This window comes from Scyliorhinus torazame, chromosome 11, assembly GCF_047496885.1.
Source record: "Scyliorhinus torazame isolate Kashiwa2021f chromosome 11, sScyTor2.1, whole genome shotgun sequence".
Classification (NCBI taxonomy): Eukaryota; Metazoa; Chordata; class Chondrichthyes; order Carcharhiniformes; family Scyliorhinidae; genus Scyliorhinus; species Scyliorhinus torazame.
Genome location: NC_092717.1, coordinates 227,421,110 through 227,493,198, shown reverse-complemented (window position 1 = coordinate 227,493,198; position 72,089 = coordinate 227,421,110). Strand labels below are relative to the sequence as shown.

Here is a 72,089-nt window from a genome sequence, read left to right as displayed (position 1 = left end):
AACTGTACACCTTAAAAATTCTCACATACCTGTAAATAGCTTCCCCCCCCCCCCCCCCCCCGCTGGACTCTTTTTTAACAGGGGTTGAATGTGGTAGTCACCACTGTTTGTATAATACGTGTATTAGAAGTAATACGGTAAGGCTCCTGTAATACAGGTATGGGTGTAGATCCCTGCCTGCTGGCTCCGCCCAGTAGGCGGAGTATAAATAGAACATAGAAAATACAGCACAGAACAGGCCCTTCGGCCCACGATGTTGTGCCGAACCTTTGTCCTAGATTAATCATAGATTATCATTGAATTTACAGTGCAGAAGGAGGCCATTCGGCCCTTTGAGTCTGCACCGGCTCTTGGAAAGAGCACCATACCCAAACTCAACACCTCCACCCAACACCAAGGGCAATTTGGACATTAAGGGCAATTTATCATTGGCCAATTCACCTAACCCGCACATCTTTGGACTGTGGGAGGAAACCGGAGCACCCGGAGGAAACCCACGCAGACACGGGGATGACGTGCAGACTCCGCACAGACAATGACCCAAGCCGGAATCGAACCTGGGACCATGGAGCTGTGAAGCAATTGTGCTATCCACAATGCTACCGTGCTGCCCTTAAGAACAAATAAATCTACACTATATCATTTTACCGTCATCCATGTACCTATCCAATAGCTGCTTGAAGGTCCCTAATGTTTCCGACTCAACTACTTCCACAGGCAGTGCATTCCATGCCCCCACTACTCTCTGGGTAAAGAACCTACCTCTGATATCCCTCCTATATCTTCCACCTTTCACCTTAAATTTATGTCCCCTTGTAATGGTGTGTTCCACCCGGGGAAAAAGTCTCTGACTGTCTACTCTATCTATTCCCCAGATCATCTTATAAACCTCTATCAAGTCGCCCCTCATCCTTCTCCGCTCTAATGAGAAAAGGCCTAGCACCCTCAACCTTTCCTCGTAAGACCTACTCTCCATTGCAGGCAACATCCTGGTAAATCTTCTTTGCACCTTTTCCAGAGCTTCCTCATCCTTCCTAAAATGAGGCGACCAGAACTGTACACAGTACTCCAAATGTGGCCTTACCAAAGTTTTGTACAGCTGCATCATCACCTCACGGCTCTTAAATTCAAGCCCTCTGTTAATGAACGCGAGCACACCATAGGCCTTCTTCACAGCTCTATCCACTTGAGTGGCAACTTTCAAAGATGTATGAACATAGACCCCAAGATCTCTCTGCTCCTCCACATTGCCAAGAACTCTACCGTTAACCCTATATTCCGCATTCATATTTGTCCTTCCAAAATGGACAACCTCACACTTTTCAGGGTTAAACTCCATCTGCCACTTCTCAGCCCAGCTCTGCATCCTATCTATGTCTCTTTGCAGCCGACAACAGCCCTCCTTACTATCCACAACTCCACCAATCTTCGTATCGTCTGCAAATTTACTGACCCACCCTTCAACTCCCTCATCCAAGTCATTAATGAAAATCACAAACAGCAGAGGACCCAGAACTGATCCCTGCGGTACGCCACTGGTAACTGGGATCCAGGCTGAATATTTGCCATCCACCACCACTCTCTGACTTCTATCGGTTAGCCAGTTCGTTATCCAACTGGCCAAATTTCCCACTATCCCAAATGTGTGTGCTCACCGAGCTGCTGCCATTTCGGTAGCAGCTGCAGGAGGCTACACATCTCTGCTTAATAAAGCCTCGATTACTCTCTACTCTCGTCTCGTCGTAATTGATAGTGCATCATGCACCGAGGTCTGTGAGATCCCGTACAGTTCCCCACTCCGCGCCTGAAGGACCCCGTTGCATAGATGTTCAGGGCCACCGGGATCGGGTGTCCTCCCCCATTCCTCCGCGGTGCCAGGTGCGCCATGATCTGGCCGATATGTCGCAATGTCCCCCTGCTCATCTGGAGTCTTTGACGGTATGCCCGATCCAGCAGGTCCTCGAATGACAGATGCTGCTGGTACACACGGCGCCCCATGAGGCGCCTCCTCTGTCTCTTCCTCCTCGACCTGTTGGGCGGTCGGCTCTCCATCCTCAGTGACTGCCTCCTGTTCCTCTGCGGCACACTTCACTGCTGCAGCTTCCTCCTCCTCGAGCAGCTCCAGCACCTGGAGACCTGCTTGTGATATGCCAAGAGCATTACTGTAGGTGCAGAGTGGAACACATTGCGTGCTGCTGAGGCACGAGCTGTGATTTGGCGGGAAATTGGCACCTGCCACGATTCTGCCTTCCAAACGCAGTTCCTGATTCCGGCGACAGCCGACAGAGATTCCCGCCCAGTTACTAATCAGGGGGAACGAAGGAAAAATTATTTTACTCAGAGAATAGTTAGAATGTGAATCTCACTGTTAGTCATTGTGGTAAATAACTTGGATGCTTTCAAAAGGAAACTAGAAGAATATGGGGAATAGATATATTGATAGCCTCTGAGGTGCGGTAAATGGAATCAGAGGAGATTTGTGTGGAGCGTAAATGCCGCCACAGATTAGTTTGATCAAGTGGCCTGATTCTGTGTCATATCATTTATGTTATAATCTCCCACATTCGATGTGACATTGGCAAAAATGTTCCAATCAGGTTTGGAAATCTTGGGTGGAATTTACCTAAAAAATGGCAAATGGACAGAATCTTACCAAAAAATGGCAAAGTATCAGTTCCGGTGAGAAAAACGGTGCAAATCTGCCACAGGTGGGAAATCTCATGCAATATTGAGCCTCTTAAACACAGTTCTTTTCTCCACATGTATCATGCTTGCCCCGGGGCAATCAGTGGGGAGCTCCATTTGAACGCCTCCCCACCAATTGTTCCACATCCAATCGAGGGGATCGCAGCCAGGAAGCCAGCTCCACCATTCTCAGAGGCAACCTCACCAGTTTCAATAAAATCCCCCCTCGGCCTTCTGAGCTCCATCGAGTACAGACCCAGAGTCCTGAACCGCTCCTAATATTCCTTCATTCCGGGGTTCATTCTTGTGAACCTTCTCTGGACCTCCTCCAAGGCCAGCACATCCTTCGATGGATTTGTTGCATTGGGACTTTGAGGGTTCGTGTAGCACATCTTCCTGGTTACATCTGTGACAGGAAGATCTGCAGGGCTAATGCAAGGCACTGTGTTGAAGGTACGGCCAGGAGCCGTATTGTAACATTCCCATTGTCACTCTGCTGAATACAGAAATCTCAGCATAAAACAAATGCCCAACCTGGGGTCTTCCTGATGCTGAGCCCAATATCCACAACTTTAACGAGCTGGCAATAAATCTAGACCACAAACTGTAACAGCGTTTTGAATTTGAGCTAAATTCTGCAGAAACCAATAGATGGTGCTGTCCATCAAGGAATGTGGCCAAACACTGCTGCAAAGTTTGGAGATGAAACATTGGGTGTGATTCTCGGGAAAGATTTCGAAGTGTGGTAGTGAGCGGCAATTGCCGTGAGCTTCCCGGCCCTCGGCCCAGCAAGGCCGGCAATGTTATTCAGCATTAGTTGGTCCATTTAATGAGGCCCCACGGGCTTCTCGCCGGAAATGAAGGCTCGTCAAGCCGGTTTGCCAGGACCACGCTTGTCAGCCCCCCGCTAACAAGGTCGAGCAGCACTTAAGCTGCACTTGCTCAGCCAACCCCAGCCAGCTCGCAACAATGGCGCCCAGGAGACCGGCCCCAAGATTCAGTGATGCGGACCTGAGGAGTCTCCTGGATGCGGTGGAGGTGAGGAGAGATGTCCTGTTCCCCCGAGGGCCCCAAGGGTGAGCCACAGGGCAGCCACAGCTGCCTGGGACGAGGCGGTGGCAGCTGTGAGCTTTGGGAGTGTGACCAGGGGGACTGGCCTCCATTACCGTATAAAGGTCAATGAACAACACCGGGTAGCAGGAGACGCCAATGCCCCCCAACCCCCTCCCCCAAGATGTTTCTGTCCCCACACATGCATCCACCCCCCCCAACTCTCCATGCGGCCCCTAACCCTCTCTTCACCACCTTCTCCCTTTAACGCCCCAACCCTTCCGCACCACTGTGAACCGCGCAAGCAGCTAACGATGCCCTCTCAGTGTCTCCTCAGGAGAAGCTCTCAAACAAACATCGCAAGGGGTTCCAGACTGGTGGTGGGGTGTCGGACTGAAGAATTCTCACCTCCTTCGAGGAGCAAATCCTGGAGGTGACCAGTGTGGCCGAGGACAGGGTAGTCACTAACGCGGAGGTTGGTGGGAGCTGCAGAAGTGAGGAACCACTGGGCTCCACCTGGAGGACCTGTCAAAAGTGACTTGTTATTGCCTTACTGACTGACCCATCCCTCCCACTGACCACATGTCCATTCTACCACAGATCCTCCATCTGACAGTGCTGGCCCAACCTGGGCGACCCCCTCTCCAGCCTCCCAGGAGACCACCTCGGTGGGAGGGAGACACGACGGAGTCGTCACAGCTGCCATCCCCACCCTCCATCAGCGCAGCTATACGCAACTTGCTGGGAAACATTCGTGGTCAGGCTTCTGGGGCAGAATCTGGTGAGCACCACACTGCTGCTGATGTACTTCTGGAACCCCCAGGTGAGACAGTAGTCGGAGGTCTGCTGGATCCCTGGTCCCAGCTGGGTCCCAACTAGATGCTGAGCCTATGGAAGAGGTATTCCCGGAGCTGATGGAGATGTTAAGGAGCGGCCAGGATATTCAGAGGGAGATGTCAGTGACACTCCAGCAGATTCATAGCCAATTGGAGGAGTCCAAGACGCTACGGGCGCAGGAGATGTCTCCAGCAATTCGTGGCACCGAGGCCAACACTGCTAGTGTGGCGACCGCAGAGGAGAGCCTGGTGCACGAGGTCGGCACCATGAGTGAAGGTGTCCATGGCATCGAGCAGTCAGTGACGGCCATGACTGAGGGTCTCAACAGTATGCCCATCTCGCTGGGGGATGTTACCCAGTACGATGTTAAGGAATGGGTTAAGAGACATTCCAATTAAATGTCTCATTTATGTTAAGTATCCAGTAATTGACACTTATATGTAAAGAAGCTTCAGGTGGCCTTTGGGTCATGTGATGTGATGATAGAGTTTTTATACAGAGTTGTGTTAAAGGAAAATAAAGGTGTTTGTGAGAAGGATTTGAACTTTTGACTCTTTAGACAACAGCAGCTAAACAGCTGACATTGGCAGCAGAGGACGGTTGCTGTGCAAATGTGAAGGGTTGGAAGATACAACTTTTCCAGACCCAACCAAGGAGCGAGTGAGAGAAAAACAAAGTATATACAATGGCTGAACCTAGGATATGACTATCCCCTTATTTTCAGAAAGGGGACCGTACGACCAATGGAGAAGTGCAGTTGTTTTGTGGACTATGGTAACTGCCTTGGGAAAGAGAAAACAAGGTATGGCATTGGCTCTTTCACTACTTTATGAGAGTAAAATCTGAATTTAGTGTTTTCTGAGCTGGAATTGAAAGAGTTAGACTCAGAAGAAGGTCTGGAGACTCTTATGTTACATGGATAAGATTTATCAAAAGGATGACTTGTTTTTTAAAAAATATATATTTTATTCAAGTTTTTTGGCCAAACATAACAACACGTAGTGTTTCTTTTACACAACAATAAAGCAATATAAATAACTGTGGCCAGTTTTAAACAAATAAATAAGTAATATATAAACAAAAACAATAAACAAAACTAAATGGCAACTGCCTTGTCCAAAATAAATACTCTCCAAAAATACAATCCAACAATCCAATATACAATAACATATACCAAATACCTATACATATACAATAACATCCCTGAGAGTCCGTCCGATTTCCCCCCCCGCTCCCCCCCCCCCCCCCCCCGCTCCCCCCTGGGTTGCTGCTGTTATCTACTTCTTTTCCATTCCCTCTATCTTTCTGTGAGGTAGTCGACGAACGGTTGCCACCGCCTGGTGAACCCCTGAGCCGAACCCCTTAACACGAACTTAATCCGTTCTAACTTTATGAACCCTGCCATATCGTTTATCCAGGTCTCCACACCCGGGGGTTTGGCTTCCTTCCACATTAACAATATCCTGCGCCGGGCTACAAGGGACGCAACGGCCAACACGTCAGCCTCTCTCGCCTCCTGCACTCCCGGCTCTTCTGCAACCCCAAATATAGCCAACCCCCAGCCTGGTTCGACCCGGACCCCCACCACCTTCGAAAGCACCTTTGCCACCCCCACCCAGAACCCCTGTAGTGCCGGGCATGACCAGAACACGTGGGTGCGATTCGCTGGGCCTCTCGAACATCTCGCACACCTATCCTCTACCCCAAAAAATTTACTAAGCCGTGCTCCAGTCATATGCGCCCTGTGTAGCACCTTAAATTGTATCAGGCTTAGCCTGGCACATGAGGACGATGAGTTTACCCTACGTAGGGCATCAGCCCACAGCCCCTCCTCAATCTCCTCCCCCAGTTCTTCTTCCCATTTCCCTTTCAGTTCATCTACCATGATCTCCCCCTCGTCCCTCATCTCCCTGTATATGTCTGCCACCTTACCGTCCCCCACCCATGTCTCTGAGATCACTCTATCCTGCACTTCCTGCTTCGGGAGCTGTGGGAATTCCCTCACCTGTTGCCTCGCAAAAGCCCTCAATTGCATATACTGAAATGCATTCCCTTGGGGCAACCCATATTTCTCCGTCAGCGCTCCCAGACTCGCAAACGTCCCATCTACAAATAGATCTCTTAATTGTACTACCCCAGCTCTTTGCCATGCTCCAAATCCCCCATCCATTCTCCCTGGAACGAACCTATGATTGTTTCTTATCGGGGACCGCACCGAAGCTCCCGTCCCTCCCCTATGCCGTCTCCACTGCCCCCAAATTTTCAATGTAGCCACCACCACCGGGCTTGTGGTGTATTTCTTTGGTGAGAACGGCAACGGCGCCGTCACCATTGCTTGCAGGCTAGTCCCCCTGCAGGACGCCCTCTCCAATCTCTTCCACGCCGCTCCCTCCCCTTCTCCCATCCACTTACACACCATTGAAACATTGGCGGCCCAGTAGTACTCACTTAGGCTCGGTAGTGCCAGCCCCCCCTGTCCCTACTACGCTGCAAGAATCCCCGCCTCACTCTCGGGGTCTTCCCAGCCCACACAAAACTCATAATGCTCTTCTCAATTCTTTTGAAAAAAGCCTTCGTGATCACCACCGGGAGGCACTGGAACACAAAAAGGAATCTCGGGAGGACCACCATTTTAACCGCCTGCACCCTACCTGCCAATGACAAGGACACCATGTCCCATCTCTTGAAATCCTCCTCCATCTGTTCCACCAACCGTGTTAAATTAAGCCTATGTAATGTACCCCAATTCTTGGCTATCTGGATCCCCAGGTACCGGAAGTCCCTTGTTACCTTCCTCAACGGTAAATCCTCTATCTCTCTGCTCTGCTCCCCCGGATGCACCACAAATAACTCACTTTTCCCCATGTTCAGTTTATACCCTGAAAAATCCCCAAACTCCCCAAGTATCCGCATTATCTCTGGCATCCCCTCCGCCGGGTCCGCCACATATAGCAACAAATCATCCGCATACAGAGATACCCAGTGTTCTTCTCCCCCCCTAAGTACTCCCCTCCACTTCCTGGAACTCCTCAGTGCTATGGCCAGGGGTTCAATCGCCAATGCAAACAATAACTGGGACAGAGGACATCCCTGCCTCGTCCCTCTACGGAGCCGAAAATAGTCAGACCCCCGTCCATTCGTGACCACGCTCGCCATCGGGGCCCTATACAGCAACTGTACCCACCTGATATACCCGTCCCCAAAGCCAAATCTCCTCAACACCTCCCACTCCACTCTATCAAATGCTTTCTCAGCATCCATCGCCACCACTATCTCCACTTCCCCCTCTGGTGGGGGCATCATCATTACCCCTAGCAGCCTCCGTATATTTGTATTTAGCTGTCTGCCCTTCACAAACCCAGTTTGGTCCTCATGGACCACCCCCGGGACACAATCCTCTATCCTCATTGCCATTACCTTGGCCAGAATCTTAGCATCCACATTCAGGAGGGAAATGGGCCTGTATGACCCGCATTGCAGCGGGTCTTTTTCCTTCTTTAGGAGGAACGATATCGTTGCCTCTGACATCGTCGGGGGCAGCTGCCCCCTTTCCCTCGCCTCATTAAAGGTTCTCATCAGTAGCGGGGCCAGCAAGTCCAAATATTTCTTGTAGAATTCAACTGGGAATCCGTCTGGTCCCGGGGCCTTCCCCGCCTGCATGCTTCCAATCCCTTTCACTACTTCCTCCGTCTCAATCTGTGCTCCCAGCCCCACTCTCTCCTGCTCCTCCACCTTAGGAAATTCCAGCTGATCCAGAAAGCACATCATTCTCTCCTTCCCGTCCGGGGGCTGCGCTTCATATAATCTTTCATAAAATGCCTTGAACACTCCATTCACTCTCTCCGCTCCCCACTCCATCTCTCCCTCCTCATCTCTCACTCCCCCTATTTCCCTCGCTGCTCCCCTTTTCCTCAGTTGGTGGGCCAGAAACCTGCTCGCCTTCTCCCCATATTCGTACTGTACACCCTGTGCCTTCCTCCATTGTGCCTCTGCATTACCCGTAGTCAACAAGTCAAATTCTACATGTAGCCTTTGCCTTTCCCTGTACAGTCCCTCCTCCGGTGCCTCCGCATATTGTCTGTCCACCCTCAGAAGTTCTATCAACAACTGCTCCCTTTCCCTACCCTCCTGCTTTCCTTTATATGCCCTAATAGATATCAGCTCCCCTCTAACCACTGCCTTCAGTGCCTCCCAGACCACTCCCTCCTGTACCTTCCCATTATCATTAATTTCCAAGTACCTTTCAATACACCCCCTCACCCTTAAACACCCCCCCTCATCTGCCAATAATCCCATGTCCATTCTCCAGGGTGGAAGCTGTTGTTTTTCTTCCCCTATCTCCAGGTCCACCCAGTGTGGAGCATGATCCGAGATGGCTATAGCCGTGTACTCCGTCCCCGTCACCTTTGGGATCAGTGCCCTTCCCAAAACAAAAAAATCTATTCGTGAAAATACTTAATGTACATAGGAGAAAAACGAAAACTCCTTACTCCTAGGTCTACTAAATCTCCAGGGATCTACTCCTCCCATCTGCACCATAAAATCCTTAAGCACCCTAGCTGCAGCCGGCCTCCTTCCAGTCCTGGACCTCGATCTGTCCAGCCCTGGGTCCAGCACCGTATTAAAGTCTCCACCCATTACCAACTTCCCCACTTCTAGGTCCGGGATTCGTCCTAACATACGCCTCATAAAATTGGCATCATCCCAGTTCGGGGCATATACGTTCACTAATACCACCGCTTCCCCTTGCAGTTTGCCACTCACCATCATGTATCTGCCCCCACTATCCGCCACTATAGTCTTTGCCTCAAACATTACCCGCTTCCCCACTAGTATGGCCACTCCCCTGTTTTTTGCATCTAGCCCCGAATGAAACACCTGCCCCACCCATCCTTTGCGAAGTCTAACCTGGTCTATCAGCTTCAGATGCGTCTCCTGAAGCATAACCACATCTGCCTTAAGTTTCTTTAGGTGTGCGAGTACCCGTGCCCTCTTAATCGGCCCATTTAGCCCTCTCACATTCCACGTGATCAACCGGGTTGGGGGGCTCTTTACCCCCCCCACCACCCCCCCTTGACGACTAGCCATTTCCTTTTTCAATCCAGCTCCTCCCCCGGTTCCCACGTAGCCGTATCCCCCCCCCAGGCGGCGCCCCCCTGCCCCGACCCCCCCCTCCCATACCAGCTCCCCCTTCTCCCCAGCAGCAGCAACCCAGTTAACGCTCCCCCCCCCCCGCTAGATCCCAAGCTAGCGTAATTGCACCCCCCATGTTGCTCCCAGAAGTCAGCAAACTCTGGCCGACCTCGGCTTCCCCCCGTGACCTCGGCTCACACTGTGAAAGGCCCCCTCCTTCCTGCTTCCCTGTTCCCGCCATGATTACCATAGCGCGGGAACAAAGCCCGCGCTTCCCCTTTTGGCCCCGCCCCCAATGGCCGGCGCCCTCAGCTCCTCATCCTCCCTCACCCCCTCCCCCACGACATGGGGAAGAGAGAGAAGTTACAGGGTCGCAGGTTTAACAACTTGGGAAGTCCTCTCTTCCCCCTTTTCCCCCCTTCATCCCACAAATTCACCCCCCCCACTTTTGTCCCAAACGTTCTTTTTCTGGCCCGCTCACTCCAGCTTCTCCTCGACAATAAATGTCCACGCCTCGTCTGCCGTTTCGAAGTAGTGGTGTTTCCCTAGATGTGTGACCCACAGTCTTGACGGTTGCAGCATTCCGAATTTGACCTTCCTTTTATGCAACACCGCCTTGGCCCGATTAAAGCTTGCCCTCCTTCTCGCCACCTCCGCACTCCAATCTTGATATACGCGGATCACCGCATTCTCCCACCTACTGTTCCGAGTTTTCTTTGCCCATCTGAGGACCATCTCTCTGTCCTTGTATCGGAGAAATCTCACAACTATTGCTCGAGGAATTTCTCCAGCCCTCGGTCTTTGCGCCATAACCCGATAGGCTCCCTCCACCTCCAGCGGACCCGTCGGGGCCTCCGATCCCATTAACGAATGCAGCATCGTGCTCACATATGCCCCGACGTCCGCCCCTTCTGCACCTTCAGGAAGACCAAGAATCCTTAAGTTCTTCCTCCTCGCATTATTCTCCTGCACCTCGAGCCTTTCCACACATCTTTTGTGTTGTGCCTCGTGGATCTCCGTTTTCACCACCAGGCCCTGCATGTCGTCCTCATTCTCAGCAGCCTTTGCCTTCACGACCCAAAGCTCCTGTTCCTGGGTCTTTTGCTCCCCCTTTAGCCCCTCAATCGCTTGTAATATCGGGGCCAACAGCTCCTTCTTCATCTCCTTTTTGAGTTCATCTATGCAACGCCGCAGGAACTCTTGTTGGTCAGGGCCCCATATTAAACTGCCTCCTTCCGACACCATCTTGCTTTGTGCCTGCCTTCCTGGCCGCTGCTCTTGAGGATCCACTGCAATCCAGCTACTTTCCTCTCTTTTTTCCATCCGTGTCCAGGGGGGGATTCCCTTCTGGATTACCGCACTGTGTTATTTGCCGTTAAAATTGCCGATGGGGCTCCTATTAAGAGCCCAAAAGTCCGTTCCACCGGGAGCTGCCGAAACGTGCGACTTAGCTGGTCATCGCCGCACCCGGAAGTCCCAAAAGGATGACTTATTAAGTGCGTATGAAGCCTGGTCTGATTTTGATAGATTCCGGAAAGCAGAGGATGTCTCCATGGAAGACTATATAATGGAATTTGGTAGACTATATAAAAGGCTGCAGAAACACCGCCTGGAATTTCCACATTTAAATTACTGGACTGTGCTAGAGTGAGCAATATGAATAGGCTCCTGGTTTTGACAGGAGTTCAATTTGTGGATAAGGATACCTTATTCGATCAGATGGCAGAGGCCTTAAAAAAGTTTCTGCAGAAACATTCGATTCCTATGGCTCTGATGACCCAAATAGGACAGTGAGGAATAAAACAGATGATGGAAGATACACTACTGACAGGATGGGGAAATTGTACGGCTACGAACAGGTTGCAAGAGTATGGAAGGAGATCGGGACCTGGAAATTATGAGGCCAGAAACCCATTTAGAACCTATAATAGGAGGAGGGACATGGAGAATGGAAATAGGAAGATGAACCCCAGAAATGCCCGGGGTATGATAAATCAATGTTTTCGGTGTGACTCTCAATACCATTATGCTTTCAACTGTCCAACACATTATAATAGAGTGTTTGAAGCTACACATGACATGGAAGAGTCAGAAGAGGAAAAAGATAGTGACCAAAAAGAATGAATTGTCCTATTAACATGCATATTACTCCAGTAATGAGGGTGTTGGTTGCAGAATCCTTTGATTGTGCTGTATTGGACAGTGGCTGCACATCTACTGTGTGTGGAATTGACTGGTTAAAATGTTACCTGGACTCCTTGAATGCTGAAAATCGTAACAAGGTTAAGGAATTTGAAAGTTCCACAAGTTTCAGGTTTGGGGATGATAATACTCTGAAGTCGCGGTAATCCCTTGCAATATTGCCGGAGTGAATCATTTCATTAGCATGGGTGTTGTATCAAGTGAGATACCTTTGCTTCTGAGCAGACCGTCGATGAAGAAAGCACACATGAAACTGGATATGGAACAGGATAAGGCAACAGTTTTTGGAAAGACGGTGGACATACAATTTACACAGTCGGGACACTATTGTATTCCATCCTGACAAATAATATTTGAGGTGCAGTTAAGGATGTATTAATGGCAATTGGAAATGAGACTTTAGCTGATAAAAAGCTTGTTGTATTAAAACTGCATAGACAATTTGCACATCCGTCTGCTCGGAGGCTGAAAAAGTTATTAAAAGATGCAGGGGTAAGGGATGAAGACTGTACAAAGCTGATAGAATAGGTTAGTGATCGCTGTGAAGTTTGTAGGAAGTATAGAAGAGCACCTTCATGACCGATAGTAACCTTGCCTTTGGCCATGGATTTTAACGACATTGTGGCCACTGACCTTAAGATCTGGGATAAAGCTGACAATATATTTATTTTTCATTTTGTAGATGTAGCAACCCGATTTAGTCAATCAACTATTGTACGAAGTAAAGAAAAGAGTAATTCTGGATCAAATCGTGGAGAAATGGATAGGGACAGGAACGGGCCCACCAGCAAAATTCCTTACGGACAATGGGTGAAGTGGAATCATAAGTCCATTCGTTTCGACGGCCTGATCGTCCTCATCAACCTCCTTAGCTCAGGCGGTGGTGCGGTGGACACGGACGTCTTAGTTGAGGGTACGTCCGGGAGAATGGTGGTCGGAGCCTTGGTCCGGGTCGGGGCAGGGGATCGGGGCGCAGGGGAAATAGCTGGGGCTGGGGGTAGCGATGCCGGCCCCAGCACCGGCGGAGGGTGTAGAGGGGGGGGGGGGGGGCGCTAGGGGGCGCGTGTGGTCGGTGTCCACCGACGGGGAGTGGGACCGGGGGGAGGAGTAGTGGGTGCCGGATCCCACAGGGAAGCCGTGAGGGAGGGGCGTCTGTAGTGGGGGAACCAGCGGTTGCCAGATCCCGGAGGGAAACCGTATCTTGCCTGCCGTCGGGGTACTCGATTTAGGCATATCGGGGGTTCGCATGTAGTAATCGGACCCTCTCAACCAGGGGGTCCGTTTTATGGCTCCTCGCGTTCCTCCAGAGAAGGACTGGTCCCGGAGCCATCAGCCAAGGTGGAAGCAAGACCCCGGAGGTGTACTTCCTGTGGAAGACAAACAAACGGTTGTGAGGGGTCTCATTCGTGGCCGTGCAGAGGAGCAACCTAATGGAGTGTAGGGCATCGGGTAGGACCTCCTGCCAGCGGGTGGTTGGGAGACTTCTCGACCGTTGGGCCAGAAGGACAGCCTTCCAAACTGTCGCGTTCTCCCTCTCTACCTTCCCGTTCCCCCGCGGGTTATAACTGGTCGTTCTGCTCGAGGCGATGCATTTGCTGAGCAGATACTGACGCAGTTCATCGCTCATGAATGATGTACGCTGATCGCTGTGGATATAAGTGGGGAAACCAAACAGGGTGAAGATGCTGTGCAGTGCCTTTATCACGGTGGCCGAGGTAATTTCGGGACAGGGGACGGCAAATGGGAAGCGGGAGAACTCGTCGATGAAGGTGAGGAAGAAGGCCTTGCGGTTGGTGGACGGGAGGGGGACTTTGAAGTCCACACTTAGTCGCTCAAAGAGCCCCGAGGCCTTCACGAGCCAAGCCTTGTCTGGCCAGTAGAAGTGCGGTTTGCACTCCGCGCAGATCTGGCAAGCCCTGGTCATGGCCTTGACCTCCTCGGTTGAGTAAGGTAGGTTGCGGGACTTGATAAAGTGGACGAGCCGGGTAACCCCCGGGTGACAGAGGTAATTGTGGATGGCTTGCAGGCGGTCCTCCTGCACGTTGGCGCACGTGCCGTGGGGCAGGGCATCTGGGGGCTCGTTGAGCTCCCCTGGACGATACTTGATATTGTACGTGTAGGTGGAGAGTTTGATCCTCTCCCTCAAAATTTTATCGTTTTTTATTTTGCCCTGTTGTGCGTTATCAAACATGAAGGCTACCGACCGTTGGTCGGTGACAAGGGTGAACCTCCTACCGGCTAGGTAGTGCCTCCAGTGCCGCGCAGTTCCACAATGGCTTGTGCCTCCTTCTCAATTGCAGAGTGCCAAATCTCGGAGGCGGTGAGGGTCCGGAAGAAGAACACTACTACTGGTCTGCCTGCCTGGTTGAGGGTAGCAGCCAGGGCGATGTCTGACCCATCGCTCTCTACCTGGAAAGGGATAGTTTCGTCAACCGCGTGCATAGCGACCTTGATGATGTCGGCCTTCATGCGGCTGAAGGCTGATCGGACCTCAGCCGACAGGGGAAATATCATGGTCTTTATGAGTGGGCAGGCTTTGTCCGCATATTTGGGGACCCACTGGGCGTAATAGGAGAAAAGCCCCAAGTACCATTTGAGGACCTTGAGGCTGCGGGTGAGGGGAAGTTCCTTAAGGGGACGCATGCGGTCGGGGTCGGGACTTAGGACCCCGTTTTCCACGGCATTGCCGAGGATGGCTAGCCGGGTTGTGTGGAAAACTCTTTTTCTCCTTGTTATAGGTCAGGTTGAGGGCTTGGGTGGTCTGGAGGAACTTTTCGAGGTTCGCGTCATGGTCCTGCTGATCATGGCCGCAGATGGTGACGTTGTCCAAGTACGGATATTTAGCCCGCAAGCCATACTGGCCCACCATTTGGTCCATCGCCCTCTAGAAGACGGAGACCCCATTTGTGACGCCGAAGGGGACCCTGAGGAAGTGGAGGAGCCGGCCGGCTGTTTCAAAGGCAGTATAGGAGCGGCCTTTCGGTCGGATAGCTGGTGGTAGGCGGATTTGAGATCGACCGTGGAAAATACCCGGTATTGGTCAATCCGATTTACCATTTCTGCTATGCGAGGAATTGGGTATGCACCGAGCTGCGTGAAGCGGTTTATGGTCTGGCTATAATCCACGACCATCCGTTTCTTTTCCCCGGAGCGGACTACCACCACTTGTGCTCTCCAGGGGCTGTTGCTAGCCTCGATGATCCTCTCTCCCAGTAAACGCTGGACCTCTGACTTGATAAAAGTCAGGTCTTGGGCATTTACCGCCGGCTCCTGGTGGCGACGGGCTTACAGTCGGGAGTGAGGTTCGCGAATAGAAAGGGGGGTGCGCCTTTCAGTGTCGCAAGACAGCACACTGTGAGGGGGAGCAATGGTCCACCAAACTTCAGTGTCAGGCTTCGGTGGCTGCACTGGAAATCCAGTTGGAGCAGCAGGGGGGCGCAGAGGTGAGGGAGGATATACAGTTTGGACGCCCTGGATCGAGAGATCCGCAATACAATACCCCTTGATTTGGACCGAGTGGGATCCGGATGCAAGGGCTATGGTTTGGGACACGGGATGGGTGCGCAACAAACAGCGCCTTACCGTTTCTGGATGAATATAGCTCTCCGTGCTCCCGGAGTCGAAAAGACATGGAGTGTCGCGCCCGTTGACCTGGACCTGCATCATAGAGTTCTGTAGGTGTTTTGGCCACGTTTGGTCGAGGGTGATCACTCCCAGTTGCGGGTAGTCCGAGTCCTCAGCCAAGCCGGATTCGTAAAATGGCCGCCGCCGTCGGTTGCACGTGTCGGGTCAAGAAGATGGCCGCCGCCAAGATGGATGCCCCCATGATTCGCACGAGGCAGATGACCGTCAGAAGGGGGCGTGTCGGGTCGAAGCGCAGCTGCGTTGCGAGGCCTGCGGGCCTGTGAGCCTGATTTTCGGGCCTGCTGTTCTTTGTGTTTCTGGCCCTTGGGCCTGGTCAGGCAGACCCTCGCAAAATGCCGCTTCTTCCCGCAGTCGCTGCAGATGGCGGAGCGGGCTGGGCAGCGTGGGTGCTGGCCCTGCCCACATAAATAGCACGGTGTGCCCCCGGTCTGGGCGGGTCGCCGCGCGGTGCAGGCCCGTAACGTAGCCGAGTCTGGGGAAGTCCGAGGGGGGCTTGTAGGGTCTGCGGGGTACGTGCCTAAATTATATCGGGCCACTTGTGGCGAGCGTTAGCGTGTCCTGGAGGTCTTTTGCCCCATTTTCGAGTAGTTGCTGCCGGATGTAGGTCGAGTGGATGCCAGACACGAAAGCGTCTCTGATGTGCAGGTTCATATGGATTTCCCCCGTCAAATCCAGATGGTCAGTTCCCGGCGAGCGCGGTAATTTTTTCCACAAATTCGTCTAGCGTTTCTCTGAGCACAGCTGGCAGGTAGAGAGCAGATGCCGGGCATGTACCTCGTTGATGGGTTTGACAAACCGCTTGCGTAGTATCTCGACCGCCTCTTCGTAGGTAGTTGTCTTTTTGAGCGTGGCGGAGGTTCTGTGACTCACCCGGGTGTGGAGTAGGCGCAGCTTGCGTGGCCCCAGGATGGGAGTCTCTGAGGAGTCCAGGTAGGCCTCGAAGCATTGGAGCCAGTATTAAAAAATTTCCTTTGCCTCCGGTGCCCGTGCTTCCAGATTGAGCTTCTCTGGTTTTAGGCCTGCGTCCATCCTGATGTAATTTAGCTTATTAAATTGTTGTACCCTCAATAACGACACAAGAGGACGTCTGGTGACGGCGGGCGGGAGGCGGCCGCACAATGGAGGGCTCCCGTTCGGGAACGGCATTTTCGGGGCTTTAAGCCCGGTCCCAGGGTCCACGGAAGCGGCAGAAACAGGGAGAAGGCACGGAGGAGGCACAGTGAAGACACAGGAGGAAAAAAACCCAAAGAAAATGTCGCGGGTGAGCAAGAAAACGGCCGGAAAAAAAACAGCTGAGGGTCCGTCGGGGAGTGGAAAGGTCACCGCGGGGTCACCAAGGACGGTGGAGGCTGGAGCACCAGGGAAGGCCGCACTGCTTACGGCTGAAGAAATAACTAAGGTGATGGCTGCGGAATTTGAAAAGCAGTTGGCGCAGATTGCGAAATGCATGGAGACGGTGAGGTAGGAGATGAGGGAGGTTTTGAGTGTGCTGGTGGAGGAGGCAGTTTCCCCGGTGAGGACGGAGGTGGCGAGTGCAGTGGCGGAGGTGCGAGCGCAAGGGGAGGCGCTGAAGGAAGTGGAGGAGACGTTATTGCAGCACGGTGATCAACTTGCCTCGATGGGGAAGGAGATGCGGAAGGTGATGGACACTAACAAGGATCTGCGAGGAAAAATGGAAGACCTGGAAAACAGATCTAGGCGACAGAATTTGAGGGTCGTAGGGCTGCCCGAAGGAGTTGAAGGACCGAAGCCGACTGAGTATTTTGCCGCGATGCTGGCATAACTATTGGGGGAGGGGGAGGATCCCTCCCGATATGAACTGGATCGGGCTCATCGGTCGTGGAGGCCTGTACCAAAGGCGAGTGAGCCTCCAAGGGCAGTGACTCTGTGCTTCCGTAGGTATAGGGTGAAGGAGAAGGTCCTGAGCTGGGCCAAGCAGAAGCGGGTGGTGCAGTGGGCTGGAGCTGGTATACGTGTATACCAGGACTTTACGGTGGAGCTGGCGAGGAGGCAGGTTGCCTTCAACCGGGTGAAGAGGGCAAGGTGTGGTGCGGCATTGTATATCCAGCGAAGCTGAGGTGACTTACAAGCTCAGGGACTTTTATTTTGGAACGGCGGAAGCAGCGGAGGAGTTTGCGAAAGCAGAAGGACTGTGGCAGAACTGACAAATTGAGGAATGGTCATGTGCCGATGTAACCTCATGACTGTATTTTCTTCTTTTTTGTATCACTGCGTGCGGGTGTAGAGACTAAAGGAGCCAATGTGGTATATATTTGGACAAGGGAAGGGATGGGACTTTCACTCGAAATGAGGGTTCTTTGGGATGTAGGTGGATATGCGGGGTTTGTGTGCTAAAAGGGGATCTTTGGGCTTTCCTAGGGCCGGGCAAGTGGGAAAGGGACCCGGGCGGGGGCCTCCACGCTGGCCGGTTTAAGCTGGCCAGTGAACGGGAGTGAGGTGGGGGGAGGGGCCGCGGCCATCGGAGCCTGGCAGAACAGGATCCGAGTGGTCCAGCCGGGGTGGAAAGTTGTGGGGAAGGAACAGAGGTTGGGAGGAGTTTTACAAGAGGCAGTGGACGGGAGGAGCTGGAGACCTGGGGTGGGGGGGTGGGCGGGTGTTGGGTGGGGGGTGGGCGGGTGTTGGGGGGGGTGTTGGGGGAGCTGTGTAAGATTAAGGGTGACTATGGGTAATCCCTGATTCCTTTTTGTCATTTGCTTATGTAAACATGCGGGTTGAGGTTTGGGCGTTGGTGGGAGGATGGGATCGTTGTTATTATGGGGACTGACATATCTTACTGATTATTATTTATTGTTGATGGATGTAAATGTGGGAGAAAATGTGAAAAAGGAGGAGAATAAATTTAAAAAAAAAAAAACTAAAATAACGACACAAGAGAGTAAAAAGGTAAAGAAGGCTTTAATAAGCTTAAGAACTAGCTTGGTGCCGAGACGGGTGCTTACTGGGTGCCCCTTATATACGACTCCCAGGTGGGCAGAGCCGGAGGCGGAGTCCACCAGGGTTCCAAGCCCAGTCTTAAAGGGGACATCATCTTACATGATGAAAAGGGTACAGTAATACAATTTAAAAGAAAAAAATGTTTCTATTAAGAATTTTTGAATTTTTCAACAACAATATTTTCCACCTTACAAACAACCCCCCCCCCCCCCCCCCGTAACAAAGAAAAGAAAAAGAACTCGCGTGGCAAGACATGAACATGGCAAGTCAATGAGATACAAAACTTTGTACATTGGATTCTTCCCGTACATGTCAGTTTCTGGATCATTCATGTGTTTTCTTGCTCAAATGCCCCCCAGAGAAAACCCCCCCCCACGAACGATGTCCCCCCCCTCCCCCACCCCCCCTGGGTTGCTGTTGCTGCTGTCCGACCTTCATCTAACGCTCCGCGAGATGGTCTAGGAACGGTTGCCACCGCCTGTAGAACCCCTGCGCAGACCCTCTCAAGGCAAACTTTATCCTTTCCAACTTGATAAACCCTGCCATATCATTTATCCAGGCCTCCACGCTGGGGGGCTTCGCCTCCTTCCACATTAGCAAGATCCTTCGCCGGGCTACTAGGGACGCAAAGGCCAGAATGCCGGCCTCTTTCGCCCCCTGCACTCCCGGCTCGTCCACTCCAAATAGTGCTAGCCCCCAGCTTGGCTTGACCCGGACTTTCACCACCTTAGATACTGTTCCCGCCACTACCCTCCAGAACCCCTCCAGTGCCGGGCATGACCAAAACATATGGACATGGTTCGTCGGACTTCCTGAGCACCTCCCACATCTGTCCTCCACCCCAAAGAACCTTCTCAGCCTTGCCCCCGTCATATGCGCTCTATGAACCACCTTAAATTGCACCAGGCTAAGCCTGGCACACGAGGAAGAGGAATTAACCCTACTTCGGGCATCAGCCCATAGCCCCTCCTCAATCTCCTCCCCCAACTCCTCCTCCCATTTACCCTTCAGCTCCTCTACCAAATCCTCCCACTCTTCTTTCATCTCCTTGTATATCGCCGACACTTTGCCCTCCCCGACCCATACGCCCGAAATCACCCTATCTTGAATCCCCTGTGCCGGGAGTAGCGGAAATTCCCTCACCTGCCGCCTCACAAACGCCCTCACTTGCATGTACCTGAAAGCGTTTCCCGGGGGTAGCCCAAACTTCTCCTCCAGCACCCCTAAGCTCGCAAACGTCCTGTCAATGAACAGGTCCCCCATTCTTCTAATCCCTACCCAATGCCAGCTCTGAAATCCCCCGTCCGTCCTTCCTGGGACAAACCGATGGTTGTCTTTGATCGGGGACCACACCGAGGCTACCGTCGCACCCCTGTGCCATCTCCACTGCCCCCAGATCTTTAGCGTTGCCGCCACCACCGGGCTCGTGGTGTACCTTGTCAGGGAGAGCGGCAGCGGTGCCGTCACCAGCGCCCCCAGGCTCGTTCCTTTGCAGGACGCCATCTCCAACCTCTTTCACGCCGCCCCCTCTCCCTCCATCACCCACTTACGGATCATTGCCACGTTGGCTGCCCAATAATAACCACCCAAATTCTGCAACGCCAACCCTCCTCTATCTGTGCTACGCTCCAAGAACCCGCTCCTTACCCGCGGGGTCTTTCTCGCCCACACAAATCCCGTAATGCTCCTGCTTACCCTCTTAAAAAAGTCCTTAGTGATCACAATTGGGAGGCATTGGAATACAAAAAGAAATCTCGGGAGGACCACCATTTTAACTGACTGTACCCTACCCGCCAGCGAGAGTGGCAACATGTCCCACCTTTTGAAATCCTCCTCCATCTGTTCCACCAACCGCGTCAAATTAAGTTTGTGCAGTGCCCCCCAGCTCCTAGCTACCTGAATCCCCAAGTATTGAAAGCTCCTTTCCGCCCTCCTCAATGCTAGGTCGTCTATCTCTCTTCCCTGGTCCCCCGGATGGATCACAAAGAGCTCACTCTTTCCCACATTGAGCTTATAGCCCGAAAAGTCTCCAAACTCCCAGAGGATCTGCATTACCTCAACCATCCCCTCCACTGGATCCGTCACATACAGCAACAGGTCATCTGCGTACAGTAACACTCGATGTTCCTCTCCCCCTCGAACCACCCCTTTCCATTTCCCCGACTCCCTTAACGCCATGGCCAAAGGTTCAATTGCTAATGTAAACAGCAGAGGGGACAGGGGGCACCCCTGCCTCGTCCCTCGATACAACCGGAAATACTCCGACCTCCGCCGGTTCGTGACCACACTCGCCACTGGGGCTTTATACAGGAGCTTAACCCAACTGATAAACCCTCCACCGAACCCAAACCTCCTCAACACTTCCCAGAGATACTCCCACGCTACCCGATCGAAGGCCTTCTCCGCATCCATGGCTGTCACTATCTCCACTTCTCCCTCCACCGATGGCATCATTATCACATTTAAGAGCCTTCGCACATTAGTATTTAACTGCCTACCCTTTACGAATCTCGTCTGGTCCTCGTGAATCACCCCCGGGACACAGTCCTCAATCCTCAATCCAACATTTTTGCCAGCAACTCAGCATCTACATTAAGGAGCGAGATTGGTCTATATGACCCACATTGCAGTGGGTCCTTATCCCGCTTCAAGATCAAAGAGATCGTCGCCTCCGACATTGTCGGGGGCAGGGTCCCCCCCTCCCTTGATTCATTGAAGGTCCTTACCAGCAACGGGGCTAACACGTCTACATACTTCCTGTAGAACTCCACCGGGAACCCATCCGGCCCCGGGGCCTTCCCTGCCTGCATGCTCCCCAGTCCTTTAACCAGCTCCTCCACCCCAATTGGTGCCCCCAAACCAGCCACCTCCTGCACCTCCACCCTTGGGAACCTCACCTGATCCAAGAATCGCCGCATCCCCTCTTTTCCCCCTGGGCCTGGGACCTATACAGTTCCTCGTAAAAGGCCTTAAAAGCCTCATTCACTTTCCCTGCACTCCGCACCGTAGTTCCCCTGCCATCTTTGACTCCACCTATTTCCCTCGCTGCCATTCTCTTACGGAGCTGGTGTGCCAGCATCCGGCTCGCCTTCTCCCCATATTCATATATCGCCCCCTGTGCCTTCCTCCACTGTGCCTCTGCCTTCCCTGTGGTCAACAGGTCGAACTCCGTCTGGAGACTTCGTCTCTCCCTGAGTAGTCCCTCATCAGGAGCCTCTGCATAGCTCCTGTCCACCCTTAAAATCTCCCCCACTAACCTCTCCCTTACCCTGCCCTCTCTCTTCACCCTGTGAGCCCTGATTGAGATGAACTCTCCCCTGACCACTGCCTTCAGCGCCTCCCATACTACTCCCACCTGCACCTCCCCATTGTCGTTAGCCTCCAGATACATTTCAATACACCCCCGCACCCTCCCGCACACTTCCTCGTCTGCCAGCAGTCCCACATCCAACCTCCACAACGGGCGTTGGTCCCTCTCCTCCCCCAGCTCCAGCTCCACCCAGTGCGGGGCATGGTCTGAAATGGCTATGGCCGAATACTCCGTTCCCTCCACTTTCGGGATCAATGCCCTGCCCAGAACAAAAAAATCTATCCGGGAGTAGGCCTAATGTACGTGGGAGAAAAAAGAAAATTCTCTGGCCAAAGGCCTGGCCAATCTCCACGGATCTACTCCCCCCATCTGATCCATAAACTCCCTAAGCACCTTGACCGCAGCCGGCCTCTTCCCCGTCCTAGATCTGGAACGATCTAATGCTGGGTCCAGCACTGTGTTAAAATCCTCACCCATTATCAAACTCCCTACCTCCAGGTCCGGAATACGCCCCAACATCCGTTTCATGAATCCAGCATCGTCTCAGTTTGGGGCATATATACATTCACCAGTACCACCTCCGTCCCCTGCAACCTACCACTCACCATCACGTATCGGCCTCCCTTGTCCACTACTATGTTCTTGGCCTCAAACGACACCCCCTTTCCCACCAGTATTGCCACCCCTCTATTCTTCGCATCCAGCCCCGAATGGAACACCTGTCCCACCCATCCCTTCCTTAACCTGACCTGATCTGCCACCTTCAGATGTGTCTCCTGAAGCATGACCACGTCTGCCTTCAGGTCCTTTAGGTGCGCGAACACTCGGGCCCTCTTAACCGGCCCATTTAGGCCTCTCACATTCCACGTGATCAGCCGGATTGGGGGTTACCTACCCCCCACTCCCTTCCCCCCCTGCCGACTAGCCATCGCCTATCTTAGGCTAGTCCCGTGCTCGCGCCTCCCACACCCTCCAGTCCCCCAGGCGGGGAAGCCCCACCCCGACCACCTCTTCCATTTTCAGTTCCCCCCTCGGACAGTGCAGCAGCAACCCTAGAATCCCCCCCCCCCCCCCCCATCTAGCTCTTTTGCTCCCCCCATATTACTTCCGTGAGTCAGCTGACTTCTGCTGACCCCGGCTTCCCCCGCCTTCCCGTTGATCTCCCCGTGTGGGAGTCTCTCCTCCTCCTTACCTTCCTCCATCCCCCCCCCCTTTTGGCACGGGAAAAAGCCCGCGCTTTCCTGAACCAGCCCCGCCCCCTATGGCGCAACTCCTGTTGCGGCCATCATCCCAGTTCCCTCATCCCCGAGTCTCACCTCTCTCCAGCACCGACGCCCACATTCCCCATCATCATCATCATGTCAACAGAAAAGAAAAAAGGAAATTTTAGGAATTTTAACCAAAATTCTACCCACATCCCCATCCATCATCCCACCCATGAAATATTCTTTACCCATATTTACAACCCCATATACAACCACATCCCCTCAGTTCGAGTCCAGTTTTTCCGTCTGAATAAAGGACCAAGCCTCTTCTGGCATTTCAAAATAATGGTGTCGGTCCTGAAAAGTGACCCACAGTCGCGCAGGCTGCAGCATGCCGAACCTGACTCTTTTTTTTTATGCAGCACCGCCTTGGCCCGGTTGAAGCCAGCTCTCCTCTTTGCCATCTCCGCGCTCCAATCCTGGTATACTCGGATCACCGCGTTCTCCCATCTACTGCTCCGCACCTTCTTGGCCCATCTCAGCACACTTTCTTTGTCCGTGAAGCGATAGAACCTTGCCACTATCGCCCTTGGAGGCTCATCAGCCTTGGGTCTCCTCGCCAGGACCCGGTCAGCCCCTTCCAGCTCCAGGGGGGTCGGAGAGGCCTCCGCACCCATCAGCGAATGGAGCATCGTACTCACATACGCCCCGCCATCAGCTCCCTCCACTCCTTCGGGAAGACCCAGAATCCGGAGGTTCTTCCTCCTCGACCTGTTCTCCAGGACCTCAATTCTCTCGGCCCACCTCCTGTGCACCGCCTCGTGCGCCTCCATTTTTACCGCCAGGCCCAGGATCTCGTCCTCGTTGGTATTCACTTTATCATTCACCTCACGAAGCTCCACCGCCTGGGTCTTCTGGGTCTCCTTCAGCCCCTCGATCGCCAACAGCATTAGAGCTAGCACCTCCTTTTCAGCACCTCCACACAGCGCTTGAGGAACTCCTGCTGGTCTGGCCCCCATGCTGCTCGCTCTCTGCCCTCCACATCTTGCCTTTTTCCCCTTGTTTTGGTCTCTGCTCCAGGGCCTCTTTCCTCGTCGTTCCACCGCTGATCTCTGCCATATATTGTGAGGGGGCACCTCACTGCACTTTCCCACACGGGATTAATTCGGAAAAAGCTCCATTGGGGCTCCTCTGAAGAGCCTGAAAGTCTGTTGTTGCGGGAGCTGCCGAAACGTGCGGCTTAGCTCCGCATCGCCGCAACCGGAAGTCTCGTACAGTAATACAATAACCGTTCGTCACACATTCCAAAACACTCCTTACTTGTGACTTGTAGATGGAGGACAGATTTTGGTGGGGAGGTCTGGAGGTGAATTGCTTGCCATCGGGATTAGCCTTTGACCTGCTCTGGTAGCCACAGTATTATATGGCTAGTCCAGTTCAGTTTCTGGTCAATTGTAACACCCAGGACGTTGATAGTGGGGGAATTCAGCGATGTTAATGCCATTGCATTTCGAGGAGCGATAGTACATCCTCTCTTGTAGGAGATGGTCATTGCCTGGCACTTGTGTGGCGCGAATGTAACTTGCCACTTGTCAGCCCAAGCCTGGATATTGTCCAGGTCTTGCTGCATTTGGACATGGACTGTTTCATTATCTGAGGAGTCGTGAATGGTGCTGAACATTGTGCAGTCAACTTCCCAACTTCTGACTTTCTAGAATTATAGAATCCCTACATTGCAGAAGGAGGCCATTCGGCCCATCAAGTCTGCACTGACCCTCTGAAAGGGCACCCTAACTAGGCCCACTCCCCCACCCCATCCCCGTAACAAATCTTTGGACTGTGGGAGTGGAAGGCAGGAAGGTCATTGATGAAGCAGCTGAAGATGGTTGGGCCTAGGACACTACCCTGAGGAACTCCTGCAGTGATGTCCTGGAGCTGAGATGATTTACCTCCAACCATCACAACCATCTTCTTTTGTGCCAGGTATGACTCCAACCAGCGGAGAGTTTCCCCCCTGATTTCCCTTGACTCCTTGATGCCATTCTCGGTAAAATGCTGCCTTGATGTTAAGGGCAGTCACTCTCACCTCACCTCTGGAGTTTAGCTCTTTTGTCCATGTTTGAACCAAGGCTGTAATGAGATCAGGAGCTGAGTGACCCTGGCGGAACCCAAATTGAGCGTCCGTGAGCAGGTTATTGCTGAGTAAGTGCCGCTTAAAGCACTATTGATGACACCTCCCATCACTTTGCAGCTCCTGATCTCATTATAGCCTTGGTTCAAACAGGACAGTAGTGGGAAGTTGTGCTTGGAGTCCGAGGAGATAGGCGAGGTGCTAAATGAATATTTTTCGTAAGTATTCACAGAGGAAAAAGACAATGTTGTCGAGGAGAATACTGAGATTCAGGCTACTAGACTAGAAGGGCTTGAGGTTCATAAGGAGGAGGTGTTAGCAGTTCTGGCGAATAGAAAAGTCCCCTGGGCCGGATGGGTTTTATCCTAGGATTCTCTGGGAAGCTAGGGAGGAGACTGCTGAGCCTTTTGGCTTTGATCTTTAAGTCATCTTTGTCCACAGGAATAGTGCCAGAAGACTGGAGGATAGCAAAGTTGTCCCCTTGTTCAAGAAGGGGAGTAGAGCCAACTCTGGTAACTATAGACCAGTGAGCCTTACTTCTGTTGTGGGCAAAATCTTGGAAAGGTTTATAAGAGATAGGATGTATAATCATCTGGAAAGGAATAATTTGGTTAGAGATAGTCAACTCAGTTTTGTGAAGGGTAGGTCATGCCTCAGAAACCTTATAGAGTTCTTTGAGAAGGTGACCAAACAGGTGGATGAGGGTAACGCAGTTGATGTGGTGTATATGGATTTCAGTAAAGCGTTTGATAAGGTTCCCATGGTAGGCTACTGCAGAAAATACGGAGACATGGGATTCAGGGTGATTTAGCAGTTTGGATCAGAAATTGGCTAGCTGGAAGAAGACAAAGGGTGGTGGTTGATGGGAAATGTTCAGACTGGAGTCCAGTTACTAGTGGTGTACCACCAGGATCTATTTTGGAGCCACTGCTGTTTGTCATTTTTATAAATGACCTTGAGGAGGGCGTAGAAGGATGGGTGAGTAAATTTGCAGATGACACTAAAGTCGGTGGAGTTGTGGACAGTGCGGACGGATGTTACAAGTTACAGAAGGACATAGATAAGCTGCAGCACTGGGCTGAGAGGTGGCAAATGGAGTTTAATGCAGAAAAGTGTGAGGTGATTCATTTTGGAAGGAATAACAGGAAGACAGAGTACTGGGCTAATGGTAAGATTCTTGGCAGTGTGGATGAGCAGAGAGATCTTGGTGTCCATGTACATAGATCCCTGAAAGTTGCCACCCAGGTTGAGAGGGTTGTTAAGAAGGTGTACGGTGTGTTAGCTTTTATTGGTAGAGGGATTGAGTTTCGGAGCCATGAGGTCATGTTGCAGCTGAACAAAATTCTGCTGTACAAAACTCTGTATTGCGTGCAATTCTGGTTGCCGCATTATAGGAAGGATGTGGAAACATTGGAAAGGGTGCAGAGGAGATTTACCAGAATGTTGCCTGGTATGGAGGGAAGATCTTATGAGGAAAGGCTGAGGGACTTGAGGCTGTTTTCGTTAGAGAGAAGACTTAATTGAGGCATACAAGATGATCAGAGGATTGGATAGGGTGGACAGTGAGAGCCTTCTTCCTCGGATGGTAATGTCTAGCACGAGGGGACGTAGCTTTAAATTGAGGGGAGATAGATATAAGACAGATGTCAGAGGTAGGTTCTTTATTCAGAGTAGTAAGGACGTGGAATGCCCTGCCTGCAACAGTAGTGGACTCGCCAACACTAAGGGTATTCAAATGGTCGTTGGATAGACATATGGACAATAAGAGAATAGTGTAGATGGGCTTTAGAGTGGTTTCACAGGTCGGCGCAACATCAAGGGCCGAAGGGCCTGTACTGCGCTGTAATGTTCTATGTTCTATGATAGGGCGGTAATTGGCCGGGTTGGATTTGTCCTGTTTCTTGTGTACAGGACACACCTGGGCAATTTTCCTCTTTGCCAGTAGATGCCAGTGTTGTAGCTGTACTGGAACAGCTTGGTGAGGGGTGTGGCAAGTTCTGGAGCACAAGTCTTCAGTACTATTGCTGGAATATTGTCAAGGCCCATAACCTTTGCAGTATCCACTGCCTTCAGCTGTTTCTTGATATCACATGGAGTGAATCAAATTGGCTGAAGACTGGCATGTGTGATGCTGGGGACCTCTGGAGGAGATCGTGATGGATCATCCACTCGGCACCTCCGGCTGAAGATTGTTGTGAATGCTTCAGCCTGGTCTTTTGCACAGATGTGCTGGGCCCCTCCATCATTGGGGATAAGGATTTCTGTGGAGCCTCTTCCTCCAGCGGGTTGTTTAATTGTCCAACACCATCCATGGCTGGATGTGGCAGGACTCAGATCTGATCCATTGGTTGTTGAATTGCTTAGCTACTTATGTTGTTTGGCATGCATTGTGGCTTCACCAGATTGACACCTCATTTTTCAGTGTGCCTAGTGCTACTTCTAGCATGCCCCCCTGCACCCTTCATTGAACCAGGGTTTGTCACCTGGCTTGGTAATGGTAGAGTGGGGGATATGCTAGGCCATGAGTCTGCAGATTGTGGTTGAGTACTGCTATTGCTGATGGCTCACAGCGCCTCTTGGATGCCCAGTCTGGAGATGCTAGATCTGTTCGAAGTCCATCCCATTTAGCACGATAGTAGAGCCACACAACATGATGGAGGCTATCCTCAATGTGAAGATGGGACTTCATCTCCACAAGGACTGTGTGGTGCTAACACCGACCCAATCTGCCATTGACAAATGCAATCGTGGCAGGCAGGTTAATGAGGATGAGGTCAAGTAAGTTTTTCCCTCCTGTTGTTTCCCTCACCACCTGCTGCAGTCCCAGTCTAGCAGCTATGTCCTTTAGAACCCTGCCAGCTCGGTGTGTGGTGGTTCTACTGAGCCACTCTTGGTGATGGACATTAAAGTCACCCATCCAGATATATTCTATGCCCTTGCCACCCTCAGTGCTTCCTCCAAGTCGTGGTCAACATGGAGAAACACTGACTCATCAGCTGATGGTGGATAGTCCTGATCAGCAGGAGGTTTCCTTGCCATTTTGACCTGGTGCCATGAAACGTCAATAGGTCCAGAGTCGATGTTGAGGACTCGCAGGTCAACTCTCTCCCAACTGTATCCCACTGTGCCACCACCACGCCTGCTGGGTCTGCCCTGCTGTGAGACAGGACATACACAGGAATCGTTATGTTGATGTTTTGGCTCAAAATTCCTTCCCATTGAGAGCTAATCTTAGGAGACCTGGCGTAACCCCTGAGAAAGTTTGTTGCCTGGGCATCCTGGATTTTAGCCAGGGACTCAACAAAGCTGCTCGGCGAAGGTAGCTGAGTTTCACACAGGCACAGCACAGCCAATGGCTGCAAAGGTCACCTCAACCCTTCACTTTCAAGCCTCCGGATTATAGCAGGCATTGTGCCCACTGGAGCCATTGTCGAGGTTAACTGACGGGGGACGCAGGCCGTCATGAATGCCCTGGGCGGTGTCCTTTGGACCATTACTCAGCAGGTAGTCAATGTTGCAAGATAGGAGCAAAGAGCCAAAAGCAAAATGCTGACCCTCCAGCATGATAACGTTCTGATGAAAGGTCACCAACCTGAAATGTTAACTCGGTTCTTCTCTCTACGGATGCTGTCCGACCAGGGGGGTATTTCCAGTATTTTCTGTTTTTTTAAATTATAGGAGAGAATAGAGACTGACAGAAAAAAGCAGAGGGAATAGAACCTTGCTGCCAATATCTGAGATTCACTATAACACCGAGAATCAAAGGATTTGCAGCAATTCCCCAGAGTTGTCAATGTTCTTGGGTTAAAAACACAATAATGTGTCCCTGCTTTACCTCTACAGGGCCAATGGACAATTTGAAAGCTTACACACTTTTAATTACAGCTGTGTTGGTAGTAATTCTTGGTCAATTGCAGGGCATAATGCTGCCAAGAAGGATCAGTATATTGCACTTTAATGCTGTTTGTTATTTGGATGAAGGGAATAATATTCCTGCTATGAACGTATTCCAGTTAAATTCTGTTGTCTGTCTTTTTTGCAATTAATTCCTACCCTTCCAGTGGATGTAAAAACATGCAGTGCTGTTTGCTATTCCTTTATGGGTCATTAAAGCAATACTTCTGCTGTGTGCTTTGCTCCTGCCAATTTCTGAACACCAATCACATGTTTTGCTGTTGCCTTATGAAACATGACCCCAGATTTTGCTGGGAACATGATGAACAATGGGTCCAACAGTGTCCCTCCTTCACCAATGTTATTAACGATTGAGAAATTAAAAGAGGAATGACTGGGAATGAGCATGAATCCCATGTCACATGAGGTACAGAAAGAAAAAATCAAATGAGGGAAAGAAAGACTGGCTTGAGAAAGAAAGAAAAGAGAGAAATGAAAAGTAAGAAAAAAAATGACATTCTCAAAATCTCCAACACCAATTCACAACCTGAAGACATGGGGCGGGATTCTCCCCACCCCCCCACCCCCCCCCCCCCACCCGCCAGGTCAGAGAATCCCACCCCGCCGCCCTGACGCCGGCTGCCGGATCCTCCAGCACCGGTTTTTCGGTGGGGGCGGGAATCGCGTCGCACCGGTTGGGGGCCGTTGGCAGTGCCCCCCTCCCCCCCAGTGATCCTCCGCTCCGCGATGGGCCGAGTGGCTGCCCGTTTTCGGCCAGTCCCGCCGGCGTAAATCAAACAAGGTCCTTACCAGCGGTGCTTGGCTCTGCGGGCGGCCTGCGGCGTCCTCGGGGGGAGGGGGATCTGGCCCTGGGGGTGCCCCCACGGTGGCCTGGCCCGCGATCGGGGCCTACCAATCCGCGGGCGGGCCTGTGCCATGGGAGCACTCTTTCCCTCCGCGCCGGCCGCTGTAAACGTCTGCGATGGCCGGCGCGGAGAAGAACCCCCTCTGCCATGCGCTGGGATCACGCCAGCATAAGCTGGCGCTCTCGTGCATGCGGCAACTTGCGCCGGCCGACGGAGGCCCTTCGGAGGATTCCGCACCTTCCGCCGGCCCGAGGCCGGAGTGGTTCACGCCACTCCTTGGCGCCGGTAGGCCTGCCCGCCAGGTAGGGGAGAATCCTGTCCATGATTCTCCAAACTGATAGTTGTTCACTGTCTTTGGATTTGTTGGATTTGTTTATTGTCACGTGTACTGAGGTACAGTGAAAAGTATTTTTCTGTGAGCAGCTCAACAAATCATTTAGTACATAAAAATAAAAGAAAATAAAAATAAAATACATAAAAGGGCAACACAAGGTCCACGATGTAAATACACAGACACCGGCATCGGGTGAAGCATACAGGGTGTAGAGTTAATGAGGTCAGTCCATAAGAGGGTCATTTAGGAGTCTGGTGACAGTGGGGAAGAAGCTGTTTTTGAGTCTGTTCGTGCGCGTTCTCAGACTTTTGTATCTCCTGCCCGATGGAAGAAGTTGGAAGAGTGAGTAAGCCAGTTGGGAGAGTTCTTTGATTATGCTGCCCGCTTTCCCCAGGCAGCGGGAGGTGTAGATAGAGCCATTCTGGGCCGGAGAGGTTGATTGGCAATCACTTTCAATTATCTCCTCATTAAAAGATCACCTATACTGTTAATTGCTTCTGTCTTTATTTCCCACTTTCCTCACTCAGTCCAAACTACGCAACACAGTGTTTTTTAGACATGCCACCTCTCGTGGTACCTGCAGGCCACAGAGACATATCTAGCGTGAAGGAAGATGGTTCTGGTTGTTGATGATAATTCACCCCAACCCCAAGATATCTCTACACGAGTTCCTCAAACCACCTTTAACTGAGTCATCAATGATGTTCCCCCTGACATAAGGTCAGAAATGGGGATGTTCATTGATCATTGTGATCATTGCACTATGTTCAGCACCATTCAACATTTCTCAGATAACAAAGTAGTCCCTGGCCATGTGCAATAAGATTTGGGCAACTCCCAGGCTTGGGAATGATAAGAGGCAAGCAAACTTCATGTCTCACGAGTGTTAAACAATGACCATCTCCAGCAAGAGAAAACATAACCAATTGCCCTTGACATTCAGTGCCATTATCATCATTGAGCCCCCAACCATTGGTATCTATTTCTCTGGTGGTCATTATAGGTCCAGCAGTCACTTCACTGGTGCTGGTGGAACAAGTTTCCTTTTTTTACAGAAGACCAGTCTTTGAAATACCACCCTGCATATTAAATTAGGGCCCACCTTAACAAATATGGTCTGGTGCTGGCCGCAACACAAGGGCAGGAGCAGCCTTACCCTGTTATTTGCCAAACATCTCTGGAAAGCCTGACCCTAAACCTTCTGTAACATGGTCTTCTTGGTTCCATAAAAAAATGTTTTAAGAGGCCCAGCATCACATCCGAGTGAGCTCATGGAATCATACAATGGTACAAAGATAGAAAGAAGACATCCAGCCCATCGGATTTGTGCCAGCTTTTTCAAAGAGCAATCCAATTAGCCCCAATCCCGTTCTTTCGTCATACCCTTGCAAATGTATCCTTCATACATTCATCCAAGTTCATTTCAAAGGTTACTTTTGCATCACTATCCAACATCCTTTCAAGCAACATATTCCAATTCCTCACCACTTTTTCCACAGAAAAGGTTTTCCTCATGTTGCCTCTGGTTCTTTTGCCAATCAACTTAAACCTCTGGCCTTAGATTTTCCAATGCTGAAATCGTTTGGTAACCAATCCAAACCCTTCAAAAATTAAACGTCCATTAGGCTCTCCTCTTAACTTTGTCTTTCAATTCAGGTGGCACGGGGATGGGAGCAGTTACATAAATTAAATTTGGCCCGGTTAGTTGAGCAAATGAAGGAGGACATTCGGAGGTGGTACATGCTCCCGTTGTCACAGGCGGGGAGGGACTCCGAGCCCCCCAAATCAGGGGTATGGGTTAGCGACATGGCTGGTTTTCTCAGGCTTGAGAAAATTAAGTTCGCCCTATGAGGATCAATGTTAGGATTTGTCCAGAGGCTGCAACCGTTTATCGACTTCTTCGGGGAAAACTAAAATGGTAGCAGATACAAGAGGAGGGATGAGGGGTGGGGGGTAGGGAATGTGGGGGGGGGGGGGGTAGGGGGAGTTAGTTTAGTTTAGGTGGGACCAGGTCACGCGAACGGCAGCTCCCGCCGGGATCGGTGTTTCGGGCCGCTAAAAGGAGCGGCGGCGGCAATTAGCAGGAGGGACCGGTGTGGGAACAGAACAGACGTGGGAGAGCGCCCCCCCCCCCCCTCCACACGCTGGTGCATGGAGAGGACCAGGAGCGGAGCCGGCAGACGCGCAAACCCGGGGAAGAAGGTCGAGAAGGTCCGGGAGGACAAAATGGCGGCCGGAGAAGATCGGGAGGTGTGGGCCCAGTGGGCCAGAGAACAGCAGGAGCTCCTTAAAAACTACTTCATGGAGCTGAAAACGGAGATTCTGACTCCATGGAGAGAATTGTGGTGACCTAGAAGGCAAAGGAGATTAAGGAGGTGAGGAGGAAGGTGGCGGAGAATGAGTATGAGATCCTGGGCCTGGCGGTGAAGTTGGAGGTGCACGAGGCGCTCCATCAGAGATGGCAGGAGAGGCTGGATGACCTTGAGTGCAGATCTCGGAGCCACAATCTGCGGATCCTCGGCCTTCCCGAAGGAGCGGAGGGGGCGGACGCGAGCACGTACGTGGCCACAATGTTGGGGACGTGATGGGCGCGGGGGCCTTCCCGCAGCCCTTGGAGCTGGATGGGGCGCACAGGGTTCTCGGCAGAAAACCGAGGGTAAACGAGTCACCGAGGGCGATGGTGATACGGTTTCAGCGCGTGGCAGACCGGGAGCGAGTCCTGCTGTGGGCGAAGAAAGAGCGGAGCAGTAAGTGGGAGAATGGCGAGATCCGAATTTACCAGGACCTGGGAGCTGAGCTGGCGATGAGGCGTGCAGGTTTTAACCGGGCGAAGGCGGTCCTCCACGGTAAAGGAGTGGTATTTGGGCTCCTGCACCCGGCGAGACTGTGGGTAACATACCAGGACAGGCACCACTATTTTGATACCCCAGATGAGGCGTGGTCGTTCATCAGGCAGCAGAAGCTGGACCTGAGCCCAGGGACTGTTATATGAGGGTGAAATGTGCGGGTGGGGAGGGACCGAGGGGAGGACCGGCGCAGGGGGTGGTCCCAGATGGCGCTTGCCCCTCTACCCTGCGGGGGAGGGGGGGTAGGGTGGCCCGAAGGAGGCAACAAGTTAAGGGTTGGTATATAGAGGCGGGAGCGGCCGGGGTCAGCATGGGTGAGCTGACTCACGGAAGCACAATGGGGGGGAAACCAGAGCTAAGTGGATGTTTGGGGGGGGGGGGGTGCTGCTTTGCTGACTGAAGGGGGGCCAGGTGAGGGGTATGGATGGAGAGTCTGGCGGGGGGGGGGGGGGGGGGGAAAGAGCTGGATGAGGGAGGCGGGGGCACGCGGTTGGCCAAAAAAGGGAGATGGCTAGTCGGCGGGATGGGGGGGGGTGGTTACCCCCTGACCAGGCTGATCACGTGGAACGTGAGGGGCCAGAATGGGTTGGTCAAGCGGTCCCGCATGTTCTCGCATTTGAAGGGGTTGAAGGCAGACGTGGCCATGTTGCAAGAGACGCACTTAAAGCTCGCGGACCAGACGAGGCTAAGGAAAGGATGGGTGGGACTGGTGTTTCACTCAGGGTTAGACTCAAAGACCAGAGGAGTGGCTATTTTAGTAAGTAAACGAGTGGCGTTTGAGGCGGGTAGCATCGTGGCGAATAAGGGGGACAGGTATATAATGGTGAGTGGCAAGCTGCAGGGGGCCCGGGTGGTGTTAGTGAATGTGTATGCCCCGAACTGGGACGATGCGGACTTTATGAGGCGCGTGTTGGGTAGGATCCCGGACTTGGAGATAAGTCACGTGATTATGGGAGGGGACTTTAATACGGCCTTGGATCCGAGCTTGGATCGTTCCAAGTCCAAAACGGGAAAGAGGCCGGTGGCGGGCAGGGCCTTGTGGGACTTCATGGGCCATATGGAGGGAGTGGACCCCTGGAGGTTTACGCGGCCAAGGACGAAGGAGTTTTCCTTTTTCTCCCATGTCCATAAAGTCTATTCGCGAATAGACTTCTTTGTGTTGAGTAGAGCGTTAATCCCGAGGGTGGAGGGGGTAGAATACTCAGCCATTGCGGTCTCGGACCATGCCCCGCACTGGGTGGACCTGCGACTGGGGGCGGAACGGGGTCAGCGCCCTCTCTGGCGACTGGATGTGGGGCTGCTGGCGGACGGAGGTGTGCGGGCGGATAAGGAGGAGTATTGAGAATTATGTGGGAGCGAATGACACAGGAGAGGTGACGGTGGCAGTGGTTTGGGAGGCTCTGAAGACGGTCATTAGGGGAGAGTTAATCTCCATTAGGTCCCACAGAGAGAAGAAGGAGAGGGCGGAGAGGGAGAGACTGATGGGAGAGATACTCAGGGTAGATAGGAGGTACGCGGAGGCCCCAGAGGGGGGCTGTTGAACAAGCGCCGGAGATTACAGGCGGAGTTTGACTTGCTGTCCACGGGGAAGGTGGAGGCGCAGCTGAGGAAAGCGAAGGGGGCAGTTTATGAGTATGGGGAGAAGGCGAGTAGGATGCTGGCGCACCAGCTGCGCAGGAGGGAGGCGGCCAGAGAGATTGGGGGAGTGCGGGACAGGGAAGGCAACATGGTGCTGAGCCCAGAGAGGGTCAATGAAGTCTTCAGGGAGTTCTACGGAAGGTTATACGAGTCGGAACCCCCCGGGGAGGGGGAAGAGATGAGGCGGTTCATGGATCGGTTGAGGTTCCCAAGGGTGGAAGCAGAGTGGGTGGAGGGACTGGGGGCCCCGGTTGGGTTGGAGGAGGTAGTCGGGGGGCTGGCAGGCATGCAGACGGGCAAGGCCCCGGGCCCAGGCGGCTTCCCCGCAGAATTTTATAAGAGGTTCTCGGAGCTGTTGAGCCCGCTCCCGATGAGAACCTTCAATGAGGCAAAGGAGAAAGGGATCCTCCCTCCGACAATGTCGCAGGCATTGATCTCGCTTATCCTGAAGAAGGCGAAGGATCCGCTTCAGTGTGGGCCCTACAGGCCGATATCGCTCCTGAATGTGGATGCCAAGCTGTTGGCAAAAATTCTGGCCACCAGAATAGAGGACTGTGTCCTGGGAGTGATTGGGGAGGACCAGACGGGGTTTGTTAAGGGCAGGCAGCTGAACGTGAATGTGAGGAGGCTCCTGAATATTATTATGATGCCCTTGCGGGGGGGGGGGGGAGAAGAAGGCCTTTGACAAAGTGGAGTGGGAGTATCTGTGGGAGGCGCTAGGCAGGTTTGGATTTGCGGAGGGATCTATAGGGTGGATCAAGCTGTTGTATCAGGCCCCTGTGTCCACAAACCGGCTAAGGTCGGAATATTTCAAGCTGCATCGGGGGACGAGACAGGGGTGTCCCCTGTCCCCGTTGCTGTTTGCCCTGGCAATCGAGCCATTGGCCATTGCGCTCAGGACTTCGGGGGATTGGAGGGGGCTGGTGCGCGGAGGGGAGGAGCACCGGGTCTCCCTCTACGCGGATGATCTGATGTTGTATATTTCGGACCCGTTGGAGGGGATGGGGGGAGTTCATGCGGATCCTGGGGAACTTCGGCAGGTTCTCGGGGTATAAGTTGAACGTGGGGAAGAGTGAGCTGTTCGTGGTCCATGGTAGGGGCTAGGAGGAGAGGCTGGGGGAGCTCCCACTCAGAATAGTGGAGAGGAGCTTTCGGTACTTGGGGATACAAGTGGGCAGGAACTGGGATGCCCTGCACAGGCTCAACTTAACCCGGCTAGTGGAGCAGATGGAGGGAGAGTTTAAAAGGTGGGATATGCTCCCACTTTCCTTGGCGGGACAGGTGCAGACTGTGAAGATGACGGTTCTCCCCAGGTTCCTCTACGTATTTCAGTGCCTCCCCATTTTCACCCACAAGTCCTTCTTTAAGCGGGTGAATAGGGTTGTGATGGGATTTGTGTGGGTGAATAAAACCCCGCGAGTCAAAAGGGTATTCTTGGAGTGTAGACTGGCTCTGCCGAACTTCTGCAGTTATTACTGGGCGGCCAATGTGGCCATGATCAGGAAATGGATGATGGAGGAGGGGGCGGCGTGGGGGCGGTTGGAGGCGGCGTCGTGTAGAGGTACCAGTCTAGGGGCACTTGTTACGGCTCTGCTGCCGTTCTCGCTGGCGCGATACATCACTAGTCCGGTGGTGACGGCGGCACTGAGGATCTGGGGGCAGTGGAGGAGACACAGGGGAGAGGAGGGGGCCTCGGTGTGGACCTCGATACGGAATAACCACAGATTTGCTCCGGGTAGGTTGGATGGGGGATACCAAGGCTGGTATAGGGCTGGTATTAGGAGGATGGGGGACCTGTTTATAGACGGGACTTTCCCTAGCATGCAGGCGCTGGAGGAGACGTTCGGCCTACCCCCGGGGAATGCGTTCAGGTACCTCCAGATTCGGGACTTTCTTAGAAAACAGCTGGGGACATTTCCGCTGCTGCCCCCGCGTAGGATCCAGAACAGGGTGGTGTCTGGCATCTGGGTAGGGGAGGGGAAGGTGTCACACATTTATCAGGAGCTGCAGGAGGTGGAGGAAGCCTCAGTGGAGGAGTTGAAGGGCAAGAGGGAGGAGGAGCTGGATGAGGGCCTGTGGGCTGATGCCCTGGGCAGGGTGAACTCCTCCTCATCATGTGCCAGGCTCGGCTTAATTCAGTTTAAGGTGGTGCATCGGGCGCATATAACGGCGGCAAGAATGAGTAAATTTTTTGGGGTGGAGGACAGGTGCCCGAGATGTGCAGGGAGTCCGGCGAACCATGCCCATATGTTTTGGGCATGCCCGGCTCTTAAAGAATTCTGGCAGGGGTTTGCGAGGGTGATGCCCAGGATTTTGGACACTCGGGTGAAGGCGAGTCCAACAGTAGCGATATTTGGGGTGTCGGAGGATCTGGGAGTGCAGGAAGCGAAAGAGGCCGAGGTACTGGCCTTTGCCTCCCTGGTAGCCCGGAGACGATCTTGCTAATGTGGAGGGACTCGAAACCCCCGGGTGTGGAGACCTGGATTAGCGACATGGCGGGGTTCCTCAGCCTGGAGCGAGTAAAATTCGCCTTGAGAGGGTCCTTGATGGGGTTCTCCCGGCGGTGGCAACCTTTTCTTGACTTTCTTGGGGAGCAGGGAGTGTCAGCAGCAGCAGCCTCCTGCGGGGGAGGGGGTGGGGTCCAGGTGGGGGTACTGTTGATACAATGTGAGTTGGGCATGGAGACAAAACACACCTTGTTCTGTTTTAAAAAAAAAAAAAAAAAATTCTGTTGTGTAAGTAGTATCATTGTAAGCTTTGGGATATGCTTATTGTTATTGTTTATTACTATCTGTATTTCTATTTTTGTTATGTAAAAACGTTCATTGGAAAACTTTAATAAAACATTTATTTACAAAAAAGTTTAGCTGAGATCAGCGTGAGGAGATGGAGAGACTGAGGAATTGTGTGTACAAGCCATGTTGGCTGGGTATGGTTGTTGGTTGCGAGGTGGTTGGTGGTGCTATGTACTGAATTTTGTTTACATTTGTTTTCGTTGTTGTAAAATCATAAATGACTTAATAAAATGTTTTTTAAAAACTTTCTCTTTCCCTCTTTCCTCTGTAAGGGTCCTTCCTGTTTGTTCCCTGTTTATTCCCTTATTAATGTACATGTGTTTTTAAGCAAAGCAGCCTTTATCTCTAATTCTAATTGCAGGAGAATCCAGAAGTTACAGGATAAATTACTTGCTGGTTCGAACAGGAGTTGTAGACTTTTCAGCACCAGTGAAAGAGATGGGTTGGGACTTGGTTTGATTGATTTGGCTGGTGCCCACTGAATTGGCCCAAAAGGTTGTGCTCTGTCTGGTAACAGGTGGCGATAGAATCTTATCCCACTGTAATGTTTTTCAGACTCCCAAGGATTCAGTTTGATCCTGGCAACCTCGAGGAAGGTCCTGCTATCCTCCCCACTCCATTTTTCTTCAGGAATGCTGTGAGGGCTGTGTTTCTGAACGGACAGAGAGCTTGGATGCATCTGTTTACAGGGGAACCATTACAGGTTGTGCAAGAAAAGTCTAGAACTAGCCAACTTTCTCTGCAGAAAGATAAAGGACTGAAAACAAACCAGAAACTGAAAGCAAAGTTTGAAGTGAAGTAAGGTGTCTCTCCAGGAAGTTGTGAGTACTACATTTTCTAAACTGCAGAAAATATGAATTAAAGAACCTTCAGAGAATATATTTAGAGGCTGCAAACCAAAGACTTTAATCTGCAAGCTTGCTATGAAGGAAAGCTTGTTAAGAACCATCATCTGAAACAAAGATTCTTTCTTCCTTTCAATTATGGCTTTTATACCTTTCCATCCCTTTGTGTTTGTCTGTCTTGTGTGTGTGTGTGTGTGTGTAGAAGGTGGGGGACAAGTAAAAGTGGGAATTAGGTGTTAGCCAATAGTTAACCAGTTGTATTTGCTGCATATTTCATTTGAGTTCTTGCTATAAATAATCAGTAATTATGTTTATCTTTACAAACCGAGTGATTGTGACTATTGGGCAGCCAAGGACCAAAGACTTCGGGTATTTTTTATAAGAATTATTGGTTAATTCACTAGTGTCGTTACTGCGGAGCACGTGGGGCTGAAAGTGACCGCACATAGCTCAGGGTGTCATAAAACTTGGAACTATTCCAGTAAGTCTCTTCTGCTCCCTCTCCAAAGCCTTTGCATGGTTCCTAAAGTATGGTGCCTAGCTTGTGTTTTATATGGGTTCTGGATTTTTCATTGTAGGCCCGGGATTTTCTGGCCCCGTCATGGCGGAACCTGCCTACAGGATGTGGTGGCCATTGACATTTACCAGTTGGTGGTAGACTGGGCAGGAAAATCCCATCCCACGTCTCTATTTGTAAAGTCCAAGATTCCATTTGTTTTATTGACTGTTTTGGTAATCCATCCTGCCAACTTCACAGGTTTGTGCACAAACACCCCTTGGTCTCACTCTTGTTGCTCCCTCTTTAAATTTGTACCTTTTAGATTGATTGTCTCTCCTCATTCTTTATACCAAAAAGTGTCCTCCCACACTTCTCTGCGTTGAATTGCACAAGTCTGTCTATTTCCGCTTGCAGTCTAGGACCATCTTCCTCACTGTTTACTACACTTCCAAGTTTGCTGCCATCTGCAAGTTTCAAAATTGCACCCTGTTCCTCCAGTCCAAGTCTCACAAAGAACAAAGAATAGAACATCAGAGGGACAGGCCCTTTGGCCCTCCAAGCATGCGCCGATCACGATACCTGTCTATGCCTTCCACACTTCCGGGGTCCGAATCCCTCTATTCCCATCCTATCATGTATTTGTCAAAATGCCTATTAAACGCGACTATCATCCCGGCTTCCACCAACTCCTCCGGCAACGAGTTCCACTCACCACCCTCTGTGTAAAAAAATTGCCACGTACATCTCCTCTAAACTTTCCCCCTCCCACTTTACACCTCTGTCCCCTCGTAATTGACTTTTCCACCCTGGGAAAAAGTGTCTGACTATCCACTCTGTCTATGCCACTCATAATTTTGTAAACCTCTATCCGGTCGCCCCTCAACCTCCATCATTCCAGTGAAAACAATCCGAGTTTTCCAACCTCTTCTCATAGCTAATGCCCTCCATACCAGGCAACATCCTGGTAAACCTGTTCTGTACCCTCTCCAAAGCCTCCACATACTTCTGGTAGTGTGGCAACCAGAATTGTATGCAATATTCCAAGTGTGGCCTAAGTAAGGCTCTGTACAACTTCAGCATACCATGCCAATTTTTAGACTCATTGTCCCGACCAATGAAGGCAAGCATGCCGTATGCCTTCTTGACTACCTTATCCACCTGCATTCACCTGCACCTGAGTGGCGTGAACCACTCCGGCGTCGGGCTGCCCCAAAGGTGCAGAATCCTCCGCACCTTCAGGAGCTAGGCCCGCCCCGGAGTGGTTGGCGCCCCACCGGCTGACGGGATAGGGGCTGGAGCCACGCCAACTGGTGCTGAAGGGCCACCGCTGGCCGGCGTGAGTCGGCGCATGCGTGGGAGCGCCAGCGCATGCTGGCATCATCCCCGCGCATGCGCACAGGAATTCACCTCCGCACCGGGAATGACCAAGGCCTCCGGTGCAGATGGAATAGAGTGCCCGCACAGCACAGGCCCGCCTGCGGATCGGTGGGCCCTAACCGCAGGCCAGGCCACCGTGGGGGCACCTCCCAGGGCCAGATCCCCCCGTGACCCCTGAAGAACCCCGGAGCCTGCCCACGCCGCCAGGTCCCGCCGGTAAGAGACCAACTCTAATTTACGCCGGCGGGACCGGCATAGAGTGGGCGGGATTTCGGCCCATCGCGGGCTGGAGAATCCGGACAGCCCCGGGGCCCATTGGGTCGCGCCGGACCCCGCCATTCTCCGAGGCGGGCGGTGCGACTCACGCCGGGCTGGTTTTTGGAGGGCAGGAGAATTGGGAGGACGGCGGGGGTGGGATTCACGCCGACCCCTGGCGATTTTCCCACCCAGTGGGTTGTCGGAGAATCCCGCCCCACAAGTCTTGCTGTTTAAGAAGGGTAGCACTGTTTAAGAAGGGTAGCAAGGATAATCCCGGGAACTACAGGCCGGTGAGCCTTACTTCAGTGGTAGGGAAATTACTGGAGAGAATTCTTCGAGACAGGATCTACTCCCATTTGGAAGCAAATGGACGTATTAGTGAGAGGCAGCACGGTTTTGTGAAGGGGAGGTCGTGTCTCACTAACTTGATAGAGTTTTTCGAGGAAGTCACTAAGATGATTGATGCAGGTAGGGCAGTAGATGTTGTCTATATGGACTTCAGTAAGGCCTTTGACAAGGTCCCTCATGGTAGACTGGTACAAAAGGTGAAGTCACACGGGATCAGGGGTGAGCTGGCAAGGTGGATACAGAACTGGCTAGGCCATAGAAGGCAGAGAGTAGCAATTGAGGGATGCTTTTCTAATTGGAGGGCTGTGACCAGTGGTGTTCCACAGGGATCAGTGCTGGGACCATTGCTCTTTGTAGTATATATAAATGATTTGGAGGAAAATGTAACTTGTCTGATTAGTAAGTTTGCAGACGACACAAAGGTTGGTGGAATTGCGGATAGCGATGAGGACTGTCGGAGGATACAGCAGGATTTAGATTGTCTGGAGACTTGGGCGGAGAGATGGCAGATGGAGTTAAATCCGGACAAATGTGAGGTAATGCATTTTGGAAGGTCTAATGCAGGTAGGGAATATACAGTGAATGGTAGAACCCTCAAGAGTATTGAAAGTCAAAGAGATCTAGGAGTACAGGTCCACAGGTCATTGAAAGGGGCAACACAGGTGGAGAAGGTAGTCAAGAAGGCATACGGCATGCTTGCCTTCATTGGCCGGGGCATTGAGTATAAGAATTGGCAAGTCATGTTGCAGCTGTATAGAACCTTAGTTAGGCCACACTTGGAGTATAGTGTTCAATTCTGGTCGCCACACTACCAGAAGGATGTGGAGGCTTTAGAGAGGGTGCAGAAGAGATTTACCAGAATGTTGCCTGGTATGGAGGGCATTAACTATGAGGGGCGGTTGAATAAACCTGGTTTGTTCTCACTGGAATGAAGGAGGTTGCGGGGAGACCTGATAGAGGTATACAAAATTATGAGGGGCACAGACAGAGTGGATAGTCAGAGGCTTTTCCCCAGGGTAGAGGGGTCAATTACTCGGGGGCATAGGTTTAAGGTGAGAGGGGCAAGGTTTAGAGTAGATGTACGAGGCAAGTTTTTTACGCAGAGGGTAGTGGGTGCCTGGAACTCGCTACCGGAGGAGGTGGTGGAAGCAGGGACGATAGTGACATTTAAGGGGCATCTTGACAAATACATGAATAGGATGGGAATAGAGGGATACGGACCCAGGAAGTGTAGAAGATTGTAGTTTAGTCGGGCAGCATGGTCGGCACGGGCTTGGAGGGCCGAAGGGCCTGTTCCTGTGCTGTACATTTCTTTGTTCTTTGTTCTTTATTCAGCAACATCTCCTTGCCTGCTCTACCTCTCATTCTTAGTGGTCTATTCATTCATTCCCCATCAGGTAGTTCACCTGCTGACCTACTGCTCTGGTCCCCACTTGTTGGCCTTGCCAGTGCCGATGGTCATGGAACTAAAAAAAGGAAACTTGCTGATTTCTTTACACAAAAGGCCTCTCATTTTAGTGGAAGTGGAATATTAGAAACCTGGCCTGCGTGAGCCATTGGGTAATTAATTGTATTGCAGGGATCAGAATGAGGAGGTTCCTTGGAGCTGATCTGTTCCAGCATCATATCTGTGTCCTGAATTGTGATAGACACCCTGGGCTGGATTCTCCAGTCGCCGACGATGAACGGCCGGAGAATCCGAGTCCCGACCAAACTGGGGATGGCGACGCTATCGCGATGCACCGCCCCCTCCAAAGCGGTGTGCTCTAGGAGTACCCCGCACCACGTATTGACGGCCAGTGATCCGCCTCCGACTGGCTGAGTTCCTGACGGTTTTGGTCGCTTGTGGTCTTACCTGTCGGGAGCACCGTGCGGCGGCTGTGGACTCAGTCCAGCGCTGCCACAGTCGGGGGAGGGCTGATCCGCGGGCGGGGGGGTGGGGGGGACATTATTTGGGGCTGGGGGCATTGTGGGGGGTGGTCAGGGGCACACGAGCCAGCCGAGCATGCGCGGCCACGGAGCCAGCAATTCTCCCGGGCGTATCAGCAGCTCGGGCCGGGTGCTCTTCGCTGCCGTCCTGCTAGCCCCCAGCAAAACGCGGAATCGGTGGCCGTTTTGCATCATCTTTTCTGGCGTAAAACACCACCATTCCCACGCCGGCGTGGGGACAGCGCCCCAGAATCGGAGAATCCAGAGCCCTGGGAACACAGCTCTGTGTAGTTTCTACCACGTTTCTAATGAAGGAACAGTGGCGAAGATCTGAACATAAACCTGGCCCAGGATGAAGTTTGTAATTACCCATCGTCACGGTTGCACAATGGATACACATTGCTCTCTGACCTATACAAATGGAGCTTTTTACAAATACCTCCGTCCAGAGTACACATGCAATCAAATCACTGTTAAATTTTAATAGTAGCAGAGACCTGGCTGCCTCATGGGCTTTCTGCTAACATTAAAATGATTAAAAATGCAGGTCACACCACTTGCCTGGATGTGATTTGGATGACTTCATGCTTAAATTATGTGATACAGTTTGTGTCGATGTGATTCCAAAACCACTGTGTGGCACACTTAGCTCACTAATCGTACAAAGCAGCGAGACTGTGTATAGAATAGATACTTTAAGAATAACAGGATTTGCATTATGTTCCATATTTCTTTGCATCTCATATTTATTTTCAGTTTCATTGCAATGTGGGTAGTCTTATCCAAAAAACTGTTGAGTTCCCCCATACACGGTGCACCATGTGCTACTGCTTTGAGCCATCAGTATATTGCAAAGTACAATCACCCAGTCACCAAGGCTTCTTGGATGGCACCTTCCAAACCCAGTGGATTGCCGGAGAATCCCACCACCTCATAGGACAAGGGCGTGGATGCAGGGGAACATCACCACCTGTAGGTTCTCCTCCAAGCAACACACCATCCTCACTTGGCACAATGTCGCCGTTCCTTCACTGTCGCTGGGTCATAATCCTGGAACTCCCTCCCTATCAGCACTGTGGGTTTACCTACACGTGGACTGCAGCGGTTCAAGAAGGCAGCTCATCACCACCTTCTCACGGACATGAGGGGTGGGAAATAACTGCTGGCCTAGCCAATGATGTCCACGCCCTGTAGAAAACAAAATAAAATTTAAAAAATCAATTTATGTGATATAGCTGTTGCATGGAGTTACCGGGGAAAATAACATTAAGAAACAAAATCCTCCTTTGTTTGCATCCCCTCAGGGTACTACATGAAAAGAATTGCAGCTTTCTCAAATTAGTTCCTAGGGGAATGATCCTAAAGTATGAAATTGTCTTGATTTGAAAATAATTGCCAATTTCATTCGGAGAGGCAAGCGGATAGGTGGAGTGGAGAATAAAAAAACATTTTTACAAGGGGCATTCAGCTAATATTGGGGCCGAGGCACATTGTTGGGGCAGAATATTTTCAGAGCACTAACAGATTGAAACATCCAAATATATGAATTAGGAGCAGGAATAAGCCATTCAGCCCCTCGAACCTGCTCTGCCAATCCCCAAGATCTTGGCTGATCTGATTATCATAGAATCTCTGCAGTGCAGAAGGAGGCCATTTGGCCCATCGAGTCTGCACCAACCATTTGAAAGACCACCCCTTTGCCCTATCCCTGTAACACCACCTAAGCTTTGGACACTTAGCAGGCAATTTAGCATAGCCAATCCACCTAACCTACAAATCTTTGGGCAGTGGGAGGAAACTGGAGCTTCCGGAGGAAACCCACGCAGACACAGGGAGAAAGTGCAAACTCCACACAGACAGTCACCCGAAGTCGGAATCAAACCTGGGTCCAGCCAAACCTTACCCTTAGACTCCTTGTTCGTCAATAATCCATCTATATCAGAATTAAAAATATTCAATGATCCTGCCTCCACTACACTCTGGGGAAGAGTTCCACAGACTCACAACCTTTGGAGGAAAAACATTTTTTCTCATCTCCATCTGAAATGGGAGAGCCCTTATTTTTAAACTGAGCTGTCTAGTTTTTCCCACAAGGGGAATCATCCACTTGGGAAATCAAGGAATATGTGGAAAAGTGGAGCTGACATAATCTCATTGAATAGTGGAGCGGGCTCCAGGGGCTGTATGACCAACCCCTGCTCCTACTTTTTTATTTCCTCCATATAGAAGCTGTCCTGGGAGCACTTTATTTGAAAGGGAGGTATTCCATTTCCCAGCACAAATAAAGTTCACATAACAAAAATAGAATATATGGGCGATAAATGAAAACTGATACTAAAATAACTATTTGACCATTGACATCTACGTAGGGGCAAACTGCAGGTATGGCTCAATTACAAAAAACTGCATTGAGTTTCCAAGAAGCAGAATGAATTAGGTTTTGAGAGGAAGATTTTAATAGTGTGGTGGTGTGGTGATTTATCCAATGCACCATTTTCCTGGGAGACACGCACTCAATTCAACTGCTTAGTAATAGTTCTGGAGTATGAGAATTTATTTGTCCATTATTGTCTTACAATTCACATGAACTGAGGGGCGGCACGGTGGCACAGTGGTTAGCACTGCTGCCTCACAGCACCAGGGACCCGGGTTCATTGCTGACCTTGTGTGACTGTCTGCATGGAGGTTGCACATTCTTCCGTGTCTGCATGGGTTTCCTCCGGGTGCTCTGGTTTCCTCCTACACTCCAAAGATGTGGAGATTAGGTGGATTGGCCAAGCTAAATTTCCTCTTAGTATGTGTGTGAACGTTGTGAGGGGTGGGGCGCAAACCACGTTCCTAGGTTTTGGTCCTGTCCAAAGCTGGAGGATTGCTGGAAGGAGGTTTTTAGGGCAATCTCTAAAGTGGTGCACGTGAAACTGGACCCGGGCCTTCGGGAGGCCATATTCGGGGTGTCGGACCAGCCGGGGTTGGAAACGGGCGCGGAGGCAGATGTTGTAGCCTTCACGTCGTTGATCGCCCGAAGGCGGATCCTAATGGGATGGAGAGCAACCTCTTCACCCTGTGCCCTGGCATGGCGGGTGGACCTGCTGGAATTCTTGACGCTTGAACAGGTCAAATTTGAACTGAGGGGAGATTCTACAATTCATGGGCATTATTCATTATGCACTTTCGAGAATTGGACCACATTGAACATTAGGGGGGCGGCTGGGAGGGTTGGGGGGAGAGGGACTGTATGTGTTAAAGGTGACTATGGATGATTCCTGATTTGTCATTTGTTTATGTTAACATGCGGGCTATGGGGTTTGGTGGAGGATGGGATCGTTGTTATTGATATGGGGATTGACAGGGGGGGGGGCTTGGGTAGGGTGCTCTTTCGGAGGGTTGGTGAAGACTCGATGGGTCAAATGGCCACCTTCTGCACTGTAAGGGTTCTATATAACAGTCATAGATCACAAGTTCTTTGTTCCTGAATGTATGCATGTTAAACATAATTAGTGACATCAGTTGTTTATAATGTAAACAAATGACATTATGACTCAAGTTATAAATGTAAAGTAGCAGTAAACAATTAGTCACTTGATAGTACAGAATTTGTGTATTGCTGAGAAAAGAGACATGCTATCAAAGCTTTATTCTTGCACTTTTCAGGACAGATTTACAAGAATACCAAATCACAGACGGAACAACAATTGATTGGAAAGTCAATACTGATTGGGAGAGGCGTTGTCATGGAGAACAGTTACATTAATAAATGAAGTTACTAATACCCTTGTCAGTAATGATAGATGTATATTTTAATGACATATATATTAAGTCCAAACCCCATTTTCTTTTGTTTCTCTATAACTTTGAGTTTTCTGACATTGGGCTGCTATTCCTGATTTCACCTGCGTCTTCTCCATGATGCACATTTTGTGTCACTTTAAGAATGTAAGAGCATAAGAAATAAGAGGAGGAGTAGGTCATATGGCCTCTTGTGCCTGCTGCAGCATTCAATGTGATCAGGGCTTATGTCCACCTCAGCTCCATGGGCTGGATTTCAAGCTCCTCATTGGTGAGTTGCAAGTTGGGGGGGGGGGGGTGCATATAAAATCCAGCTTTTCTCTCACCTACCATCCAAAGAATGGCTTTTCCTGCCATTGCTTGTATCTTACCTGATGGCGGGGTAGACCCAGGGGCTGGTTTAGCACAGGGCTAAATAGTTGACTTTTAAATGTAGACCAAGGCATGCCAGCAGCACGGTTCAATTCCCATACCATCCTCCCCGAACAGGCGCTGGAGGTGGCGACTAGGGGCTTTTCACAGTAACTTCATTTGAAGCCTCCTTGTGACAATAAGCGATTTTCATTTCATTTTCATTTCATTTCATTTACAGGAAACTTGGCAGCTTTAGCTGTAATGGACTTGTGTAGTGTGAAGGGGGGGCTCCTTTGCAGGCCCTCTGTATCATTGGAGGTAACCCCACCTGCAAAATCATCACCCTTTAACTGTCTCCTTTGGCTATCCACCCCTCTCAACCACACTTGCTAGGACAAGTTGGCAGGCATCAGTGAGGTCCTCAATCACGTACTTACCTAGTCTCCTTGGTGCAGTGGGACTGTCAGTCGTCCCAATACTTCCCAGCGCTGCCTGCTGGGACTTCAGATCTTGCAGCTATTGGCCAGTAGCTTTCTAAGGCTGGACTTCCTATTGAGATACAATGCTCCCAGTGTTGTTACTGAAGCCGTTGGGATCATGTCCCCTGAATTTTATAGGGAACTGGGTGGGGGGAGCCATGATGCCTGGTAAAATCCAGCTCCAGATTCCCATGCTATTCCTATCAGATTCTCTGTGTGTAGAGGAATCCATTGATCTCAGTTTTAAATATACTTAACAACTGAACAACCAAAGTCTTCAGGGGTATGGAACTGAAAAGATTCGCAAACCTCTGAGTGAGGGAGATTTCTCCTCATTTTGGTCCTAAATAGCTGACCCTGGTCTTAGACCATGACCCCAAATTCTAAACTCTCCAGCCAGGGGAAACAGCCTCACAATATCTACCATATTAAGCCCTCTAAGAATACATTTCAGTGAGATCCCCTCGCTTTCTTCTAAACTCCAGAGAATATAGGCCCATTCTACCCAATCTCTCCTCATACAACATTCCTCTCATCCCTCTCCCCTGTTTAATTATGTCAATCTTTGCGATGTATATCACTCTTGGTGCATTTCTTATTATTGTCAGTGCAATTCGCCAGTCTCTGCAGCATTTTATCATCAAACACTGTCATGTTGGCACAACTCTGTAAACTCTGTCAGTGCAAAGCACAGTTTCTTGGTCTGCCTATTTTAGAGATTAACAAAGTTATCAGAATTTACAGCATAGAAACAGTCACAGCTGCTTTATATCAGTGTTTATGCACCACATGAACCTCCTCCCACTCTACTGTAACTAACCCCATCCTTTCATTTATTTATCCCTCATATATTTAACTAGTTTTCCTTATATCCATGCATGCTTATCTGTTCCACACGGATTGGAATAATATCATGTGCATTAATCCTTTGGATAAAGTTAGAAATTCAGACATTTTTCATTGAAAGACTGTGTGAGGAGAATGCGCAGGGATATTGAATTCTCAGTGCCTCACGTAAATAATGCCTTCTCCCTGAAATACCATTGTGAATAATTGTTTACTGCTTTTTGCAGCACTTTTCAAATTTTACCTTGGAATATTGGGGAAAATAAGCTGACTTGGGTTTAATCATGGACTCTCTTAATTCCTCATTGCCTCCTGGTTAACAGAATATGACATTTTTTTACCTGCCCGATCCTGAGCCAGAGTGAGATCAATATGACTTACTTTAGAATGTCCTACTCGTGAAAGAATGAGCAGGCAGCCCTGGGAATGCTGATAGTTTTTAAAATCAGCAAAGGTTGCTGATCAGTGTGGAATGCTGTTATTTCGTGTGTATAGGTCACTGGACGATGGTCAGGCAATGGGAACCACACGACTGGGGTCAGTCTTGGTCTGAGAATAGAAAATTCTGGAAATACTGAGGAGGTCAGGCAGCATCTGTGGAGTGTGAAACAGAGATAATGGGTGCGATCCGCGGCCTCTTCATGCTCAACTTGATGTCGGCACGAGGCCGAGATTTGTGACATTTAAAAAAATGTTTTCTTTAACCTTTTCTGAGTTACCAAGCCAGGGCTCAGAGTGTGGGTCAGGGGCGAACCCCGAATCCAGCTCCTCACCTGCTCCAAAAAACTAATTCAAATTGAATCCAATTCATGGTCCCCACAAGAGAGACATACCAGATCTGAACCAAAGGCTCAATCTACAGACACTTGATCTTAGCCAAAAGGCCGAGAAGCGATGAGATTTGTGACATTTAAAGGGCCTTGTGGGATTTATCAAAATCTTGCGAGCTGTCATGATCTGGATCTCGCCGTCACTGAGTGTGATCTAAGTCTGCGTATTTAAATGATCCATTAGGCTCATTTGAATATGCATTTGCATCGTTCTCCTGGTGGCCAAGCCTAATGCCCGCACCTGGGAGATCTCACCAGACGCCGTTTAGTACTGGTCCACAAAATCTTGGACCCGTAATAATGACACCAGGGAGGGATCTTCCAGGTCATTAGAGACCCCTTGGTGGCCAGGGCAGGGCAGGGTGGTACCCTGGTACTCCTGGCACCCAGGCAGTGCCACCAAGACACATTGGCAATGACACCCTGGTATTGCGAGGCTGGCAGTGCTAGATTGCCCCGGTGCCAGGTTACCACTACCAGGGATCAGGCCGCGGGTGCCTTACCAGGTAGAGTGGGCAGTGAGGGGGTGTTCCTAACGGCCTCCCCAAGGTTGGGAGGTGGAGGTTAAAAGTGGAGGGAGATCTGAAAAGAGGGGAGATCATGGCAGTCTTCCAAAATGGCGCCCTGATCTGCAAGTAGCCTTTCCTACTGGGCTCATCAGCAGGAAAGGACCCTAAGTGTGGCCTTGGTGGAGATAAACTCCCCAAGGCCAAAGAAAATGACAAAATGTCATTGAATAACGGGGTGTTTCTTGGCATTGCAGTTGCCGAGAAACATCCCTACCAAACCCGCCAAAAAACGGACATTTATTTTGGTTAAATCGCACCCACCCTTTCAGGTTGATGTCCTTTCTTCAGGCCGATTTTGGTATCTCTTTCCAGCACTGGCTGGGATATCAACTGGACTAGAGATCAAATCTGGGAACTCTGGCCTCAGTCGCTCAACTGCAAAGCAAAAAGTGCAGTACCTACTGAGTTAAAGTTAGTAAGTAGCATGTTCATTAGTAATCACATTCAAGCATTAGAGTAGGTTTGTGGACCGATGCTTCTAGTACACAGCTTCAATCAACAAGGGGCCTTGTGGAAAAGCAATAATGGAATCAGAAAGCCCGATTAGCAATATTTCTGATTTTCACGGTGATCAAGGATTGGCTGAGCAAGTTGCAGAGCTGCTGATATTCAAGAGATGTTCGTGTATCGGAGAACTGAACGTGTTGGACAAAGGTTGGATTCTCCGCCGGAGCGGTGCTCCGTTTTGCCGGCAGCCCAGAGGTTTCCCCATGGCGTGGGGCTCCCCCACAATGGGACATCCCATTGACCAGCCGGCGTAACGTAGCATCTCGCCGGCGTGCTGAAACAGAAATGTGGCGCGGCGGGACAGAGAATCCAGCCGCCTATTTCCCACCTTCTTAACATTCTGGTGATTAAAAATGAGACAGCATAATGTCAGGAGTGTCTGAAATTCGCTTTGCCAACTTTCTCACTTAATTTATTGATCATTCTTCCTGACGAGGCTCTCTCTGACGAAGCTCTGTAGAAGAGTCATGTGGATGTGAAACATTAACTCTACTTTCTCCCTCCCCGGACGCTGCCAGACTTACTGAGTTTTTACAGAATTTCCTGTTTTTGTTTCCGATTTCCAGCATCTGGAGTAGTTTGCTTTTCTTTGAATGAAACTTTGGCTTAGGAGCTGCACCTTGCAAAGCTGGCCTGATTTAAGGGAAAGGCCCAGACACAACAGGAGGACAAACATTTTTATGCACACGTGGTTAGGATTTGGAACGCACTTCCAGATCTGGATGATGAAACCCGACTCAATAGAAACTGGATAAATATTTCAAGAAGAAAAATTATCGGGGATGTGGGAAAGAATCCAGGGATTTATTTTGGAAAGAGATAGTAAAGTCTTGATGGGTTGAAGGGCCTACGTCTGTGCTGTTCTATGATTCAATTTTCTGCTGCTCTGTCCTGACGAGCAAAATATACACACCCAGCACAAAAGGAACTTTCAAGCACTTCTGGGGGCTGATAGCTATAGACTAAAAGGCATTCTGCCTAATCTGCTAATTTAATGGGCGGCATGGTAGCACAGTGGTTAGCATTGTTGCTTCACAGCGCCAGAGTCCTGGATTTGATTCCCGCTTGGGTCACTGTCTGTGCAGAGTCTGTATGTTCTCCCCATGGCTGCGTGGGTTTCCTCCGGGTGCTCCGGTTTCCTCCCACAAGTCCTGAAAGACATGGGGTAAGGTAATTTGGACATTCTGAATTCTCCCTCAGTGTACCCGAACAAGCGCCGGAATGTGGCGACTAGGGGATTTTCACAGTAACTTCATTGCAGTGTTAATGTAAGCCTACTTGTGACAATAATAAAGATTATTATTTATAATTATTGATTATTATAAAGAATCGATTTTCTCTTTAATCCCAATGTACATCTACTATTTGGTACTTTTCCTAAAGCTACCATTTTACTGATAAAAATGCACAATATCATGACAGCCAGTATAATTTTTAGCAGAATGGAAGTGACATTAATTCCTTCATTAAATGAACAATGTCAGCGATATGCACCGATAACTTGCATTCTCTGCCAATCCGTTTTCTATTGAAAACTGGGTACATTGTCCGGTCCATCCGACAAGTAGCAAGCTTGTAAAGCTATGTATAAGAGTTACTGTGCCCCCACAATGTTATTGATTCCAACTGGAATAGTCACATATTCCAGCTAAAGCCAGTTTCCTAATTGCCTGTCTGCGTTGTGCTCTGTGCATATTTACAGGCTCCTGCAATTGCTGTCTCCGTCTCAGTGACTTCTAGTTAATTATATTGCCCACTGATTCATGGTTCTTCAAGACTGCAGATCATTTAACATTGATTTTTGTTTTGAAGAACAACTTTAATAACGGCAACTCCACAATTAGCAGTAATAATGGAGACTGAGCTCTCAAAGGGTTGCTCACTCAAGGTTCTTTGCCGTAGTACTTGTTCAAATATTTAGGGCTGAATTTTTGCAGTGAAGGTGGGACGCAGGAGCCAGATTTGTTTTCAGGTCACGAAACCTTCTCCGGAGGGTATCTGATTAAATTTAAGATTTTAAGGATTCACTGTCCAATTAAGGGTGGTGGGTGGGCTCTAGAAGCTGTAGTGTCAATCTGCAGTCTACCAGCCCGCATAATAGGCTCAGCTTCCCTGAATCATGAAGAGCCAATGAACACTTCAGGTGGTCCCAGACATTGCAGCCTCCGAGAAAGAGAAGTGCGCCCTGCTGGACAGATGACTACAAATTACCAGTGCCCGTCACCATGCTCCCAATTTCTTTGACTCCATTTCCTTCCAGGGCCCCATCAGAGATATATCGAGAGTCTCTCAGTCGGTTTCCCATAAATGTAAATGGCAGGTGATGGATGTTTGCCAGGGTATCAACTTTTACCAACGGTCCCTGCCATTCTAGTGGCCAGATTCACATCGCTGACGAGCAGCTCACAGACACAGGAAGCCACCGAGTGCATACATGTAGCAATCCAAGAGCCATTAGATCAACCGCACAGAGTTCATTCCATCAAAATGTAACTGGTGTCGAAACACAAGGTCCATGCAGATGTGTACCAGATTCTTGGGGGGGTTGACACAATGCTTTAGTCCTGCGACAGTGAAAACTCCAGGACTGAAAAGAGATTTGCTGTTAAGGGGCAATGGTTGTTAGGAGACAAAGGCTGTGGGTCAGAAATATTTAATTCTGTCACCAGGCAACGGTGAAATCCCTCCACTGGCTAGAGACACTGAGGTGCCATTGATCTCCTTTCCCTCATTTACCAAAGCTGCCAGAGGTGCACTGTGTGCCCTCAGCTTCTTCAAAATGGCAGACAACACCAAAACAACCACTATAGTCACCTACACAAATTTGGAGACTCCCGAGAGATCTACCAACCTGTTCCTCCACGTCTTATTAAAAAAAAGTTACGGAGGGGTGGGGCGTGCTTTTACCGTGCGTGTTTCCCGGCAGCGGGAGGCGGTCTGTCACTGGCCTGTGATGGGAAGTTCTGATCGCACTGCTGTCAATGGGATTTCCCATTGAATCCACCCCTGCCACCGGAAAGCCATCGGCTGAACCATAAGACCCCCCCCCCCCCCCCCCCCCCCACCCCCCCGCACGGCCTTTTGAGCCAGACTTCCATTCTGGAATCTTCCCGTCCAGTTATAAAATCAACTGGGATCGTAACTGTACAATTTTGCACAAGGCACTGTTTCCACGTTAGGTGGATGTCTAATGTGTGTGGCCTAATTTACTCTCGATTAAAATATAAACATAAGGAGACTAAGTTTTAAAATGTCCACCCATTCTCTTTATGTTAGCAGAGATGTTAACTGTTCTGGTAACTCTTTGTTAAAATTCTAATATACATTGAATTATATTCAACTGTAGCACAGAAACAGGCCTTTCATAGAATCCCTACAGTGCAGAAGGAGGCAATTCAGCCCATCAAGTCTGCACCGACCCTCCGAAAGAGCACCCTACCTTGGCCCACTCCCTGTCACCCATCCTAATCTTTGGACACTAAAGGGCAATTTATCACAGCCAACCACCTAACCGGAGCACCCGGAGGAAACCCACGCTGACCGCGGGAGAACATACAAACTCCACACAGTCACCCAAGGCTGGAATTGAACCCATGTCACTGGCACTGTGAGGCAGCAGTGCTAAACACTGTGCCACCTTGCCGCCCATTCAGACCAACTGCATCATGTTCCCCATGAACCTGGCATTTGGATACCAAATTATCATTCGCATTCAGAATAGCCGTAACAATGATTATTTTGGATATTAGTAACATAAGAACATAAGAACATGTCATTAATGCTATGGGAAATTGTTTATCTCGACTGGGGTTAACAGTAATGCAGCTGGTATTTAGATACTCATGAGCAAAGCTCAGTCACAGGATCAGAAAACAACACAGAGCTTGCCATATAACTTGAATCTGTTTACCATTTCTCTGAACAAGCCTTACAGTAAAGAAGCGTTCTTAGAACCAGACTGATAATAGAATAGTACAACCTTGATGATTTGCTTATTGTACAGGGTAATAATAACTGGGCAAGCAGAAACAAAGATAATTAACTGCAAAGTGCATATACAAGTGGAAAGACAACGATGCAATTAAAGAAAGGAGCAAAGGATCAATTTATGTGTTCAGTGTATTTTCCAGAGAAATCATAGAGAGATGCATATGCATAAATAATAAATAGCAATACCTTCATCTACCCAGTCTCTCTATTTGATCAATACTTTAAAGAACATTAGATAATCAAACAACTGTATTAAATTTAGTCTGCTCCAGACCAGCATTCCTTCTATTTCCCTTTAAATCCAGACTGGTCACAGTAAAGATCCTCACACAGGTTTTTAACTCATCGAATACTGACTGACCTTTGCAGTTCATAGAAGACATTTACCTATTGATTGTGTGGAGGGTTCTGATTTTGGCTGTGCGGTCAGGGTGATGATGATGTGGCTGTGGGAGACAGGGGGGTGAAGGAGACCCAGCAAGTCCATGGTTGGGATTTTCTGGCCCTTCAACAGGAATGAAATGAAAAATGAAATGAAAATCACTTATTGTCACAAGTAGGCTTCAAATGAAGTTACTGTGAAAGCCCCTAGTCGCCACAGTCCGGCGCCTGTTCGGGGAGGCTGGTACGGGAATTGAACCGGCTGCTGGCCTGTCTTGGTCTGCTTTAAAAGCCAGCGATTTAGCCCTGTGCTAAACCAGCCCCTAAACAGCGGCGTCAATACATTCCACACCATATGTACAGTAAACGCCACTTGCATATCATTAGCGGGCCTGACCCGGTATTCTCCGCCGCCTCTGCGATGCTCCGCATCCACCGGGGGGAATGGCTGATGGTGAGGTTCACTTGTGCTTTCAAAACATTATGAAACAGGCACCGTGGCTGCTGAAGGGGAGAGAGACAGGGTACAGAAAGTGCCCTGTGCTGACAGTTGAGCCGCTGGCAGGGGGGCTTTTGCCAGGGCCAGGGAGGAGTACTGGACTGGTGGCCAGGAGGTGGCTTGTGGGGTTGGGGTGGACGACCACAGAACACCATTGCCACAGCTGGCAAGACAGCCATGCAACTGCGCATGCCGCTGACTGCTGACTGTAAATTAGTGCCACGGGTCATATGGGTGTCTCCCAGGCCACCCCCCAGGCGCCCTCTGGCCCCAGCCGACCCATCAACGGAATGGGCGTGCTCCAGTGCAACCAGTGCCATCTTGTTGGCTGGGATGAGTGTGTGTGGGGCGTGAAGTGTGTATGTGCAACTGCAGCTTGTCAGCCTCCCGAGTGTCAATCACGGACGATTCAGACACCGTTTCTCATTGGAATTGATTGTGTTCCGCGTGGTGCCGGTGCTAGCCCCTTGATGGTCGCTGTATCGGTCCAGGTGCGGCTCCCGTTTTCCTGTTGTAGAATTCCAAGAACCCTCCACCGGCATCAACACTTAGTCTCAGAAACGCAGAACCTGGTCCCTGCTTTTCAACATCGCTTTGCTGTTTGTTTGGTCTCGGGGAGATTCTCTCCGTCGAGGCCACACTTCGGAAAGGCTCCTCGCAGATCGGAACACCATTTTGAAAGGCTGCCTCTATCTTCCCTTCCTCTTACAGCCCCCCTCCCACTCTTTTGACCTATCCTCACCCTTCCAGCTTTCGGGAGGCTCCTGAGAAACCCCTCTCACACCTCTACTTTGCAAAGCCCCCCGGGCTCGAGCCCTGGCAGTGCCAAACTGGCACATGGGCACACTGTCACTGCCAGGCTGGCACCCTGGAAGTGCTTTGGCATCACCACCATATGGACAGTACCAGGGTGTCAAGCTGGCAGTGCCAAGGTGCCCAGGTGCCAGGGGAGTGCCAGGGTGCCACCCTGCACAGTTCTTGACCATCCAAGGGTCTTCACTGGCCTGGGAGACGTCCCCCCAATCATTAGCTGAATGGGAGAATAATGTAAAGAGGACAAAAATACTTTATTAGTACTGCAGTGAAATATCAGCTTAGGTTTTGTGCCCAGTCTCTGGTGGGCAACTTGAACTTACAACCTTCATGTACACAGCTGAGAGTAGGGTGGCACGGTAGCACAGTGGTTAGTAGGTTTCCTGCGGGCGCTCCGGTTTCCTCCCAAAAGTCCCGAAAGACGTGCTGTTAGGTGAATTCGACATTCTGAATTCCCCCTCTGTGTGCCCAAACAGGCGCTGTAGTGTGGTGACTAGGTGATTTTCACAGTAACTTCATTGCAGTGTTAATGTAAGCCTACTTGTGACACTAATGAAGATCATTGAATCACAACTGACAACATATTTTTATTGAGAAAATTTGCAACCGGATTTTTTCTTGGAAGAACCATGAGTGACTCTTGGAAATGCCTTTCAAAACGTTTGGAAGAACAAGGCCTCAAGTCAAACTACATTTAACCTTAAAATAAACAGCAAGTTCTACTGTGCCAGAAACTTCATCAAGTACAGGCAGATATCTTTGTAAAGTCGCCGTAGTCCCAGATGACCAGAGGCTGCTTTCCCCTTTGAGGGAGAGAGCTGACTGGTGGTGGTTTAACCTGAGGGTCACCTCACCTCAGGCGAGGGGCAAGGTTGAGGAGGTGGGGCTTCCATGAAAGACTTCATGAATGTCTTTAGATTATCAGTGCACTGTATCACCTCAGCTAGAATGTTATTCATGGCAGGTAACACAAAAGATTAACAGTTTCGTTTTTCCTTCTAGCTGAAGTGATGGATCCCAGGAGACAATGGGGCAGATGGAAAGGCATCTTTCCTGTTAAGAGTAATGCTTTATAATCTCAGTTACATTTGTGAATGTGACCTTGAAATACTTTTATATTGAAACTTCCTCCCATTCCATTGAAGCAATGTGATATTCACATACAACAACCTTTACAAGTTGGCACTTATAGAAAGTACTACAATTGCTCCCCTTCATCCTGAGTCATACTGATATTTATTTTCTACAGGTATTCACAAAATGCTGGAGTTGAATTTTTCCTATTGGTGCAAGTCAGTTGCTGCTAATTGTGTTATGTCAATTGGAGTTGCACAACATGCTTCCAGCACTGGGCAGACTAAATGCTGAGGGATTGTTTCCCCTGGTTAGAGAGGCGACACGCAGGGCCAGCGGGTGGGATTTTCTAGCCCTTCCTGCCAGCAGTAGCATCTTGTTGTGGAAAAGGTGAAGCCCCCCCCTGGTGGATTTCCCAGTAGCATGGCTGCTGAACAATGCAAATGGCCATTGACTTCGGCGGGAGTGGAAAATCCCGCTGCCAGCCAATGGCGAGCCGCCTCTGTCATCGGGAAACACTGCGGGGGGGGGGGGGGGGGGGCACGTTCAAGACAAAGGTGGGTATATTTTGGGCACTAAAGGAGTGGCAGGAAAGTGGAATTGATGTAGATCAGCTATAATCTTCATGAATTGAAGAGCATGCTGAAAGAGCCATATAGCCTACTCCTAGTCCTTATATTCTTATGTAACAGCACTCAGAGCTGTGACTCCACTCATTTGTATAGATTGATCACAGACTCAGCTGCAGATCATAGATCATGGAATCATAGAATTTACAGTGCAGAAGGAGGCCATTCAGCCCATTGAGTCTGCACCGGCTCTTGGAAAGAGCACCCCACTTAAGCCCACCCTATCCCCGTAACCCAGCAACCCCACCTATCCTTTTTGAAAACTAAGGGCAATATATCAAGGTAAATCCACCTAACCTGCACATCTTTGGACTGTGGGAGGAAACCGGAGCACCCGGAGGAAACCCACGCAGACGGGGGGAGAACGTGCAAATCTACGCAGACAGTGACCCAAGCCGGGAATCAAACCTGGGACCCTGGAGCTGTGAAGTAACAGTGCTAACCACGAGGCTACCGTGCCACGTGATGTGGACAGGTTTAGGGAGCGTAATGACAATGAGAGCACATCACTCTGTCTTCTTACTTATTTTGGTTGCTGCCTGGCAAGTTGCGTTTTTTGTTGTGATGAATGGTAAGGCATGAACTGGCACCATGCAATAGGGGAATGTGGAAGAGATGCTTGGTTGTTTGGTGTTAGTGAAATTGGCTTGCGGGTGTAGTAAGTGGTTTTTGCCTGTGGTTGTCAAATGGAAGGACTGGTGGGAGTTTAAGTGAATCACAAAATAACAATCAGAACATGCAGCAATGTGTACCTCTGCTGGTGTGTTGTCACAGCACGTACTGCCGCCTCATCTTCCTTCTCAAAATCATCTGAGGACTCTTAGCCTTGGGCACGTTTCTCCGGAAAGATTCTGAAGTGATGTAGGGAGCGGGAACAGCTGCGAGCTTCCTGGCGCTTGGCCCAGCGAGGCTGGCAACACTATTCAATGTTAGTTGGTCCACTGAATGAGGCCTCATAGGCTTCTCCCCCGAAAATGAAAGCTCACCAACTGATTCGCCGTGGCCGCGCTCTGCAGCCCCCCGCTAACAAGGTCGAGCAGCACTTAAGTTCACAATAATGGCGCCCAAGAAACCAGCCCCAAGATTCGGGGATGCAAACCTGGGGAGCTTCTGAAGACTATGGAGGCCAGGAGGAATGTCCTCTTCCCCCAAGGCACCAAGAGGCTCAGCCATAGGGCAGCCAGTGCTGCCTGGGATGAGGTGGCGGCAGCTGTGAGCTTGGGGAGTGTGACTAGGAGGACTGGTCTCTAGTGCAGGAAAAAGGTCAACGACCTACACCGGGCAGCATCAGTGAGCAGATCCCCCCCCCCAACCCCAAGACCTTCCCGCCCTCACGGGAGCATCCACCCCCCAACTCTCCATGTGACCCCCCACCTTCCCCCTTTAGCCCCCCCAACCCTCTCTTCACCTCCCCCACCCCTCCCACCACTGTGAACCACATGTGTGGCTAATGGTGTCCTCTCTGTGAGTCCTCAGGTTAAGCTCTCCCATAACCGCCGGGAGAGACCACAGACTGGTGGTTGTGTGCCAGACATCCGAATCCCCACCACCTTCAAGCAGCGGTCCTGGAGGTGACTGTGTGGCCAAGGATAGGGCGGTCACCAACACGGAGGCTGTCGGACGCCACAGAGGTGAGGAACCACCGGGCCCCACCTGGGGGACCTGTCAAACGTGAGTTGTTATTGCTTTAGAGACTGATCCATCCCTCCCACTGACCACATGTCCATTCGCCCGCAGGTCCTCCAGCCGACGGTGCTGGCCTATCCCGGGCGGCCCCCTCTCCAACCTCCCATGAGACCACCTCGGAGGAGAGCTCCGAGGTAGCCACCATTATAATTGCTCACAGCTGTCATCCCCACTCTCCACCAGCACAGATACACACACCTCGGTGGGAAAGGTTAGTGGTCAGGCTTCTGGGGCGCAATCTGGTGAGCACCACACTGTTGCTGATGCCGTTGAAAGCGACCCCCTCCCGGCAATTCTTCAGGCCGAGTGCCCGCTGAGTTCGGCCGAATCCCACCGGCGTAGCTTACTCAGGTCCCACACGGCGGGAGCTGGAAGGTGTGTCTGCGGAGGGTGTCCTGGAGGGGGGGGGGGGGGGGTCCGACCCCGGGGGGGGGGGGGGGCCTCCACGGTGGCCTGGCCCGCGATCGGTTGTGTGGGGGCCTATGTTCCTCCGCGCCAGGCCCCTATAGGGCTCCGCCATATTCCCCAGGGGCCGGCACGCAGACAGGAGCCCACGCGCATGCGTGGAATCACGACGGCCGTAGCGCGCATGCGCGAACTCGCACCGGCTGTTCTGTGCTGGCTGGAGCTGCGGGGACCACTCCGATGTGGACCTACCCCCTTGGGAAGGGGAGCATTCCTGATTATCGGGGATTGTTGACGCCGGAGTGGTTGCCGCCACTTTTCACGCCAGTGTCAGAACTTGGCCGCGGGATTGGAGAATCCCGTCTGTGTGCAATGATGGAATCAAAGTTCCTGTGATTAATGAAGACCTTGGGTGATCCAGGGTGGGTGGGTTCATTAATTATCATAAGTTTTCAGTCGACACCATCCTTTACCTGTGAGAAAGCAGCTCTTTCCCCAAACCAAAGTCTCCATACATCCTGGCTAGTATTAATCACCTGTATTATACATTCTTGTGCTGCTCAATGTGAGATGGTGGGCCTGCTGAGAAAGCAGCTTATCCTCGGCCTGTAGACCCTATGCTGGTCATGGGCTTCCTGTGAGTTGCAGCTCTCTGCTCGTCCACTCTCTCCAGAATTTCTGCCCATAATTTTTCAGTCTTCCTTGGAATCTCGGGTGGTGTCAGAGGACTGGGGAATTGAAAACATTACACCCTTGGTCAAAAAAAGGGTGTGAAGATAAGGCCAGCATTTACATCACAGTCAGTTTGACTTTGCTGGCAAGGAAACTTTTAGAAACATCAATCCTGGACAAATGTATTTCTCTGCATTGGCAAATGCGGGTTAAGGAATCTTTAAATACTATATATTTTTTAAATAATGGAGACATTTGACATTCTACAAAAATACAGTTGGATTTTCAGGGCTAGTGAGGTTGTTCAGCCGTGTTATGAACTCAGTGCACTGCTAAACATTCTTCACACCTCGTTCATCAAGGCTTAACTTTGTGTTTTTCTTAATTTACTCATTCACCAGTTTAGGGTGTCGCTGGCTAAGTCAGCCTTTATTGCCCATCTTTAATGCCCTTCAGAAGGTGGTGGTGAGCTGCCTTCTTACATCTCTGCAGTCCGTGTGGTGTAGGAACACTCATGGTGATATTCGGAAGGGAGCTCCAGGAATTTGACCCAGCAACAGTAAAGGAAAGGGGATATATCTCCAAGTCATGATAGTGTGAATTTGTAGGTGCTGGTGTTTCCATGCATCTTGTCCTTCTATATAGTAGAGCTTGTGGGTTTGGAAGGTGCTGAGGTGAGTTGCTGCAGTGAATCGTGTGGATGGTACACGCGACTGCCACTGTTCGTCAGTGGTGGGGGAAGCAAATGTTTAAGCTGGTGGAAGGGGAAGCAATCAAGCGGGCTGTTTTGTCCTGGATGGTGTCAAGCTTCTTGAGTGTTGTTGGAGCTGTACTCATCCAGGCAGGTGGAGATTATTCCACCACATTCCTGACTTGTACATTGAGATTAGAGCATTAAAAATGGAATTTCACTTCATACACACTGGACAGAGAGACTAAGGGTTGGATTCTCCACTGCCCATTGCCGATAGCAGAGTTCCCGCTGCAACAGAGAATTCAAAGTCTCATGCCCCATTCCAGAAGGAGGTCAAGTTGACCCATTTGCATCCAATTAACAGGCTGGGCACCAGATTCTCCAAACCCACATGATTCTCTGGTTCTGTGGGCCAGGATTCACGTGGGCGAGAATTGGTGCAGGTATTTCCCAGCGTGACCCTGGCGTGTGGACCTTGCAGTGGGCCAAGTGGATAACTCTTTAAGGGGGTTTCCCCAAAGTCCATCGGAGGGCCGCCCCCCCCCCCCCACAATGCAAATCATGCCTACCCTACTCCACCAGAACTCCCACTGGCCCCTCCCACCAGAGACTCCCCAAGTACAGAGACCCCCACCAGAGACCCCCATAAGGGAGACCCCTACCAGAAACCTCGTACTACAGAAACCCCACGAGAGATTCACCCATAAGAGAGACCCCCATGAGAGACCCCCCCCATAAGAGTGAATTTCAAGTCGTTAGCTGTGACATTAACTGAATTATTTATAAACATCTAGCTATGATTGACAGCTCTTGGACCACATCAAAGACAGTTGTGGAAGGAAAGTTAATGAGTTACCAATTTAGAAGCATGCTGGGAATATTGACTATATTTTAACACTACTTTTGAGCAAAAATAAGTAATGTAAACTAAATACTACTTAGTACGTTGTACTCGGCCTTATTATGATAATAAGTTGTTCTTCTGAAGGACAACAAAATGCGTACTCAAATTGTTTTTAAAGCAAGGGCAAAACATTCATATGTCCTCTTGCGTATGTTCCCAAGCTTTATCTCTTCAAAGTTGTTTATTTCACACTATAAATATAATGGTTTTCAGCTGTATAACTCAGAGTGCAGTGCACTAGCTTTTGCAGCTGGAACACTCTCTCTCCACAAATATATTTGTGTCAATAAATTTCCTTAAATCGAACCTCGAGGAATTTGTCTTTATTATGATTTCCACGACACAGTTAAGTGCTTTCTGCAGAGAAAAAGAAGAAGTAACTATCTCTAATGTGGTCCAAGAGTTGTCAGTCATAACTAGATTTTTATGAACATTGCAATTAGTTTCACAGCTGACTACCTGAAATCCACTCAAGTGCGAAGGGAAATGAGATTAAACAATCCAGACAGCTGGCTGTGTGTGGAAGCTGTCAATCACAGCCTACTGAAATCAATTTCAGTTTGATATGAATGAAAGCCTTGCAGATCAAAGGTCTGAGAGGGCTTAAATGTGTTTTTCTCTTTCGAGGAATTTACAGGTGCTGCTTCCTCTGTCTGGACCAGCAGGTGTATTACACAGGTGAGTTTTAAAGCTGTGTTTTTTTTCACTGTCTCTGTCTGGACAGCTCTCTAGCTTCCAGGCAGGAGTCTCTCTTCTGGGGGACTTCCAAGCAGGAGTTTCTGTAATGGGGGACTCTCAAATGGGGGTCTCTGTAATGAGGGTGTCTGGTGGAGGGTTTGGAAGGTGAGTTGCTGCAGTGAATCTTGTGGATGGTGCATACTGCTGTCACTGTTCATCAGTGGTGGAGGAATCAAATATTTAAAATAATAATAATATTTACTGGTGTCACAAGTTGGCTTACATTAACACTGCAATGAAGTTACTGTGAAAAGCCCCAAGTCGCCACATTCTGGCACCTGTTCAAGTACCCAGAGGGAGAATTCAGAACGTTCAATTCACCTAACGTATTTTTTCCATTTTTCACGATTCTCCGCCCGATCACGATTCTCGCTTCCAAAGTCACGAAGCGGAGAATTCAGCCCGTGATATCTAAGACTTCAATCTGTACCAACTCCAACAGTGGTCCCTGTGGAGAATCCCAGTGGGAAATCACAGACAGGAAATTCTGAATTTTTGTGAGTAACTGTGTATGTACAGACACCAGGGGCTGGATAGTCAACCACCTGTGGATGAGTTGCAGTGTAGGTGGAATAGAAAATTCTGGTCCCCGATTTCACCTCAGGATTCCGATACCTCCGGGAACGTTTGTAATTTTTCAAAGGCCATCAGTGGGTGGAGAATGGAAGACCCACTTGCCACTGATTAATGGCCCATTAAGCTCCTTAGTGAGTTTGTAAAGGGCTGGAGTGCACAGGAAAGCAATTTTGAAATCTGATTTTGCAGATTCCAAACAGTCTGATGTACATTAGCGAACAACTATCTGGGTTGACATGGGGTCAAATAAGTTATTTCCATTTGAATTCAAGATTGAGCGCTATACCTCAGCTTAGTGTCCGTGGATTCTTTCTGATGTCTCTATCCTCCTGGTACTTTCATGAGCCTCTTTCTCTCCTCAGCAACGCAACGGAAGACTCCAACATGGCCGGCATCTACATTTCCCACTGGCACCAGGCAGGCAGCTCCTACCTCCTGGAGGCACTTGGGATTTATAATTGGATGCTGAGCTCGCTCCCTGCCCAATTAGGATGCTGGCATCTGAACATATTGTCTCAAGAGCGATGCAGCTCGTACACAGGGTTGGAACGCAGATTCCTCTGGGTGTCACCTTGCATTGTAAATCTGGCCCCAGAAATGCTGTCAGGTTCACTGAGCAATGGCAATGGCCATTTTGCCGTCATTACTACCACAAATTCCGGACACTCAAATTGATAATACACATCTCCTGAGGTGGTTCCTCACATGTAGCCTCATGTACTGCAGACAAATGGATAAGTTAGTGGGTTTGAGCTGGCTTCATGATATGTTACTCTTTGCTCTTTTCCCCACCTGCCCTCAAATCTACATGGCCCTGCACGTTAAAATTTAGCCCAATAAACCTCTGCCTTATATAAGAACTTGACTGGTGTTTTGACAATGAGGCACTTTGTGAGGGTGTGTATGAAGAACAGGCAGTTGTGAAGTGACTTTATTTAGACTAAGGGGGCTGGCATCTCCGCCCCGCTGTGCCACATTTCTGCCTCGATCCGCCGGCGGGCAAGGTTCTCCGTTACACCGGCCGGTCAATGTGGTTTCCCATTGTGGGGCAGCCCCACGCCATCGGGAAACCCCGGGTCTGCCGCCAAATGGAGCATCCCGTCGTCAGAAAATCCAGCCCAAGGTCTTTACTACCTCCTTTCATTGGCAGCCAGCGTGCTCATTCGATCTTCCCAATATTTTCCTTCTTGGTCATCTTATGTGTTGTGGCAAGAGATTTATCCACCCTTGTTTTCTTCATCACTGTCCTTCGTTGTGGAGTCATGAAGCTTTTTTTAACCTGCGATATTATATAGGCTGCAGCAAGCTAAATAATTGTTGAGACCTTATACCTTGGGGAATAATAGTTCCTATCGTCTGCTCTATGACTTCCTGTAGTGACATGGGCCTCATCTGTTGCCCATCCACTCACCCATCCACCCACTCCCTCGCTCTGTTCCCCAGGACAGCAAACTGAACAAAGTCCTGACTGAATTTCGCAAGTACTAACAAGACTGATACATAATAATAATAATCTTTATTGTCACAAGTAGGCTTACATTAACACTGCAATGAAGTTACTGTGAAAATGCCCTCGTCGCCACATTCCAGCGCCTGTTCGGGTACACAGAGGGAGAATTCAGAATGTTCAATTCACCTAACAGTGCGTCTTTCTAGACTTGTGGGAGGAAACCGGAGCACCCGGAAGAAACCCAGGCAGACACTGGGGGAAGGTGCTGACTCCAGACAGACAGTGATCCAAGCCGGAATCGAATTCAGGTCCTTGGCACTGTGAAGCAACAGTGCTAATCACTTTCTACCGTGCCACCCATGCGGAATGAAACCTTCAGCAGCAATGCAGAAAGTGGCCTCAGTAATGTAATAATTCCCTCAGAATACTTTAGTGCAGTTCTCACCACCATTTATACAGTGATAGTAATTACTTGTGGTGGACTTAATGTGGAAGCTTGGGAAATGAGTTGATGGGATTAACCATGCCCCCATTTACATGAGGTGAATTAGTCTCCTGGGAGGCCTTCAAGGATAGGTGATTCTTTTTGGAGGATAATTTATGTGCTGGTTCTTTACAGACGATTGGAGTCAGTAACCTCTGCTATATCAATTTATTCTGTTTACCACTCCAAATTCACCCCAAGTTGTGCAACCCAGTCTAAAGTGTCTCTCCTCATCACCTCCTCAATAAAACACACAGAGAAACTAGGGGCAGGATTCGGACATCAGGCCCCTCCAGCCCGCTCCACCATTCAGTAAGATCACAGCTGATTGTTATCACAAGTCCACATTCCCCCTACACCCGAAAACCTTTGACTCCTGCAGTAACGTGACCACGAAAAGGGAGTGGAATGCATTGTGCAAGTTCAATCGTCTTCACTTATAGAAATATCAAAATAACTGCAGCATGGATTCAGAAACTAGCGGCAGCGAGACTAAACTATACACAGATCCCTTGTGGCAATTCTAAAAATCTGCGCTACCAATGCGTCACTCGCGCATGCTCACACTTGCTAAAGACATCCCTATATATATTCAAATAGGAAAATGCTCACTATAATACTTTATAACACTTTAGAACAACTCCCTTGTTAGTAAAGAATCTATCTGCTTTAAAATTATTCAACAACCCTGCCTCCACCACTCTCTGGGGAAAGAGAGTTTCAAACTCTCAAAACCATCTGAGAGATTTTTCTCATCTCTGTCTTAAATGGAGACCCTTTGGGGTGAATTCTCCGTTTGAGATGCCGTTTCATGCCATCCTCATCCCAGCCAATATGATGGCACTAGTTGCGTTGGAGCATGCCCGCCCCATTGATGGGTTGGCTGAGGCCAGAGCGTACCTCAGGGGGTGGCCTGGGGGGCTAACATCCCTGTGGGCAGTCAGTAGTATGCGCAGCCACATGGCTGCCATGCAGGCTGCAGCATGGCGGTCTGTGCCCGTCCACCCTGAACCCACAGCCTACCTCCTTGCCATCCCCTGCTACTTCCCCCAGACCTGGCAGATGCCCACCCCCCCTCAGCCAGCGGCACAACTGTCAGCATGCGATAGTGATGTTGAACATTGTTTGTGCCCCCTCCTGCACCCTCAGCAGCCACGGTGCCTGTTTCTCAATTTGAAATACCACGGGCGGAATTCTCTGTCGCCCGACTCCGAAATAGGGGCAGGCGCTGGTTTGACACCGGTCCGCGATGTTCCACCCCCTCCAAATCGGCGTCATTGGGATGAGCGCCGCGCGCGGTCGCAATGCTGTCGGCGAGTCATTAGCTGGCCCATCCGCGATGCTCCGCACCTGATGGGCTGAGTTCCCGACAGCTCGGGCCATGTGTGGTCCCAGCGGTCAGGAACCTGGCGTGTCGGCTGCGGACAGTGTCCAGCGCTGCCACATTCATCCTGGATCAGTGCTTCTGGCCGGGAGGCTTCTGCTAGGGCTGGGGGGAGTGGTGGGGGTTGGGCTGTGGGGTCAGGGTGGGCGGATACATGGTCCAGAACGGCCGGTGCCATGTTTTCCGGCGCGACAGGGGCAGCTTGTCAGCCCTACGCATGCGCAGCCCAGGACCCGGTGATTCGCTGGTCATTTTCCACAGGATCCACGATGTTTTGCGAGGTGCCGGTGCTAGCCCCTCACCAGTACTGGAGAAGGGTCCAAGCTGATTTTCCCATTTTCCCATCGCGTCGGCACTTAGCCTCAGTGTGGCACCATCGATAACACACGAGGCGAGACGTAGAGAACTCAATCGAGGCTTTATTGAGCAGACTTGTTCCCCAGCAGCTCAGTTACAGAATGCGGCTGCTGGGAGAACCTGGGTTCTTATACCCCGCCTTTCTGGGTGGAGCCCAGTAGGCGGCAGATCCAATCAGGACCCAGTATCTGTCCACCAATAGCCCCTCGGCATCATGGTGTACCGTATTACCCCTAATGCAAACCACCACATTCACCCCTTGTTAAAAAGGAACCCGGCGGGGTGGTGGGTGGTATGGTGGTAGGGGTTTACAGGGTCGGTATTGTGCCTTAACCATTAACTATGTACAATAATGACTTCCGGTTGCGGCTATGCAGATGTTGAGTTAGCTGCTTGGGGGCCGATTCGCAGGCACTCCGGGGCGATCCGGAGCTCCATATTCCTTTTTAAGTCTTCTCAATAAATTGTGGCACCATCGATAACACACGAGGCGAGACGTAGAGAACTCAATCGAGGCTTTATTGAGCAGACTTGTTCCCCAGCAGCTCAGTTACAGAATGCGGCTGCTGGGAGAACCTGGGTTCTTATACCCCGCCTTTCTGGGTGGAGCCCAGTAGGCAGCAGATCCAATCAGGACCCAGTATCTGTCCACCAATAGCCCCTCGGCATCATGGTGTACCGTATTACCCCTAATACATACCACCACACTCAGGAACAGAGAATTCTGCCCCACAAGTGAATTTTGTTGTCGGTAATTCCTCCTAGCAGAGGCGGAGCATCATGGAAGGTCTGGAAAATGCTGGGCCGGGCCATAATGATATGCCAATGGCTTTTACTGTTGAATGCATTCACGCCGCTGTCGAGGGACCGGAGCATGGCATTCCGTTTGGTGGCAGGCGGCAACCTTGATTTTTGGATGAAGCCAAATTCTCCTCCCAATCGTGTTTCCCAATTCCGACATCGGCTGACAGAGAATCCTATCCCTTATTTTTAAATTGTGGCCCCTAGTTCTCCCATGAGGGGTAACTTCCTGTTAAGCATCCACGCAGTCAAGGATCCAATGGGCGGGATCTACCGGCCGTGTCGCACTCGAACGGCAACGCACTGCGGCCGATAGATGTTGGGTAAAGCCTCCCGCGGGCATCTTGGCAGCCACAACGCCTCGTCGGATCAACTCAAGTCCCACGAGGCGTTGAATCAGGAAACCGCCCATAATGTGCATGACCAAGCCGCGCTATTGGAAGTATGCCTTGGAAGTATGCCTTAAACCTACTAAGGCCCACTCACCTGGGATCTACTAGCCTCCCGGCATCTAACGGCCTCCCCAGGGAGTCCCCAACCGGACACTGTTCAGTACTGGCCCACTCAAACGTGCACCAGGCAGAACGGCACCCGGAGGGTCTCCCAAGCCATCTGAGACTCCTGGGTGGTCAAGGAAAGGGCAGGGTGGCCCCCTAACCCTCCACCTGGCAGTGACAAGGTACCTGGGTGGCACTGCCAAGCCAGAAGGAGCTCCACCAGGGTGCCAGGCTGGCGGTGCAAGGGTGCCCGAGTGCCATGGTGGCACCGCCAAGGATCAGGGCCTGAGGGGGGCCTTGCCATGAAAGGATAGTGGAGAGGGAGTATGGAGAATGGGGGGGGGGGTGCAGGGCAGGTAAGAAGGGCCCTCTGGGAGGTTGGGGGGCAATGGGTAGGGGTCTTGGAAGAAGGGTCCTGTAAGTGGGCATGGGGGGACCAGAAAAGAGGGCCCCCAGGGACTAATGCCCATGTGTGTGTAGGGGGGTAACATTTCCCATGGGTGGGGGGTAAGGGGGACCCAGAAATTTACTTATGGATCGGGGAACCCTTTAAATATGGCAGCCCTAGGGCAGCACGGTGGCAAAGTGGTTAGCACTGGGACTATGGTGCCGAGGATCCGGGTTCGAATTCCGGCCCTGAGTCACTGTCCGTGTGGAGTTTGCACATTCTCTCTGTGTCTGCGTGGGTTTCACCCGCACAACCCAAAGATGTACAGGTTAGGTGGATTGGCCACACTAAATTGCCCCTTAATTAAAAAGAAATATGGCAGGCCGATCTCTGAGTTCAGCTCCCCAGTGATGTAAAAAGTTCTGTGGGCGCGATTTAATGGAAAGGTTTCTAAGTCATAGATCCCTGAAAGTTGCCACCCAGGTTGAGAGGGTTGTTAAGAAGGCGTACGGTGTGTTAGCTTTTATTGGTAGAGGGATTGAGTTTCGGAGCCATGAGGTCATGTTGCAGCTGTACAAAACTCTGGTGCGGCCGCATTTGGAGTATTGCGTGCAGTTCTGGTCACCGCATTATTGGAAGGATGTGGAAGCATTGGAAAGGGTGCAGAGGAGATTTACCAGAATGTTGCCTAGTATGGATGGAAGATCTTATGAGGAAAGGCTGAGGGACTTGAGGCTGTTTTCGTTAGAGAGAAGAAGGTTAAGAGGTGACTTAATCGAGGCATACAAGATGGTCAGAGGATTGGCTAGGGTGGACAGTGAGAACCTTTTTCCTCAGATGGTGATGTCTAGCACGAGGGGACATAGCTTTAAATTGAGGGGAGATAGATATAGGACAGATGTCAGAGGTAGGTTCTTTACTCAGAGAGTAGTAAGGGCGTGGAATGCACTGCCTGCAACAGTAGTGGACTTGCCAACACTAAGGGCATTCAAATGGTCATTGGATAGACATATGGACAATAAGGGAATAGTGTAGATGGGCTGTGGATTGGTTTCACAGGTCGGCGTAACATCGAGGGCCGAAGGGCCTGTACTGCGCTGTAATGTTCTATGTTCTAAGTCCGCAAGGCCGTCACCGGTATAAAATGTCAATTGCACCACTTAACGAAGTCCCATGGGCCTCACGCTGCAAATGACTGTCCCACTGGGTGATTCGCTGGGACCGCGCTCGTCAGCCCCCCCTACCAAGGGGAGCAGCACTTAAATCGATCCTGCCCAGCCAATCACACTCAGCTCACAGCCATTCCACCGAGGAGACCAGCCCCACGATTTGGGGATGCTGACCTGGCCAGACTATTGGATGTGGCCGAAATTAGACGGGATGACCTGTTTTCCCGAGGGTCTTGGACGATCAGCCACAGGGCAGCCAGTGCCATCTGGGTGGAAGTGGCAGCGGCCGTCAGCTCGGAGAAGGTAATCAGGAGGACTGGAACCCAGTGCCTTAAGAAGGACAATGACCTCCACCGGGCCATACGGGTGGTTTGGCACCGAACCCTGGCACTGCCCCTACCCCCCCGACCCACCAATGTCCATCAGTGCCACTCACGCCACCCCCCAATACTCCCCATCCTCCCCTGCCCAAATGCCCCATCCCCCATCCATACTCTCCACACCCCATTACTCCCTACCCCCCAAATATGCCCTATCTTCCCCCCCCCCCCGCACCCCACCGAAACACCCCCACCCCCATGATGAACGACGCGTGCAGCTCATGATACCACCCCTGTGGCCCCGCAGGAGAAGTTGGCCCAAAACAGCCGGGAAGATCCGGACGGGCGGCGGAGTGCCCTACAAGGAACAGGCCACGGAGGTTGCAGGGGGTGGCCGAGGACAGATCTGTCACAGAAGTAGAGGTTGTGTTCTGCGCAGAGGTGAGGTTCCACCTTCCCCCACCCAGATGACCTGCACACATGAGTTGCTATTGCCATACAGACTGACCACATGTCCGTTCCCCTGCATGATCCTCATTCGATGGTGCAGCACCATCGGGGGATTGGGTACACATATGAACAGCATTAAAAAACGTTGCACGTGAGAAATATGACACCTCTGGCACTTTCCTCCGTATTGCGGACCGAGCACCATTCCCCTCCCCAGCTCCCCGGGCATGGAGGTCCTGGATGCCTCTTCTGCAGTGCACCACCAGAGCGGTCAAGGCATCAGAACCGTGTTTTGAGGAGTTTGTTGAACCGCTCAATGACAGCCCGGGTGGCCGCATGGGCCTCATTATATCAGGTCTCGGCATCGTTCACCGGCCTCGAAAGACCAGCGACGCCTGTACTCCCTGGGCCATCGCCAGCCTTCCCCCTTGGGTCCCTCCCTGGCCTGATGTGCAGCCGGGTCTACTGGGTGTGGAGCCGGCACTGCACACAGGCTTCTGCCTCGAGCCTCTGTTGATAATGCTGTCGCTGCCTTCCCCAGCGCCTGGCCGGCCCCAGTACCGTGAGGGCAGCTTCCGCGGGATCCAAGATATCTTCAATTCCGTGTAATATCGGTAAGGAATTGGAGAGAGTGTGAGACTGATAACCAGTGGTGCCTTTCACCCCGGGTCCCTCCATTCCCCCATTGCTCCACCCCCATGCACCTGCCATCTGATACACCCTGCACACGCACGCCTGGTCACAGTGGGGGCCCCAAGCCACCGGACTCCAGATCCTCAGACACAGTGGGAGTTATGGGTGGTCTGTGGGGCAGACAGGCAGGGTTTGCCCTCGGAATGGGAACACACGGGCGGGGATGGCATGGCAGACCTACTGGCACAGGGATACCCATCTCTCCCCCCCACGCCACAGGCAGGCACCCCCCCCGGCCCCCGACTCAGCACCCCCCACCACTGATGGTGGCCACCTCGGCCGAGACCGGGCCGGGACTCCCCCACATCTCCCCCAGTCCGAGCGCCGGCCAGCAAATTCAGTGCCCCGGGCTCATTACTCGGGAACCAAGGTGACTACTTGCCTCCTTGGTTCCCCACAGCAGACCTTTCGCCGGCTTCACACTTTAAAAAAAATATATTAATCAGCACCCATGTGACCACTTGCTAGGGAGGTGGTCAGATTACAGGAGACCTTTAGATAGGAGGTCGCTCCCATTAACTGTATGGAGATTGGCCTTAAGTGGTGATTATTGGTTTCTCACGACACTACGGAGAGTTCCTGAATTTTCCAATGGAAGCAGGCTGGTTAGATCACAAACCGATCGGCGCCCGGCGCAGTTCTTGGTTTTGGCCTCTCCTGCGATTTAACAGCCTGATCGCGCACTTGCTTAAGTGCAATGCGGCCATTAAATCACACCTGAAGTGTGGGCTAAACTGGTGAGAAACTCCCCAGATCCCACAAAAAGTGACGAGGTGTCATTAGGTGGTGGCGGCTAACTCGCTTGCAGAACCAACGTGAAACTCCCTGAAAACCCACCACAAATGACACTTCGAAACTTTTCTGTTAGATGGATGGAGGAAT

General features: G+C 50.8%; 1 non-coding gene across 1 annotated transcript; it reads right to left on the bottom strand.

Moving 5' to 3' along the window:
• Positions 1–48,949: 48,949 nt before the first annotated feature.
• On the bottom strand, positions 48,950–49,143 carry LOC140386106 (U2 spliceosomal RNA). The gene has a single exon (XR_011933575.1). It is a non-coding gene; the product is annotated as a U2 spliceosomal RNA (small nuclear RNA).
• Positions 49,144–72,089: the final 22,946 nt, after the last annotated feature.